This window comes from Pezoporus wallicus, unplaced genomic scaffold, assembly GCF_028554395.1.
Source record: "Pezoporus wallicus isolate ANWC-B61680 ecotype Strahan unplaced genomic scaffold, APGP_CSIRO_Pwel_v1 contig_708, whole genome shotgun sequence".
In the NCBI taxonomy this organism is placed as follows: domain Eukaryota; kingdom Metazoa; phylum Chordata; class Aves; order Psittaciformes; family Psittacidae; genus Pezoporus; species Pezoporus wallicus.
The window spans coordinates 347,683-402,411 of NW_026642310.1; the positions used below are offsets into that span (position 1 = coordinate 347,683).

The window sequence follows — 54,729 nt, forward strand, 5'->3', positions numbered from 1 at the left end:
TAATGTCAACCATATTGCTGATTTTTGTGAACATCCTAATTTGGTCTCATCTATTTGTCAGAAGGAACATAAAGGATGTGTTCTGCCAGCTGTAACAAAACGACTGTGGAGGATGTGTCTCATTGGTGTTCTTTGACATAGCTTGAGTTGTTGTTCAAAATTTATGCAGTTTTTTTACAGATTAGCCTGTCCAGCTCACATTTATAAACACATTCTGACTGTTCATGGATGGCTTCAAGAAATACAGCATAATTGAGAAAATTCAATAGACACCCATACTATGGGGTTGCTACCGTCTCGTGGCTCTCTCCATACACTGCATTTTTATTTGCTAATTATGTCTGTCTCTTCAAATTAATGATTTTTTTTTTTAATGTGCCTGTAGTGTGGTATCAATTCTTGCAGGTTTGCAGAAGCAACAAACTGTCAGGGGCTGTGTCTAACCTGAACCTTCAGACTTTGCTACGGTACCCATTTTTTTACAGTGCAAAAGCTCAAAATCCTCTTTATGTGACACATTCTTATTCCTGCTGCTGGGTTGCGAGTGTAGAAACACCATTTGCTCAACTTCAGTGGCATCCCGCACATACCATCTTTGAACTGCTGATAGCAAAGATTTGACTCATGCAGCAGTGAGTTAAGGGTGGCAGCAGTCTCAGCTCAAGTGCAGACAATCAGCTAGCAGTCCTAATGGAAGTGCTTTGCTTTGTCTTGGTGCTAAAGCACTGGTAACGCTGTCATTCTCTATTAGCTCACTTGTTGTGACTCCTGAGAGGGCAAATCAGGTTTACACACAGATAACTGTCCCAGAAAACACAGCATTGCCTTCCAGAAACGAATACTGCTTTCTGAATCTTGTGCTTTGAACCTCTGTAAATTCAACAGAAAACACTTTTTCTTTTGTCTTGCTACTACTTGTGCATTTGTAGATGCCCTGCCTTGCTGGGTAATCCTCAGTTTCCCACCTGCATTTCCAAAGTACTTCTAGCAGTTCTCACATGAGCTCTGTCCTTGTTTCTCTTTTTGCATTGTACCTGCTGATGTAGTACACGTATTGTGTACAAGGTAAAAAGAATTCATGTAGAGAGGAAAAAATCAGTCTGTGCTTTATAGACACCAGATCCCAGCACCTAGATGCACCATCAGAATTCAGTCTTGTGGCTGACAGATAATTACACAGATATTACCTTATTCCACTGCTTACTGCAATCCCTGTCACAGTCCACAGAAGGAAGGGATAAAATGATCCCTGTATGTTCTAGCTTCCTAAAAGCTGAAGTAAGGCAAGTTAGCTAAAACTGTACTTAGTTATCATGTTAGTTACCACTGCCCTTAGACCGTCATGAGACAGGTTAGTTTTACCCTACTGATGACATGTTGTTGCAATAGTAATCCTGCTCAGTACGAGAGGAACCACAGGTTCAGACCCTTGGTGTGTTCGCTTGGCTGAGGAGCCACTGGCGCGAGGCTACCATCTGCGGGCTTATGTCTGAACACCCTAAGAACCCGCCTAGATGCTTGATGTTGTGTTATTGCATCATTGGTCGCTTGTGAGTGACCCAGGAGATGACGGTCTTGCTCAGAATGCATGGGTAAAGGTCTTTCCGAATCTTCGTTAGCAAAGACAGGCCTTCCTCATAGGAGAAGGAAAACTCCTATCTTCAAACCCGGGCTGATGCAGCTCGTCTAGCCTTGTATGGTCTTCCATTAAAGAGAAGGTCGCTCTTACAGAACCTACGACCTGTGGTCTTTGCTGTCACCGTCCTAGCTAATTAGGTCGCGGCAGTTAAACCTCAGGTGTAAAGGGTGGGGCCAGTTCTGTGCAAGCTGCACTTCGCCTAAAAAATCCACTGCGCAGGCTGGAAGGGCTCACTCTCACTTGTCTGTATGGACGGGACAGGGCCAAAACGGTAGGTGACAAGGTGCATGGGAAGCTGCAGATCCAGCAAAGCTGCACGTGGGCAGACCAGCTCATGGGTAGCACAAGTTAGCTCAGGAGTTGACAGTCGTGGTCTGACACTTCCTGATTGCCTAAGTAGCCTTTTTTCCAACTACATCTGGACATCCCACTTGTCCTTGGTCATCGTGCTTGTAGTAAGCATGGTTAAAGCCCTTCCCAAATCTTCGCTTGTGAAGCCAAGCCATCATTCCCTGCAGAATTGCAGCCTTGTGTCACTGACAGTTTTTCTAGAAAATACAAACTAAGATCATTGTTTCCTGGGTGGACATTCAAGATCTGGAGAGAGCTTTTGTAATCTTCACCCTGTTTTATGTATCTATTTTGGACTAGCCATGTGCTGACCCTAATAGATTATGCCTCTCAGTGCCCTCATTAGGTGGAAAAATCATTATTGTTCTGATTTGTTGAGGAATAGAGAAGATTGACTTTGACTTCAACTGTGCACAGGTCAGGCTAGAACCTGCACTTTCTGAATTTCAGTAAAATAGAGCTAAGTTTTGCAAGTGGCATCCCATGTTCTAGGAAAAACAGGTTCAGCCCGTGACCTGTGTGTGACTTCATACTTATGCACAAGGTTGCAGCAAATGCTTGCAAAGCTGGCAAGCTGGCATCCTTTATTGCGTATGCAATTGGTATCATAGGAATCTGTCCATCGGTGTAATATCTATGGGAAAAAATACGTCGTATTCCTCTTACTGGTTTACACATACTGAAGCTGAAAAGGCTGAAAATAAGGGATTTAGTCTTTTATATATTGTTTTGGAAGAGAAAAGAATGAGTTAATTCTCGCTACACAGGTATCCATGGTGAACCATTGAGAGTGAATACAGCCATTGCTGACAGATACCGCTTTTCCTGAGAAAATGGCAGCAACCAGTACTGAAGAGTAACATAAATCAATGAACCTTCTGAAGTCACCTTCATATCCTGTGAATGAAAAATCTATTTCCCAGAGCAGGACTAGGGATCTGTCAACATATCAAAGACACAGAAGTAAGGTGAAAGGAGACAAGTCACACAGTGAACCTGACAGTTAATCTGGCAAGGATCCTGGACAGGGATAGCCAGCTCTTCAACACCTCTTTGGCTAAACTGACATTTTACTACCTTTGCAGATGATAGGTAGATGTTGATTTTTTTCTAGCAAGACCAGTGTTCCTAACTGTAATTCTTACAGTCAGCATGAGTTTCCCATGAAGCTGTATGTTCTCACATCAGAGCATATTGGGTATTTTCTCTAAATAAGGCTGTGCAGTAAAGCAAGAGATGATACTCTGAGACAATGACTGCAGAGCTGAAGAAGCCAGAATGATGCCACCATTTAGGGAAGCTATGTCAGGGGAAGCATCTGGGGTTACTCAGAGAGAGCATACGAAAGCTGGGAAAGGCAAAGAAAACCCCTTATCACTGAGCTGTGATAACATGTCTGTGCTTTGGTAATGCAAGCTGCATATTTCAGCTGAGAACCATTGTATAGACAAATGAACTCTTCCCTGCTTCCTATTTGTTGCTTGTTTGTTTGTGAGTGACTTATTTTAATTTAACATGACAACAAGATTACCTAAATAAAAGGTTTCTATCTCTGCAAATGCACAGATGAGTTGGAATCCTCTCAGAAGGATTTCTTTTAAAATGGAAGTAGAAAATACCACCTAATACTAATTCCTATGTAAGCACATTATTACTCCCATTTCCAAATAGCAGCTGCATTCAGCTCAGTACAAAGCACTGTGCATAAATTCAGTTAAAGAGTTAAGAGAATTAAAACATGCATAACATTAGGCATGCTGCTTGAAGTAAGTAGCAAATAGTAATGTCCATTTTTGCAGTATATGTACTAGAAAATTCTCACTTCATAAGTGAATTTCAAAGTTTATGTAGATTCATTGGTTTGTGAAAGGATTAAATTTTATTCAGTGTTTCAGCCTCTACCCATTTTAATTTAAGACTCATAGGATATATATTTTAAATGCCAAATGACATCATTAAGTTGCACATCTTAAAACGCAGGCCACAGAATGGCGACTGGACAGCCCATAAGCTTGTTTGGTAAAATATCAGATCCTGAATGTGCATTTAAATCAGTATGCACTTACAAAAAATACATATGCACACGTATCGTGCAGAAGAAAAGATGCAGTTCATATTACTTTTTGTCTGCTACTGAGAAATGTGTTGCAAATACAGTCTTTCATATCCTGTAATATACGTCTCACCTCTGAAGCACAAAATGTGGATTTAAGAAGCTCTCCCTTGAAAGCGTGAGATGAGGTAGGGGAGATAATTCATCTCCCAGCAGCTAGCTTCAGCATCTCAGCCCTTTCTGGTTTCGGTGTATAGCCCTGACTTAATGAAATTTAAAACATAAAATGAGACCCTGTTGTGCTTTCATGTTAATTCGTTTTAGTAATTCTATAAATGTTTTGGATGCTAAGACTACAAAATTTCATTGCTTCTGGTTAAATCACACCTTCAAAGGTAGGATCCTCAATCTCTACAATGTATGACATTGCACTGATTGTCAAGAGTAGAGAGAGATGTCTGTCAAGTTAGGTTAGTGGTTAGGGGTGGTGAAGCTGCTGTGCCTGGAGCTGGAGTAGCTGCGCTGACTGTTGCTTTGCCCTCAGATCCACCGACATTCTTTTCCATTTGAAGGTGCTGGATAGTGTTGCACAAGGCCCTGTAAGCAGAGGCCAAGCCCCAGCACGTTGCCGTGATTTGTCCATCTCTGGTATGGCCAGAATGACCACACACCTCATTTAAATGTTTTACTAATTTTTCTGGATTTTGCAGTTGTTTGGTGGTGAAATTCCAAAGTACTGGAGGGGCCCACTGACCTAGATACTTGCCCATACTATCCCACACACCCTGCCACTCATGGCTGTCCAGCCTCAGGGGAAATCTCTTGGTCCTCCTACATCATCATTTGACCCCAGACAAGACCCAAACCTGACTCTGCTTAACTCTTGAAATCAGTCCTGGGCAAAACACACTCTGTATGGGTGCTAGCATGGTGATTCCCATCAGGATCAGCAAACAAGTCTCAACAGCATTAAAATGCCATTCAAAAAATTAAAAACTCTCAAATGTAAATGGTCTCGGGGGAGGACTGCCACGGTAAAAGAATGTCTCCTTCACAGGTTGAGCACCTGAGAAGGAGAAAAAAGATGTGTAATTGCTAAGCACTTCTATTATATACCTCCCAAAGTATAAAGGTGGTGATCACACTGGGAACATAAACCAGATCAGTTTCATGATCAATGATTCTATTGTATTACAAGTCATTACCATAAAGTACAATGGGACAAAAACCTTAGACCAAGCCCCACACTTGAAAAACACTAATACAGCAAATACCGGATGGACGTAAGATATGATATACTGAAACTGTGAGATCAAGAGGAACAACCTTGAGAGCCAGTAAATCAGCATTGTGACGAGTGACTATTAATCCAGTCAGATCTGTCGTTATCTCAACCCCTTGTGCCCCACCTTGGGCGCCAAAAGAACTGTCATGGTTTAAACCCTAGCCAGACAGCTTGTTCACTCACTCCCAGTGAGTGGTGCCAGGCTGAGAGCAATCGAGGCCCCCCTCCCCCGGGGCTCTCCCTTCCCCGCTCCCGGAGGAACAGGGAGGAGGATCGAAAGAGTGCAACTCCCACGGGTTGAGACAAGAACAGTCCAGCAACCAATGTACAACACAAATCACCATCGCTACCACCAACAACAACGATAAGAGAAAATAACAAGGGAAGGGAATAGAATACCACCGGCCAAGAAACGAGTCCCACCCGGAAGCCCGTGTCCTTCTGGGTAACTCCCGGTTACCCCCCACCCCCGGCATGACGTGCTGTGGTATGGAATACCTCCTTGGCTAGCCCGGGTCAGGTGCCCCATCTCTGCTTCCTCCCGGCTTCCCCTCCTCCCTGGCAGAGCATGAGCCTCACAAAGTCCTTGGTCAGGGTAAACATCACTTAGCAACAACCGAAAACATCAGTATCACCAGCACTGTTACCAGGCTGGAAGTCAAAACACAGCACTGCACCACCTACCACGAAGGAGAAACATGACTGCTGCTGCTGAACCCAGGACACTATGTTAAAAAGAGAATGTGTCAAGCCTTTAACTTCACTGGATGTTCTGGGGAATTAGACCTAGATTGCTTAGGATCTTTAGGAGTAATAGTATACTAAAGCAGTTGACCTTACTCCTACCAAGACATGGCTAATGCCTTTCTTGACTAGTCTGAATATTTGTGGAGCTCATATCTAACAATCTTTGGGAATATATGTGTTCGGATAGGAATGCTTTAGTGTACATGGGAAACTTTGGTTACAGCAGTTATGCATTACCTGTGCATTTGTATGTATGTGCAAATAACCATAGAGAAGGAAAAAAAAAAACCAAATTTGTGGGTGAACTCTTCAGGATCAAGATCATTAAACTGCTTGTTTTGCAAAGAGTAGCGAGATATTTATTTTTTTTCTTCTGACTGTAATTCCCTTTCTCACAAGACAAAGGCAGAAAAATTTGGAATTTGAAGTAAAGGTTATATCCACATCTCTCACACATATGTTTGAACAGTGTAGATCAAAGAACAGATCAGCTGCTTGCATGATCAACTGATTTACAATTATAGTTACAATCCATTTTACAGGCACTCGGGAATTCAGGCAACATACGAGATTGCATGGAATCAAGAAAAAGAAAGCTCTTTCTGTCTTAGAGATGTACTCTACACCCAAGCAGCTGAGATAATAAATCTTAATTAACTAATAAACTTTCAGAAGGACCTGAAATAATCAAGCAGAGCTTATTTAGCAGGGCCTGACCTATCTCTTCTTAATAGCCACAACAGGGCACATAAAAACATTCTAGCTTTTTTCCCAGATGTTAGAAAGGTAAGTAATGAGCATACTTGTACTTCTGTTAATGAGAAAAGCACAATTCAGAATCATAAAATTATGTTTACAATAGAAAAGAGAAAGAGGTATTGGGAGGAGGGGGGGGGGAAAGGTTTAGCATTAGCTTTATTCATTCCTGCCTTTCTACTCTGCTGATGCCCTCAACATAAGGAGGACATGGAACTGTTGGAACAAGTCCAGAGGAGGGCCACGAGGATGATCAGGGGACTGGAGCACCTCCCGTATGAAGACAGGCTGAGGAAGTTGGGGCTGCTCAGCCTGGAGAATAGAAGGCTGCAAGGAGTTTTCTCTTCCACCATTTTACATGCAGGACTGGACACAAACTGGAACCATTACCCGAGCACCTAGGGTTCTCTGGACAGATGCTGCAGCCATTTTCCCCCACCCATTTCCAGCTATTTGCAAAACCCAGTTTCAATCCTTGTTGCATTACCCTTTCCGCTTCTCAAGTCACCAAATGCTTTCTTCTAGTAGCCTTTTCCTAGCCAAGAGAAAAGGGTATATACAACCAAACCCCCACCGTATATTGCAATAAGAGTTGCCCACCAAGGTGTGGGGGAAAGGCCCCACTGCAAACAAGTAAACTTTGTGACTAGCCCTTACAGGGCTGAAGGAAGGGCTGCTTTGGTGCATAGAAATAAATTAGCTGCCTTCAAACCCAGGAGCTTCACTGCATGTGTCCAGGGCTGTCTGTATCAATGCGGGGAATCAACAAATGGTTAGCGGTGCCACAACCAGGGGTTTGGCTACTTCGACCATGGAACTCACTTTGAGAAACATGCTCTACTGGGGGCTGATGGGGTCCACCTTTGGAGAAAGGGAAGAGTGTCTTCAGTCACAGGCTTGCCAGGCTGCTGGAAGTGGCTTTCAACTAAAGTTGCTGGGGAAGGGAACCTCACTTCATCTCACTCCTACCAGTCTGATTCTGGTGCCAATAGGAGATGCCTAGAGCCTGGAGAGGGATCACAGGTCAGCAAAGGAGCACCTGAAGAGCAGTACAAAGTAATACCCGTCACTCCAGCCAGTAAGTAAGCCAGCTTCATCAGGGGCCCAACTGAAATGCCTCTAAGGCAATGGGCATAGCATGGGGAAAAGCAAGAGGAGTTAGGGAGGTGGACCAATGCCAACCTCGTGAAGTTCAGCATGGCCAAGTGCAAGTTCCTACACCTGGATCGGGGCAATCCCAGGCACAGCTACAGGTTGGGCAGAAAATGGACCGAGAGCAGCCCTGTAGAGAAGGACTTGGGGCTGTTGGTTGATGAGAAGCTCAACGTGAGCCAGCTTCAGTGTGTGCAGGCAGCCCAGAAAGCCAACCGTATCCAGGGCTTCATCAAAAGAAGCGTGACCAGCAGGTCGAAGGAGGTGATCCTGCCCCTCTACTCTGCTCTTGTGAGACTCCACCTGTAGTGCTGTGTTCAGATCTGGGGCCCCCAACACAGAGGGGCATGGACCTGCTTGAGTGACTCCAGAGGAGACCATGAAGATGATCAGAGGGCTGGAGCACCTCTCCTAAGGAGACAGGCTGAGAGAGTTGGCCTTGTTCAGCCTGGAGAAGACAAGGCTCCAAGAAGAACCTAGGGCAGCCTTCCAGTACTAAGGGGGCCAAAAAGAAAACTGAAGAGGGACTTTTACGAGGGCACGTAGTGACGGGACAAGGGGGAATGGCTTTAAACTGAGAGAGTGGAGATTCAGATTAGACATTAGGAGGGTGGTGTGGCACTGGCACAGGATGCTCAGAACAGTTGTGGGTGCCCCATCCCTGGCAGTGTTCAAGGTCAGGCTGGACGGGGCTTTGAGGAACCTAACCTACTAGAAGGTGCCCCTGCCCATGGCAGAGGGGTTGGAACCGGGTGATCTTAAGGTCCTTTCCAACCTTAAGTATTCTATGATTCTATAGCCAGTCAAGTCCTATCCTTCACTGAAGAAACATCAATAATTCACATGCCAAGGCAACAGCATGATCTGAAATTTCCTTCTCAGGACTTCCTCTGACCTCTCTACTCCAGGAAGAAAGAGTCAGCTGCCATGCAGTCACTCTATGCGGCAAGCCTGCCCTACCCTAATGAGCCTTCTCGTGTCACATGGTCCTTTGACTCAGAATATCCAAAAGCAAATACCTGAGACATTTGATCTTCCCCTTGTCCCCACAGTAAAAGGCTGACATTACGATTCCTGTGAAAATTTATAGCCAATGCACCTCAAAGACCTTCGGACTACAGTATCTTACAGCTCGTTGCTACTCTGAACTGTTAAAAATTAATCCTCATCTTTAACACACATCTTCAACATACAAAGCAACTAAGTCCTTTACAAAGTCAAAGGGAGCTGTCAGACAAAGCTCAGCAGCATAAATATTCTTTAAGAGGCTCCACACCACTCCTAACATCACCTCTCAAATTCTGCCCCTCTCAGAGATACAGATTTGAAGTCTCCTGCAGAACCTTTTGCCTGTTCTGTCCTTGCAATCACTCAGTTTCTCATCGATCACAAATATCCAACAAATGTGAAGGAAATCAGTGCAAAACTTACTGAGGAGGGCTAAGGTTACATGGAGATGGTGGAAAACTGCCCAGGAATTACAAACGGAAATATTTTTAAGAAATTACCCAACCATACCTGGCTACTTTTTTTCAAATCTTCTGATACGTCTTTGTTTTCTTTGATTTGTGGAACATCAGTAACCTTTTTGTAAGCTCATCTATCCTTTCTTCACATTGCTCTTTTAATTCTTTCATCTGGTTGATGCATTGTGACCTGGAGAAAACAAAAAGGTAAGCAGCTGTCAACTGTCATCCACACTCTTCTAGAATGTCAAAATATTCTTTTCTAAAATGATCTTTTTTATTATTATTTTATTACTTTTTTTTTAGTCCTACTAGCTGTGCTTATATTTGAGAAGTCAGAAGTAAGAAATGGGATGTTAATCTAAGTCCTAGGGACAAACATGTTGTGAAGGTGGTGAAGTTCCTTCCACTGAAAGAAATTTATTTAAACTGCTTTTGTTAGACCAGCTCAACAAGCTACATGAATTTTTTTGTCTTCCACTAACCTGTCAATTTCAACAAGTCAGGATCAATTTTCATCCTTGAAGCATTTCTAGGCAACAGAAATGAGTATTTGGAGTTTAGCTAGGAAGGGGAAACAGCAAGGTACTGGCCGAAATAAAACACTGATGTAAGCCACTGCTAGCAAAGACAACACCCTTTCTCAGTATTTCCTGAAGTGCAGTGCTGGAAGACTTAACAGAGCATACATTACAGAAACGGAGTTCACCAGTAGTTCCAAAAGCATTTCCTAAAGATGCAAGTATCCTATATCTTTTACATACTTTCAGTAGTTACACAATGCCATTAGTGCCTTAACCTGTGTGACACCACAGGTCTTCTGTTTGCAGCTCTGCAGTCTGCCTGCCCCCCACAGCTCCATAACCTCCAGGTAAGCCCTAGGCTGTTGCAGAAGGGTTTTTCCTGAATCTGCCAGGGCAGGGTTTTCCCCTTTGTGCCTGTGCAAACCCCAGGTCAAGCTGGGTTTTTCAGAGTAAATGGCTGCTGTTAGGAAAAAAAATCACCTCTTCTCCCCCACTCTCTTCATTACCTGTTTGGAACTTTCTGTTTATATTAGCAGAAGAACAAAACCCAGTGGATAACAAAGCAGGTAAGCATTACACCATAACAGACATGCAGAAGGCTGAGAAACCAGTCCTCACAGGACCCCAAGTATGCTTTTGATCCCATTGTGAACAGTAACAAGCAATAGTGTGTTTGAGTGGGGATGAAAAGTGTATCACGCTAGGACAAAACGTGGTGAAAAACCTTTGCTGTCAGCACCCACTGCTCTGGAAAGCATGCCCAAGGAAGAGGCTTGGCTGGAGACCATGCTGTTTCACTAACAGTGGCAGAGGAGTTTGTTGTGGTTTTTTTAAACTTCTTTTCCTTTCTCTCATTTTTTTCCCCTCTGAGATAACTTTGAGTTCTATGCATACCATCGGTTACAGACTCTGCAAATACATCGTTCTGCATGCAAAACCTTTCTTGGCATCCCTTGTGCAACAGGATGGTCAATATACTGCAAATTTTACCTCCCTTTCCCTAAGAGAGAACGGAGATGAGTATCTTCTGAGGCTGGTTCTGGCAGTGTTAGTAGCTCTATTGTGGCAGCAGTTGGTTCAGATGCGCATATTCCATTTCTCACGTTGCAAGTAAGCTACTCCCTAATCCAGAGGAATTCTCAGGCCATGAGCCCTCTACAACAGCAAGTCATTCTTACTGCACTTTCATCCTTCTCCACCCTGCTTTTTAACAGCAAACTATCTGTTCTGTAGATCCCATCCAACAAGGAAGGAGACTGGCAGATAGGCACGCTATGAACTGGCAAATTAATTACCTTTATTGCCTCCTCTTTTTGACTAGACATTACTCTAAAGTCTTATTTTGATAATGCTAATACATGAAGGAGTCACCAGAGTAAGTAGTCCTTCCGAAGTCAGTGAATATCAGAGACAATAAAACAACATAGGCTGGACTTAAGCACACGTTCACTAATTTCTAGGAAATAAAAGAACATCAGAATACCTGCACCTCAGTCTGCAAGCTTGAGAAAGCTGCCGTATACAGACAACCTGAAGCTGGAGATAGTGCAACCTCTCACAAATGCCTTTTCATCCCACAACACACATGAAAATAAAGTTCATTTAACATCTGTGGCAAATCCTCACCCTTTTAAATTTATTATCTGTGAAGGCTTGTAAAAGGGGTTTCTGGAGACTGGAATGCTCTACCCATGCATACAACAACTTCTGAAGCACAAGAACAGCACTAGTTTCTCCAATTCATCCTACCAATATGACGCCGTTCAAATTGCAAACCCAGCACTTTAAATTCAGACTCTTTAACATGTTTTCTCCTCTAGAGTTAATTTCTGTGATAAACAGCTCACCTGTGCACACGTAAAGGAGATAAGTCAATACCCTGCCCCCCACCCCCGCCCAGCTGCTCTCAGGCCCATCACAGCAACCATCAGCCCAACTGAGGCCCACTTCCAAGAGCCCAAAAAAGCACAGAGGCATAAGGGCAGTGGGGAGCCTAAGATACAGACTCAGACATCCTGTCCAGACCATCCCACAGGCCCAAGGCTGACTCCAGTCAGCCTCAGCCTCTGTGCCAGTGTGAAACCCACCAAGATGAGTCAACAGGACCAAGGCATGTCCTGCCCAGGGTAGGGGACACAGAATGGGTGCAAGGGCAGAACATGTCAGGATCACACAAGACATATTATGGGACCATAAGCAGGGGAAGTGATGGATCTCTGACAGGAACAAACACGCAAAAAGAGAGAGAAGGCGATAAACATGAACTGCACGTAAACACATTGCTGGTCGGTGTGCTTGGCTGGCCTTGCCCTGCACCTGATCAGGACAGGCTGTGTCACTTTTTATTAAATGCCTTTTTAATTCTTCCCTGTTTAGTGTGTGTGCGAATGTATGAAGGCACGAGGGCAGCAACTGGAGTCAGATCAAGGTGGGAGGACGATGCCTGGATAGTGCCAGCCAGTACGTATGCACGTGAGCACGGTTTGCACTAGCAGACCCCTCCTTAGAGCAGGGTGATGGTACTGGTGGTGTTCATGCTCATGTGCTGCATGTGTCCATGTTAACCTGCATACCTGACCATGTACAGGCGTGCTCTGCATGCACAGGAACACATGCGCAGTCTCTCCCCTCCAGGAGCTTTGTTCATTCCTGCCTTTCTACTCTGCTGGTGCCCTCAACATAAGAAGGACATGCAACTGTTGGAACAAGTCCAGAGGAGGGCCATGAGGATGATCAGGGGACTGGAGCACCTCCTGTATGAAGACAGGCTGAGAAAATTGGGGCTGTTCAGCCTAGAGAAGAGAAGGCTGCTTGGAGACCTCATAGCAGCCTTCCAGTATCTGAAGGGGGCCTATAGGGATGCTGAGGAGGGACTCTTCATTAGGGACTGTAGTGACAGGACAAGGGGGAATGGCTTCAAACTTAAACAGGGGAAGTTTAGCTTGGATATAAGGAAGAAATTTTTTCCTGTTAGGGTGGTGAGGTACTGGAATGGGTTGCCCAAGGAAGTTGTGACTGCTTCATCCCTGGCAGTGTTCAAGGCCAGGTTGGACAGAGCATGGGGCAACAAGTCTAGTGTGTGGTGTTCCTGCCCATGGCAGGGAGGTTGGAATTAGATGATTTTAAGGTCCTTTCCAACCCTAACTATCCTATGATTCTATGATTCTTGGAGGTATCAGAAAGACCCCATAAAGCACAGACACATGACACTGGGCTCAGAATACCTAAAAACGTACGTGTCAAACAGTTATATGTCACGTCACCCCTTGGAAACACAGTGCTCCCACGCTTCAGAACACTCTTTCGCATAGATTAACTCTCCTGGTTTATTTGTCCGGGAGTTCAAGTAAAACCAGATGTACTATATCCATAGCATCGACTGCAAAGTACTTTGTAGTTTGGCTCTTTTCTCTTTAGGGACATTTTAACGTCTATCAAAACCTACCACAGTTTCTGTTCAGAGTACTAGAAACAACCAAACAAAACTGGTATAATAAAGGCATGCTGAATAGTGTTACCTTTCATGGAGTAACACTCAATTTTAAAAAAATAAGTACTACCATCAGTTTTAATATTTCTGACACAGATAAAACTATGTTTTTTCTTTTACCATTGATTAATTTGCTGACTTACAATTTTGGCACATGAATGCACCCTGATTTCAGTGCTCTGCCATATGCATATGTCAATAATCACACATCTACTGCTGCGTTTCCAGTTAATCTAATGATAAATAGCTAGTGTTATACAGGTTTGGGTGCTTTTAATCCTTCCTTCTCAAAGCACATTTGATTTTCTTACTTCATTTTAAACAGTAGTTTTGATTTTCAAAACTACCTCTGGAACAGTTTCCAATTACTCAGGCAATCAACCTGCAGCAGCCTTCTGCAAATTGCTTTACTTTCAGACTGTGCTATTCAGGCACAGTATTTTGGCAGTGGCAAGTCCTAGTATGAAGAGCTTTCAAGTACAAATCTGTCTTCCTTCTTAAGGTCAGCTCTGTTCTGGGTTGTGAAGCCCTGTCCTGTGAAGCCCATGTAAGGAATCTCTTATCAAGTGTATTGATTCTAGCATTGGTCCCAAGAGATCTTGCTGACCGTCAACTTTTCTGCTGTGTAAGGTATAGAGGTGCGATTCCTATTGGCTTCAAAGTGCTAGAACATAGTTCTGAAAGACCATCATAGGATTGTGAATATATAGTAAATAGGAAACCATGCTGAGTGGCCTGGATACTATATGCCATCCATAAACCAAAATTCTTTGCTTTACCACATTTGCATTTAAAGACAAAACCTGCATTTTTGTTAGTTCTCTGTTAAAATATACGGTGATAAATTTTTTAACTGAAGAGATATTTTCATTAATTTGCACATTCTACTAATTTTTGTGCAAGATAACATAGTTGTAGTTTGAAGTATTAATTAGTAGGGAAATAAATGATGGCTGTGAAAATTAAATAGAGCAGTTGGGGTTTTTATGCAAGAGCCGTTGCAGCATCTGAACCTTTCTCAGCTGGTATTTTCTGAAACACTGTTACGTGATGACTGCCGATAAACATTTTGAACTGGTTCTGTCACCCTGAATGTGTTTAAACATTCTTCTAATTGCTCTTGGCAAACTACAAAGTGATGTATTTTTTTTTACTCAGTTAAGTGAATTTATTCTCATTGGATCCATACTGCAGACACTCCCTATTTAATGAGTTAGGCTTTACAGTCAATAAGGTTTTGAGATTTGTTGGCCATTTCTCTTTCTAAATGATCTCCTCCACAATCCTCTGGACAGAACCAGAAGATTGTCTTACCTCAAGACAACCTCATGTGACAGGGAAAAACATTGGGTTATGCCTCTAGAATTTTACATGCCTGTAAGCAAGCAGGGCAAAATTATTCAGTCAGTGGTCCCTGATTGCCTGAGGCTGCAGACAGTCCTCATTTTTTTTTCTGCTTGCAATTCTTCTTAATGAGTATTTTTATTGGTGTTTATTTTTAATGTCTTACTATGATGAATGAGCTGTTTTCTGAGTCTCAGTGTGTTTTATGAATATCAACAAACAGTTCAGTTGCCTAAACATCTGAAACACTGTTTTTAGTTAAATTGTAATTCTAGACCTTGAATATACTGGGCTACTAAACAAGGATCCACTTTTCCTTAAAAACTGAAAAAGAAGGAAAAAAAGCTCCCACTTGGGAAATCACACAACTGTCTAACCAGGGGTATGTGATCCTGTGGCTTTGAACTTGCAATAAATATGTCTGTTTCTGAGCTAGACAAAGCTACTGTACATGTTGTTAAAAAAACCAAACCAAACCAAACCTGTTCTTTCCCATGAAAAAGCTAAAACTCAGGTCTTACACTGATCAATTTTTGAATAGTCTTCAAGGACTGGAAGAGAGGCTCATTTCACACTCAGCACTATCTTCTGACATGGTAGATCATTTTTGTTAAGTTTGTGGTTTTTGTTAAGTTAGAAATTTCTATTTTTTGTTTGTTCTACCATGTCATGTCATTAAGGAAACTGATCTAGAAGCAGTAGCTTCTCCCATAGATTAATAAATTCTCCTGCATTTCTTAGCCTACAACTGCCTTTGCTCCTTTCCTACCACCCTTCCTTTTTGTTTGCTTTTTTCTCTGGCTTTGACGTTTTGAACAAAGAAAATACACACTTCATCCGTTTGACTGTCAAAAGTAAGTACTAAAACAACCTTCCTGAGCTTTATTTCATTCGTCCCCGATTTCGGACACTCAGCTTTCCCCACACGTCTCTTTCCAGAAACCCAAACGCCTATGATGAGGACTGGGAATTCGGACCCCAGCTAAAGCGCTGGCCAAGGGCTCTGCCTGAGCTACCCGTACAGGAATCGCGGCTGGCGGGAGGACCGCACATGCCGCCGTTGCCCGGCAGTTCACCGCACGGCTCTGACACTGCCCCTACCCCGCAGCACAGCGCGGGTGTCCTCTCGGCGGCAGGCGCCAGCGGGACGCGGCGCTGGTGGCAGCCGCGAGGCGGCCCCTGGCCTCGGGTGCCTCGGGCAGGGCTAGGCGGCGTGCCGGGGCGGGGCTGGGCGAGGGCTGCCCGGGTGCTCCAGCTGCCCGTGAGGCCAGCAGGCTTCCTCTTCGTCCCACACTTCCTGCCAGCGCTGCCCTGCTGTGCCGAGGCGAGCCCTCCCGTCACTGCCCGCGGTGCCTCCGACCTCCTCTCTCTCTCGCAGCGGGCGCCGGGGATTGCGGGGGGCACGCCACCGGCCGCCGCCTTCCTGCTCGACGCGGCGGCTCGGGAAGTTGAGGTGAGCGGCCGCGGTCCCCGCCGTTGCCTGTTGGGCTGGGCTGGGGGCTGCTGCGGCCGGGCCTGCCTGGAGTCCCGTTCCCCGCACGGCGGCCTGTGCCGCGGCTGGGGCAGGCGGCCGGCGGGGACTGGCGGCGGGGCGTGAGGGACCCCGGGCCGCGGCCTGCCGCCCGTCCTTTGGCTGGCGCTGCCCGCCGGGCTGGGCTCGGCCGGCTCCAGCAGCGGCGGGTGGCGAGCGGCGGCGCCGGCGCGGGGTGTGCGAGGCGGCCGGCGAGATGCGGCCAGGGCGGGCTCCGTCCCGCGGGAGCTCGCCGCTCGCCGTAGGTGGATGGCAGGTTCGTCTGGGCTTCGCCTGCGAGCATACCTGGCACTAACGGCGCTTTATTGCAGTACTTTGTCGTTCTTTGTTCAGTCAGTCTTCCCTTTTTGGGTCTTTAGCGTAGAGAGAAGCGTGTTTAGCCCTAAACAATTCTGGTAGGTAGAAATGGAGGTAGACAGACCTCCACAGTGGGGGTAGAAACGATGATGTTAGAAATCAGAAAGGGCCGTAACAAGGCAGGGCGTGAGGTAATCTCCTCCAGGCTCAACGGTAAAGGTGGGACCAGATGGCCTTTCCGGGTGCCTTCCAACCAGGGCTGTGACCTGAAACTATTCACCCCCTTCTACCTCTTTCTTCTGAGCCAGTTTTGCTTAAGCGGCTCCCTTCTCTTCCTCCCCAGTAGGCAGAGCTGTGGAGTTCTCACTCCCGCTGGGATGGCTGGTGGCTGTTAACAAGTTCGTGCCTCCAGAGCCGTTCCCATTTATGCTTGGCGAAGTGTTTCACCCACCTCCTCAGAAATTTTCGTTCAGCTGCTGGTTAGACAGTAAACACGGTGTTTGTTTAAGGCACCCTGGAGGCTAACCTCACTTTGCTTTGTTGGATTCCCTTGTCACCTTCCAGATGTAACTGGTCATGTTTGTAATTAACCTGGCCCCTGTGTTGACTCCTTTAAGATGACGCCTCATGTTACATCTTGATAGAACTTTGCTCATGAAGAGCTATTTGCAATCTTTATTTTTTACTTTTCTAGGGGGAGGTTTATGTGTTTTACAACGAAACCATGCATGTAGTGTTACAGAGGTGGGAGGACAGGAGCATAGTGGTTTTCTCGCCACATCCATTTCCTAATGTTGGTGGGGTTTTTAAGATCAAGAGGGTGTCCTATTAATGGTGATCCTAACAAGATAGTTCATGTTCTAGGGGAAAAATACTGGCAACAGAATATTTTCCTTAAAATAAATGAACGCTTTGAAGAAATGATGAGATCATTCTGGTATATGAGCTGCTTGTGTGAGTTTGTTTTCATGCACAGTATTTTCAGGCAGTTATAGTATTGTCAACAATTACACCTAGACAGCATGTCCAGAAACTTCAGATATGGGTATTTTAGAAGATTTTCTCAAGTTAACTTTGGTCAACTAACTTCCTTAATCAGAATCAGTACCTGCCTTAAATCTCTAGCATCTGGTTAGCTACACACCTCTTTGGGGATATCTCTTTAATCAGATAAAGATCAGGACATCGTGGGTGTTAGTTATAGTTTCTTGTAGTCATTTGAAAGATGAGATACTTCCTGAGCTGAAAAATAATTAATGGACAAGTGGTAACAGTCATCCTCCCCCTGAAAAGATAATGCTTCTTCAGTATCTTCATATTTTTCTGCTCTGTTACTTCTAGTTGAAAATGCATTAGAAAAGGAAGACCTTTTCTGAGCTGAGTGTCTAATGACGGTTATTCCTGAGAAGAGTGAGAGTGCAGCTGCTCAGTGTGTTGTGCTGCAAATGCTTCTCCCCTTCCTGTGAAAAGTAACTTGGTAATTTGAACAAATAGTGACTCAATGACATCCTGTGGCATCCGTGTTCGATTTTTTTCTGGGAGTGGTTGCTGCTTTGAAGTGAGCCAGTCGTTCAAAGAACAGAAGTTTGAAAAGTGGCTGGAGCTGAGTGTTCCAGGAGGTTTTGTCGATTTGTTTGGTTTTGGTTTTGTGTTTTTTGGTTTGTTTGGTGGTTGGGTGGTGTTTTTTTTTAAATTTGTTGGGATGTTTGAGCCTGCAGTTTGTGGATTCCTGTGCATGGTATTTAGAAAGTCTGTGGTCAGCACACTTGAATTCATTATACAAACTTCAAATCTCCATTGGAAGAGCATTTGTCTGACCTTTTCTGACTTGCTAACTCGAAAAAAAACCACCCCTAGTGTTGCTGCAGAGGATGATGAGAAACCTACTGTGTTTTGTCTCTGACCCCTGTAAAGCAGTCAGGGCACCCTTGAAAGCCTGAAGGTTGCTGTGGGACTGTGAATGGTGATACTTTGGGTAACATCCAACTGTGAGTGAGACCCAACAACTGGATTTCTCTCTCAGGGATGATCACTACTGTATGTTAACCATATATAAAACTGAAAATAAAAGGTTTTGACTTATTTTTATAACCTATTCATTTCAACCCACACCCAAAATATCACCTTGCTTTGAAGACTGGGTGCACAAATATTTGCTCTATGTCTGATTCACTTTCCTAAGAATTACGTTTTTAAAAGCTTTGATTAATTATTATTTAAATAAAATCCAATTTCTGCTATCTTTTAGTCTGATTTAGTCATGTCTGGGTATAACTAGCTAACTGTTGTAAGGGGAAGAGGTTTTGATTAGCTTGCTTGGTAAAGCTAGTATACTTTTATTCAAACAGTCAGACATAAGAATTTTCATAGAAACATAGAATGGTTTGGATCGGAGGACACCTTCCAGATCATCTAGTTCCAACCCTCTCTGCCATAGGACAGGTGATTTCTTCCAGAGTCTTGTTGAGAAATTTGGGATGAATCTGCAAAAGGTGGGAATAGCCCTATGGTCTGTCTGCAGCAGTCCCTGGATTGAAGAAGATTTCCTCAGCCTGGACAGAGTGGTTGCCTGTTAGCAGGTCTGGTTGGATGGGGTTGTGGATCCTCTCAGTGCTGTCTGGTACCCCTCGGGTCCTTGTTGTTTTTTCAGTCCCTTTTGCCTCAGGTTATGGCCCTGCCTTTCCAAAGGGGTTTTACTAAGGCTCTGTCCATAATCCAAGCAGCAGACCTCCAAGGAAGATGTGCCTTCATTTTTCAGTGGCTGCTCCATCTGTATATGGCCTTCATGTGCTGCTCTGGCTTATGCAAGCTAGGTCGTGAAGGAGACAGTGGGTAGGCAGCTATGCAGGCAGGGGTTAAGGGACACCTTTTGCTTCCCACTCTGTCTACATGCTGCTTTGATGGAATTTTTATCTGTTCTGCTTATTCCTGCCTGGCAGGTGTTGTGCAGATACACAGAGCTGGATCTTGCGAACAGAGGGACTTGGTTTTCCTTCTGGAAATCTGAAATGCAAAAATTGTTTTGCTCTGTCTTTGCCTTGAATGTCTTAGTCTTCAGACTTTGTCAGCGTGGTTGTTAGTTATCTGTAGTGGAAGATCACTGGATATTAGCTATCCTACTTCAGGTGAGTATAATAAAAGAAGGAATTGATCAGACAGACTGATAATGTATTAATGTGAGAAATAAAAGTGTCCTGTGTGTTAATTTGCTTGAATATTTCAGAGGCTAAAATATCTCCCTCTTGATGAAGCATTAGTAAGTTGGCAAAACAGAAGAATGAAATCTGCTGTTCAAAATTCTGGAATTTTATGCTTTACCAAATGTAGAGCATTATGCACAAGATACAGCATCTCATTTTCACATCTGTAGTAAACATTCATGAGTGATATATTGCTTCACGTTGAGTAAAATAATTTTCTTACCCATAAAATCATAAATGTATTTTATTTTCAATTCAGATAACTGTGCCAAACCAGATGTTTCCTGGAAAACAGCATGTACAAATAATTCCCATGTAAATGTGCTTACTGAGCTGATTTGCTTATCTGTCCTCCAAAATACATAGGATCATAGAACAGAATCATAGAATAGTTAGGGTTGGAAAGGACCTTAAGATCATCTAGTTCCAACGCCCTTGCCATGAGCAGGGACACCTCACACTAAGCCATGTCACCCAAGGCTCTCTCCAACCTGGATTTGAACACTGCCAGGGATGGAGCATTCACAACTTCCCTGGGAAACCCATTCCAGTGCCTCACCACCCTTACAGTAAAGTACTTCCTCCTAAATTCTGATTCCTAAATTCTAACTCCCTAAATTCCTAACTTCCTAAATTCCTAATCTAACCTGAACTTCTCCTGTTTAAGTTTGATCCCATTCCCCCTTGTGCTATCACTACAGGCCCTAATGAAGAGTCCCTCCCCAGCATCTTGATAGGCCCCCTTCAGATACTGGAGGGCTGCTATGAGGTCTCCACCCAGCCTTCTCTTCTCCAGGCTGCTCCAGGATACATGTGTGTATATCCATGATACAAAGTTAAAAAGTTGTAATTTTTAAACTGATGAGAAAGGGAATATCAGTTTTGCAACTGAGGTAATGTTTTGGGTCTGCTCTATTTGGATAGAAGATCTTTCTTGGGTTTCATCTCTTTCTCCTACATTTTGCCTTTCCTCCTGTTGAGTATAAAAATATATTCCCAATGAACATAAATTACTTAAGGGCAAACAACACTGGATTTTCTAGAGAGAGCAATGTATCGCAGTGTCGTGGTTTAAACCCAGTCAGGTAACTCATTCACTCACTCCCCCCCCTTCTTTCCCTCCCCCTACTACTCAGAGGGATGGAGAGGAGAATCAAAAAGAATGCAACTCCCACGGGTTGAGATAAGAACAGTTTAGTAACTAAGGTATAACAGAGATCACTACTGCTACCACCAATGATAATAATGATAAAGGAAATAACAAGGGAAGAGAATACAACACCTCAGCACCAGCCGACCGATAACTTGCCCCCCTCAGCCCGACCAAGCACCGACCCATACCTCCTCCAACCCTGCAGTCCCCCAGCCCTTCCGGCTAACTCCCAGTTACATCCTGGGCATGACGTGCTGTGGTATGGAATACCTCTTTGGTCTGTTTGGGTCAGGTGTCCTGTCTCTGCTTCCTCCCGGCTTCCCCTCCTCCCTGGCAGAGCATGAGGCTCACAAAGTCCTTGGCCAAACCAAAACATCCTTGTTATCAGCTCTGTTCCCAGGCTGAAAGTCAAAACACAGCACTGCACCAGCTACCAAGAAGGAGAAAAATGGCTGCTACTGCTGAACCCAGGATATGCAGTCAAACATTCCATCAGGAAATCAATGCTTTCTTGCCTGCTTGTTTTTAATAGCTGAAAACAGTGGAAGAGTTCCTGAGACTGCGGGATTTGCGTACTCAGTAGGTATATCAGCATTCCTTTAACATGGTTTTGCACTTGTGCTTTAACCTACATGTTGAACTAATTGTTCTTCCTTTGAACAATGTAGTTTGCTTTTAGCTCTGAAAATTGAGCTAAATAGCTAGTCCCACACATTTACCAGTATTAAATTCCAGTGCAAGTTGTTACTGCTGATAATATAGATGACTTTCTCTATTTCTGACCACTAGGAGGAAAATGCCAATTATTTTATTCAAGTAACGCTTGGAATGACTCACTATATCTTGCAGTGCTGTGTTTAGTATCTTTCCATGTTTTCAAGTGTATCAGCTAATATTCTTACAGTGAAGAACAGGATACAAATGACTTCATGGCAGGTTCCAATACACATTATTTGAAATGTAGTATTTTATTCCAGTAAACAAAAGTAAATTAATTATCTTGTTCTTAGCTCATGTGGCAGTGCTGATCTTCCCCATTTTCCCCTCTCATTTTTGCCACTCTGGAGATCTGTGATTCTTGGTTTTCAGTGGATCTGTGTAAAGTAAGGCAGGTCTGTACTTCTCAGGTGCTCCTCTTAGGATGGCAAAGCAGGAGAATAGTCTGTGCAAGATGTACGTATTTCTGCAGTTCCTGGATTTGTATTGGAAATTTGTGCATATCTCTGTGTGTCTTAGTCTACTGCATCTTGATTTTTTTTGTAAAACAACGAAAGTGCATGGTCCGTCCTCATGCCTTTGCTTTTTCTGTTGATCCTTACTTCAGCTGCACATGGCCCCATGGGTGTCCACTGGAGCTCTACTGCATGTGTCAGTTTGCTCAAGTAGCTGAGGTTTCCTTAAGCAAGAATCTCAAGTGTTGGACCTGTGCAGTCATGCACGCTTGTTTTGGTTTGCTTTGGGGTTTTCTGTGGGTTTGATGTTTGTGTTGTTTCATTGTTTGTTTTTTGTTTTTTTTTTTTTGTGTATGTGTGTGTGTGCATGTACACAAAGAGGCAGCATTTTCAGGAATCCATGTTGTACTCTTAGGGTCCATATGTACCCCATTCCCAAATACAAACACATTCACAGACTTTTCAGAGGACGCATAGATTTGAGATTTTCACCAGTCTGACAGTATTGTGTACTCCCTGCTGAGGAAAGAACATGGGTTATATTTTAAACTGAATGCAAAGGGGATTTTGTGGAGGGTGCATGTGCAGACCTAGGTACAGGTGAGCTGTTAAAAGACTAAAGTGCTGGCCATAAGTAGAATCAGAATTTCTGGTACCTGCTACTGCTGGCATGACCTTCTTCCCCTGTGATTACAGGCTATGTGCATGTGAAACCCTTTGAGAGTTGCTATGATGTATTAATTTTTAAGTATATGACAACCTCTGAATTGCATCTCTAGGGAAAAAGTCAGTTTATTTAAAAGAATGTACCTTGAGAGGCTGTATAAGATATTAGTAGTAAATGTACCCATTTCAGATTTAGTTAATGCCTTTTGACGTATCTGTCTATGCTTGCTATCTGATTCATCTTCTGTGCTCATCTTTGTGGGCTTTTGTCTGCAGGAGTACAAAAAGAGAAAACTTTGATCTCAGTGTACAAGAGAGCAATCTATTATGAACTGTGCCCAAGGTTCCCAGTGGAGTTTGAGGATTCATTGAGCTACCTGCTATTACTCTCATTACGAGCAGATTTTTATCATGTCACAGGATGAACATAGCCTATTTCAAACAGAATTGTGACTGCCCTTTGCTCACACTTTTATATTAAGATGGGCTGTTTTGCAGAAGCAGCCCAAGTGTCATAGCAACCAGTAGTACCCTTGGTGCTGCTCATTTGTTAAAGCAAGGTTATTTGTTTTTTCTTAGGATCAGAGACAGCAGCTGAGGATCAAAACCAGCATCATTTAATGTAATTTACCATGGTATTCGTGGAGTGTATGCTAATTATTTTTATTTATTTATTTATATTATCCTTAAAGTAATTTGGTTCAATCTAATTTATTCATTTATAAACCTGGAAGCACAAGTTAATATTGTCAGAGGGAGTAAGTTGAAATTGCCTGAGTTTTGGAAGCAAAGTGCAAATTGCTCCTGAAACAGTGAGACTAGGCTTATTTTCTGACTAAAAGAGATAATAAGGAATTTATCCTCTATCTGTAGACCAGTGTTACCTGACCAAGTCTGGGTGTAATATATGATAAAAGCATGACTGGTTTGTTCTGTTCATTGCAGATTTTCATTATATTGCTAGGAATATTCAAGGCTTCCCCCTCAAGTCCATGTGAAGCTTTATGTACAAGGTGATGGCACAAGATGGCCTTTCTTAGTCTTTCAGATGGAAGTATCTAGACAGTGTGCCTTCCTGCCTGGATGTAGTCCCCTCAGCAGAGAGCAGTTTTGTTACTGCAGTAAGTTTCATTGCATGTATAAAGTAGCTGTAGTGGAGGATACAATCTAATGTGCATATTTTAATTTGCAGGTTTCCACACTGTTGCAGTTATTTGGATTTGTGCTTTTCCTGAAATGGTAGGACTAGGAAACAGCTGCCGAGGGATGAAGTCTCCACCTCTGCTTGTGGCTGCGCTCGTGGCGTGCATCATTGTTTTGGGCTTCAATTACTGGGTTGCAAGTTCTCGCAGCGTGGATCTGCAGGTAACTTACCTATTACTCTGCATGTCGTTGTGTACTTGTGTGGTTAAAAATATAGTCCAGAAGAAGGATGCTTCTCCTACATGTGGTGGGCAAGGAGCTTCAGCGTGTTGTAGGAGTTCTCATAAATACTACAGCTGCTTATCAGTAGTGGGAGATGGGGTGGTAAGAGGAATTCTGATTTTTAGGTGAGGGAAACCCAGAACTTGAAAGCCTGCATATGTGGTACTTGTTACTTATGCTCACACAAAGCATTCAGCTATCTTTCTAACTCTCCATTCCTAGAATCATAGAATAGTTTGGTTTGGAAGGGACCTTCAAAGGCCATGTGGTCTAGCCCTCCTACAATGAGCATGGACATCTTCAACTAGATCCGGTTGCCCAGAACCATATCCAGCCTTGGCCTTGAATGTCTCTAGGGATGGCGTGTCCACCATCTCTCCAGACAACTTTTGCCAGTGTTTTACCACCCTTGTTGTAAAGAATATTTTCCTCACGCCCAACCTGATTCTCCCCTCTTTTGATTTAAACCCATCACTCCTTGTCCTGTCTTAACAGCCCCTGCTAAGAAGCCTTATAGGCCCCTTTTAAGCACTGAAAGGTCACAATAAGGTCTCCGTGGAGTCTTCTCCAGGCCCAGTTCTCCTCTGCTTGTTGCTGCTCTTTGACCAATGAAGAAGAAGGGTGATCTTTTGCTAATAAATGAGTCCTTCTCGTATGTGTCTCTGTGTAACAGCTATATGTCACTTGTTTGTGCAAGTTAGGTAGTGTTGTCTTCCTCCTGCTTTTTTCCTAGTCTTCCGGGAAAACATACTGATTTGAGAGATGAATTTTCCCTCTGAGTTAGTTTAAGACCAACACTGAAAAGTGCAGTGATGTCAGAATTGTTTGGATTAAATTCTTTTCTATTTAACTGAAATTTTTATAGTCTCTGCAGAATATACTGTACTGTTAATTTATTTAAACTGGGGAGAGTGTGTCTATGTATGTGGCAGGAGCCCCTGGCCAGCACAACACTTTGGTGACATTAGAATTGTTAGTTCTGTGAAATTGATATTCTTTGTATTGGAGAAGAGTCTATTGAGAATAGTCACTTTTCATTGGAGAATAGTAATTTCTATTTGCTTGGGCAAATTTGCTCTTTCTCAGGGTCGGATCATGGATCTGGAAGGTAAAGTCCGCCGTGCGGCAGCAGAGAGGGGTGCCGTGGAACTCAAGAAGAATGAATTCCAAGGGGAGCTAGAGAAGCAGCGGCAGCAGATTGACAAAATCCAGTCCTTGCACAGCTTTCAGATGGAAAATGCCAACAAGCTACACCAGGAAGAGAAGGTAGGGCCCAGAGGTGTTTATACCTGGTCACAGTTTTCTGTGAGACTGTGGTTTACCAATACACTCTCTGCAACAGAATAAGGTTGCTCAAATGTTCCAGCTGATGGGCATACAGTCTGTGTTGGTGTGGCAAAACATTTATGTGTCATTGTCTGCTATTGCAAGTTGAATGAACATTATAGCTTTCATTGTATAACACATGAAATGTTAGAAGATACAAGTAGCAACACTGGAATAGAACCTCTCCCCCAGTTCACATGTTGGTGAAACTCACCATCTGTTTTGGCGTCTTTTTACATTCCAATTCTCTCCTGCAAGGAGTAAAAGCACATTCACGAGTTAAACAGAACAAAGAAACAAACAAAAGGTAAGGAGAGGGCAAACAGAACTAAGTATTTGCTCAATTTTTGCTTAATTTACAGTCTCTTTTACGAGGGAAATATGGTTTAAGTTTTGTTTTTATAAGCAGATTTTCCTTTAGTCAAAAGTGTTAGGAGTCAGCTAACTGGACATGCTGGCCAGAGTTCACAGCATAGGGTGGATGTTGAGAGGTGCTGACAGGTGCTCACCCAGGCATTTTAACGAAGCTTGGTGGATGAAATGTTTCTGCCAGTCTATGGTGTGCTACCTTTCTGCTTCAAACTACTGTGGTACTAGACAAATGTAGCTGACATCACATGATCCACCTTGTTGTTGTGGTGGTTTTGAGTCTATAAGACATGAAGGAGCTGTCGTCCATTAAACCTGGCATCTGTGCCAGGAAAAGAGTTGGAAAGTATTTTACAAAACCAAAACTGCTGTTGGATGTGTGGGTGGATGTGGTAGTCTGGGAAAGAGTAAAAGTGGTTTTTGGAAAAGGAGACGTTGCTTCTGAAGTCTCCTGGCGTTTCCTTCTGAAAGAGTCGGTGACAGGGATGAGGGAGATTAATGAATGCATTCACACCTGGAAATGCAAAGGGAAATACATAAATTGCTTGTAGAGAAATTATGCAGCCATGTTGGTGAGACTGTTATCACAGGGGTGAATGATAAGACAAAAGTTACAGAAAAAAGTTACAAGGCATCTTAAAAATAAACTGGATTAGTTGTTGTGCTGTGGGGAGGCCACTGGTGGAGTTTTGGATTGTGGGAAAGCCACGCAGAGAAGAGTGAGGAGGGTGACCAAAGCTGTGCAGAGTTTCTCTGCAGGAATCCACAGTGTAGATTCCAGGCTGGACAAGAGCCAGCTGAGTAGAGCTGTTGTGGACATATCTAGGATCATGAATTGTGCGGAAAGTGCTCATGGCTGGGAGAGGCAAGGAATGGTTGTTCTCCATCCACTGTTGGGCTTCAAATGCAGTCAGCAAGTTGTAGTTCAGACTGAGCAGAAATGCTCTTCATGCAATAGATAGTGAAGCTGCAAATATGTGACATCCATAATTCCCAGTTGCAGTGGGTCTGTGTGGGTTAAAAAGTGACTGGTTAACCTTGGACAAACATCTGTGCCACTGCCCAATACAAAGGCATTCAAGTCTGGCTCCAGATGTTCCTCAGCCAGAAATAGCTGCTGTTTGGCAAATACTGTAGCTGCCTTGGTGTTTATTTGGCATCCAGGGTGCTGGGCAAGGTGGATTTTGGGGTCGATAGCTCTTACATTCTCTTAAGTGTTTTTTCCTCCATCATCCTAAAATGCAATTGTTCATTAATGGAGTAGTCTATGAAGCTTGCTGTTGAAACCGCAGCAGCTGATGCTATAGGAAGCATTAGGTGAACGGGGTACGGTGTACTCATTTCCTGTCTTTTGCTTTTTACGACTGGAGAAGAGCATGTCTCAGGAGCCTCAAGTGACAGGACGAGTATGTGTGTGCCTGTGCACCACTTTGTGGCAAATTCAAACTTAGCTTTTGTTGCTCTTGTAACACATGAGCAAGTGTCCTGCGCAGTAGTAGTTTGTTTTCCAGCACTGATTAAAGAGTAGGGAGAGTTGTTTTACTGGGAATCTGTGTATTTGTCAAAAGATGCCATTAGCCAAGTTGGCATGGATTCCCCCCCTTCTCATTTAGGAATGCTGGTGATATGAAGACAGGGAGGAGTGGGAAAACTTAGTTCTTTGTGCTAAGGATCCTGATCTGAAGAATTTGTCCAGGATCAGAGGTTATTCTACAGAGGGATGTAGGATGTAAGAAAAGACTATTTCTGAGTCCTTTTTTTGTGTATCTATATTGGTATGTAAGTGTGTGTTGTATGTTAATGTGTGCATACATATACACACATGAGCAGACATATCTTTTTTTTTTTTTGGCTTCATGGATTTCAGTGGAATCCAGGATTCCTGAGAGGCAAGTAATGAATTCATCATTTCTAGTTATTGGAAACTTGGTGGTTGAACTGAACTTTGTTTACTCCATGGGGATTAGTAGCAAATATTTACCTAGTCACAGAGAATGAATGCAAATCCAAATCACAAGTCTCTCAACTTGCCTTAAAAATAATGCAAACTGTTTAACTAACTAGACAGATCTTTGAGTGATAAACGTGATTTTGTTTAGTTCTAGATGTTCTTAAAAATGAAAATGCTTTCAGCTGATGTGTAAGAGTGAATGGTCTGTCTTGAAAACCCATCTGTTTCAGGATAAAAATATAGTTCTGCTGATTATAGAAAAAATCTATATAGGAACAACCATTTTGAGTTAAATTTGCCTTCTTTTCCAGTAGAACTGTCTCTGTGCTACTTAAAGGATGAGGACATAGAAGGCAGGAGGAAATCAGAGCCTGAAATACCCCGTGGGCTCACCATTCCCTGAACCAGTGTAATCCTGGGAAGCTGCTGTTGTAATTATTATTCTGTTAGGTCTGAGTACGTATGAAACACTTCAGTCACCAGTTTGCTTTTAAAAAATCTCCTTGAATTTTTAAGGACTGATACAGGTTCAGCAAATGGCTTGTGGAAATCCATACAGAGATAGACTAAAGAGATCAAGAGAGCTTACATGAACTCTTAGTCACAACAGATAAGTAATGAGGAGTGCAAAGGGCTGTTTGTAATCCATAAGTGATTTCCTAAAGAGCAATATTCTGTATGTTTGTTATTCAGGACTTGTAGTTCCTGGGATATGCACAGCCGTGATAGTCATTTTGAAGAGTGTAATAGGAGAACAATATGTGTCATCTCTCTTGTTTTTAACAGCTAGAGTATACTTTTGTAATTTTCTTTGGTTTTATGTAATTCTTCTCCAGCCCACATCTTGTTTCGCTGAGGAGAGGGGCCGAGCTTTGTGCATTATATGTGAAGCACGTCACTGTCCTGTTGCTCAGTGTCTTTTAACACTGGCCACAGCTGCTCTCGGATCCCGTCCCTCTGGGAAGATTTAAATTCCCAGCACAGCTTCTGAAACAAAATACCTATCAGTATGCAGAGAGTTGGCTCCACTCAAAAGAGATGACAGTGGCAGGGAGGGAGAGAGAGAAGAAAGCCTGCTGTGAAAAGAAGAAGGTGCTTATGTGTGTTTTGTTTTTATTTTATAAACCAATGTTGCATCTTCTAGTTTTCAAAAAGCTTTAAGGAAAAGCAAATGCTGCTTTGTCCCCTGCTCTACTTGCCATAGCATGATGTTACTAATTTAACAAGAGAGATCAGTCTGCTTATCGTAACTGCTACAGCACAGGTTTAGAACACTACCTCTGTTTAAAATACATTTTCTCATGGTAAATTAAAAAAAAAATGATGGCCTGGGTCTATCTGAACTGTAGGCATCCTAGGTGTGGAAATTCAGAGTATGTGTAGCTTAAGAGTTAACTACTGGCACGTTTCTACCCCTTTTATAGCAAAATGAATGGACAAAAAGGAAAGTAGAAGATACATTATGTATACCTGTACAGATTTCTATCAAGATTCTCATGTAACAGGATTCTGTTCTATTTACACTGCTTATTATTTGGGTTTTAATGGAATATAACAATGACATGGAAGTCCTGTAGCTGTACAGGTCTTATTTTCTCCAATTGGCCTGCTGTTGCCCTGCACTTGTAAAAGTAATTTCTTACTCATATGTGTCAAATTCCTCTTTCTTCTGCTGAGAGTGTAAGAAATTGTCAACTTTACTGTTTTGATGGTTTCTGCAGTTTTAGAGAGCTGACTTGCCCCACGTCATGGTGCATGGTCCCTCATCATGGAAAAAGAGAGTCTAGATTGCTTTTAGTGGAGGGTGTGATAGAGTCCAGATAGCGTCCCTAATCTTTGCCAGGATCACTCTTTACGAAGAGAGTCGGTTGGAGTTTTGGGAGGTTTGGTTGGTTTTATCGGTTAATTTCCCTCCTCCCCCCCCCCCCCCCCCTTTGTTGAGGGTGAGAAAAAGTCTGTAATTTCTGAATGGAGTTCAGTGAGAAGTACTGTTAAATGAAAAATGTCTCCTCCATTTTGGGCTTGAAATTTGTTTTGGCCATGCTTCAATTGGCGTACCTTCACTGAAGTATACGTGAGTGTGCAGTACAAAGGCCAACCTAAAAGAGAAATATTTCCTTTGAGATCTTATTTATGAACTATTTCCCCAGCTGCTAGTATGTAGTTATCCATTAATCTTGTGTCCTAGAATGAAAAAGCTTTTTTGTGGTTGTTATAAATGGTTTCTTTATTTCAAAATGGTGAAGAAGAGTACAAAGAAAACAATTGATGATGTGTGTTACTAGGCAAGTGTGTGTGTGGGGAGGTGTGCTTTCAAAAATAGAGAAGTGGGGTGGAAGTCTCCAGATACAATTAAGAAATGAACAACAGATAATCAAAGTGTGGCTTGTGCTGCATGGCCAGAATGGTGGTGGAGAGCAGGAGCGTGCAAAGCAGAACAGCTCCTTTTTTTTTGCAGTAAGGACTTAGGTCAGTTTGAGTTAAATAGTTAATCATTAAATAGGTACCCTTTTTCTCCCTGATTAACTATAAATGCTTGTTTCTGCTGTTTTCTGGATGTATAGATCTTATCTCTCAGCTTGCTCTGTTCCTGCTTGGTTTTGTTCTTACCAGCTGATTTACTGTTCCTGTAGCTCATCTTTTTCTCTGTCTGACAGCTATATTTGTGAATGCATACCCCTTTTTCTTAGGTTTTAGTTCTGAAGCCAGTGTTTACTCTCGTCAAGTTGTTTATCATTTTATTCCTTTTTCCTGTTGCAGTATCTTATGCTTTTATATACAGCACATACAGTCATTGTTAGAAAACACAAACATGAACTCAATGTACTTGGGTTAGCTGGTTTTTGAGGGTGGCAAATGCTGAAAGTTGCTATTATTGCAATAATGGCCCCAAGAAATGTTTTAAGGACACTACGGTGTAAGGCATTAATCAGATCAAATGGTATGTGTGTGTTCAAAAAATACGCTTTGAAATGATTTCTTCACAAGTAATTCTGCACCTATGCTTTGGGTTTTGTTTAAACAATAACTTTAATTTTTGTTTCTCAAGTAGAGTGTGACTTAAATAGACATGGTCTGTAAAGAGTAAGAAAAATGTATCTCTGGTGGTTGTCATTAAAAAAAATTTATAGCCAGCTGGAGCAAGATTTTTCCATCACTGTTGGTGGCAGTGTGGCTTTATTTTTGGTTTCTGGAGATCTGCTGCCTGCAGCATTGACTCCGGATTGGAAACTGAATTTTCCTCTGTGATGATCAGAAGGATTTCTCTGCAAGACTGGTTTGCAAATAAAATAAGCTGGCTCTGAGTTACAGAGTTGCTTTGTCACAGAAGGTAACATTTTGATACTGTGATAATAGTGCTGGATTCTCACTTCTAGGGGATCATAGGTGTTGTCTTGTGGGCTGAATGAGGTTTAAAATGCCAGTTTCTTCCTAGAACTGTGTTTTGGCATGTGTTTGCTAGTACTTCCCAGCAGGTTGCTTTTAGGTGTGCATAAAACCCAAAAGAAAATAATGTCTGCCAAATTCACAGGCATGAGGTGAAGATTAGTTGACTCTTGGATGGCAGGAGGAGGCATGGAAAGCCTGACATTATGATACAATTGGATTGGAAACTGACAGTCAGAGCACTGCCCTGTAAATTATTAAGCAGTATTTCAGGTTTAACGGCTAACAAGATTTTTAAACATGACCTTTTTTCCCCGGACTCTTAGCCACAGGCTCAGGGAGGTGGGTGTGGCATTGCCATGGGACAGTGTTATATGTAACTCGTACAGGCCGAAGCATGCTTTTTCCTTTTTCTTCCCATTGTAATATAAGGAACCTTTTTCATATGGCACATAATTTTATTCAGTTCAGCTAATTATAGTTATTCTTGCCCTAATGTACAAAATGTTCAATACTTGTCAGTTTTACTACCAAATAAGTGGTCCCGGTATTTTGGAGTTTTGTATTAAGAGGGGAACAACCAACCAGCCAACCAAAACCAAGGCAGAACAAGCTGTAAGAACATAAAATTGCCACGTCACGCTGATTTTTCTGGTCCATTGACAGTTTGTGGAAATGGCTAATGCTGGAAACCCTGAAGGTGTGATAATCATGGAACAACTTGATTATGTTGCTCGTGCATTAGCAAAACTTGTCATTTCCACTGAAACATTATTTCATTTCCCCAATAAACCAGTGAAAACAAATAAGAATACTCTTTGTCCTAGGAGAAAGGAGAGGGAGAGGTATTAAACAACCCTAAGTATATGTTGTTACTCACGTTGTTATTACTGTTTTTTTCCTTTTCAACAAAGCAGCAAAGCCTTTGCTCTTGAGGTTTCACAGTGGTATGCATGGACCAGCTGTATCTATAGAATGGCATGGGAATATTTTTTTCCTAGGGTTGAAAAAGGTTGCCTGTTCATCAGTACATGAATGACTGCCTCTGAACCGGGACTCTTTAAAGGGTCAGTAAAAGACAAATCTAGCCCTCTCCTATGTGCTGTCTCACTCAGATTGATTGAATGCTTAGCTTTTTCTAATCAACTGGCACTTATTACTGTAGTGTTTGTGAAAAAAGGCACTGACAGCATTTCAGGGTGTTTCAGAGTGACTTGGGCAGGCAAAATGGATGCAGTTACTTCTTTGCATTAAAGTGGTGTGGACATATGTACACACATCAGTACCTGAGCAGAAGCTGGGGACTTGGTATACCCTGATCTGGGACCCCTGCAGAACACTGGGTTTTCCTGGGAGGGGGATAATGAGTAAACTGGCAGTGAAGTACAAGAAAGTGCTCCTAAGATTGGAATGGATTGTTTCTGAAGGGTCAGTGAATCTCATCTCTTTGTAGTCTTAAGCAGACTCTTGTACACCAGACTTTCTGAATGTTAAATATGAATCTGAATTGTCCTGACCTCTGGCTCACAGGAATTATTTTCATTTAGGCTTGCCTTAATTCTGTCAATATTCAGGTGTTTTGGGGCATGTGTATGTATGGGTTGGTAGAGAAGGCTTGGTGAAAGACTGGTCCAAATGTTCATATGTTGACTGCAGCTTCAGAATGAGAGAACAAAGTGAGGGAATGAAAGGTCACTCCAGCAATTTGTCATCAAAGAGGGAGAGGAAAAGTAGTATAATGCAAGGGCTTCATGTTGCTTTTGTAGAGTTCTTTTATGCTGAATGATTAATGCTTTCATAGCTCATTCTTACATGCCTTAATGCAGGTGTATTGATTCCCTGGTGAGAAGGTTGTTGATGGCAAGCTGTGCTATCCTGTATTCTTCCTTCAAGGATAAATACAGTAAATCTGACTGTGAGATTAAGCAAGCATGAGATTAAACCAGAATAAAGCAGCCAGCAATTTTAGGGCTGGACTCTTTAAATTCCTCCTGTTTTTAAAGTGGAGTGTTATCTCTCCCCTGCTCTTTACTGGGAAATCTGGGTAAAAATGAGTGTTCATAATCTACTAAACCTTTAGAGCAGCTAGAAGGTTTTGTGTTTGGCTGTAATCCAGCACTGCAGAAATAAAAGATCTTGTTACAAGTGCTTTGGTTGATGTTGTTTATAATACTAATGGTAATGCAGGTCCTTTGCAATTAAAACAGTGGTTTCTGTTTCATTCCTTCCAGGCAGTGCTGATGAGTAACATCACAGTAAATGACCGATTGATCCAAAGCCTACGAGGTATATACATCATACCCCTTTACATCGTTTTCATATACGCTTTTTAGCCCCCTGTTTTTAAGACTTCTGTTTTAATTTTTTTTTCTTCTGAGAATCCTGCCTTTCTTCAAGTCATGGGGATGGTGCTGGAGCTGTGGTGACTTAGAACCTGCATCTGCATAGTTCCAGTTCAGTGAAGTGTCAGACTAATCTACCTCAGTAGTAGAAAGATTTGTTCATGTAGTGCTTGTTGTAGGACTTCTGACCCATATGATATAGAATAATAGGGAATAAAACTAGCCTCTATGTGCATTGTTTATATATTATTCTTCATGCTACTTTTTGCAGCGTATTCTTACATTCCTCCCTGAGGTGTTTGGGTCATGCATTTTAGCACGGGGGGAATTCACAGACTCCTATCTTAAATAAGAAAAACTCGGTCTAATTAGTTTCTGTTCATGTTGGTGCTTCAAAATTATTGTTAGCAATTTATTCCTCAGGAAGTCCAGGGAATGATCCTAAGTTCCAGGAGCAGGTAAATGTGATGTGATGCCTTCTTCTTGTGTTCTCACACAGAGCTTTTTATCAGAAAGAAAACTGTAAATCATAGATTCCACTGTTTTTGAGAAACGTAACTGTAAATTGTGTATTATTCAGGGAAGCACTGGAAGCTTGTCTTTATTGTAAGCTAATAAACATGAATGCCATTTCATACTATGTTCTGATTAGTATTTCATAGACGTAAAGATTTCCTGGGCTGAAATCTATCAAAGCAAGTGTTTGTAAACAAATTACAGTATTTCTTATGAAGAAATGCATGTCAGAAATCTTTGTTGCACCATTTTTGTTACTGTGTTAGGCTGAAAGGCTCTTCTTACTCTATCTTGTACATCTGTGATTAATAAATTTAATAAGTATCTGTGCATTTGTACACAAAATGTAGTAAGCATTATGGATGGAGTTACTGTGCTTACTATTGGTCTGTTGTCTGATACTTCTGTTGTAATATATGTAGATATATATGTTTGTATGTATTTTAATGTATATTTTAATTCTGTTTTGGTCAGAACACTTGAAAGAGTTACAGACAGAATATGGAAAGCTACAGCTGAACGTTTATTGGTTTCAGAAGAACCAGACTAACCTTCAGAGGAAGTTCTCATATGACCTGTAAGTATGTTCTTTATAAAAATGGCTTCTGGAATTGTAGGTGACTTGTGATAGCACTGTTAGTAAATGTACATTTTTAATGATCAAGTAACATATGACACATGTTGTAAAATCGCTCACAGTTGATCTTGAAGAAAAGCATTGACCTTGCAGTGCTTGGCATCTTGATATCCAGATGCTTCTCCCACATTTCTTGATGTTCCTTCCATTGCAGGAGAAAGGTAACAATATTCACATTTAAGAGTGGGGTGAGGAAATTGGAACACAAAGATGCTGAACTCTGAAGAAGTTTAAGAACTAAGGTATGGGGATACCTGATAAGAAGCTGTACCTCATTATGCTACCAGAAGTTTGGGAGAATTTCTGGTTCAGTTATGGTCAGGGCCTGCATTTCAGTTCATAGCTAGTAATCTTTTTTGTTATAGATTTACCGTTGAATTATAAGGTGTGGGTAACTGAACAGAAATTCTTATCAGTTTTCTTATCAGTTCTTATCGGAAATACACTAGGAATTTCTCCTGTGTTCTTTCTGTCAATAACGTTCTTGTTCCCTCCACCTGTCTTCACATCCTATTATATCTTCCCTCTGGTGCACAGATACAAAAAAAAACCCAGAATTTGTTGTTTGCATGTTCTCATAATTATTTTCCATCAAGAATATAATTTCTGTAGTGGCAGGTATTTTTCCAGCAGCCATTGTGTAGCCAAATTTAGTAGGAATTACAACTAAAAGTTTAACATGGCAGTCAAAGAATTTGAAATCTGCAGGCCAAACTTGAAATACCTTTTTTCTTTCCTTCCTTCTCCCTCTTCCTCCTGCTCCATATAAGAATTAAGGATTAATATTGGTGGTTTTGGGATACTTACAAGTTACCAATTATTAGATGGTTGTGTACTTCCCCACCACCTCAGGCATCGTTACTCATTTAGTAAAGATGACCCAGATGTATTGTCTTAGTGGAGTTTTGTTTGTTGTGTACCACAGTTAAGCACTATCTCTATGCTGTTTAGTTAAATGGCAGAGCCGGGACTCCTGGACCTCTGTTCATAGTTCTTTGCTATTTAGAGTCTCTGTTTGCCAGCATCTTCCTTGTAAGGCTGAGATCAGCACGAATAAATGAATCTGTAGTCACATATACATGCTGTACAGTTGCTCTGTCCATGAGAGGTACATCCTTTGAAGCACTGGATTGATACTTGCAGGGAAGTGCTACAAGGCAAATGTAGTCAACCTGGTTTGTGAAAACTTATGTCCATGTCTGGCAAAATGTTTTCAAGTATAGCTCTATTGAGGGAATCATTGGCAGAGTGTCCCTGCTTGTGGGAGTGTACTGTACAGAATCCCTCTTCATTTAGCAGAAGAAGGTTGGATTCTGAGCATACAGCTTTAGGGTCAGGGCTGGCTCAAAGTGGAAAGCTAACTAAGTTACAGTGATGAAGATGAGTTAGCTTGTGTCTGGGTAGATGTAGAGACAGGCGTGATAATTCAGCCATGTACTGGCTTGAACAGGGATTCTGCTAGCTGGTCTGCCTCCAGTCTGTTTCCAGTTGGTCCTGAGGCAGGTGCACTGTTTCCTGCAGTCTCTTCATAGGAGTCCATAAAAGCAATTATTTCAGTCAAGGGATTGTGCTTTCTTCACTAGCTTTGCTGAAAAACTCCGAAGTGTTCATTTTCTGTTTCTGGATATTTTTGTAGCTATGCAATTGAGGGAAACGAGCTTTGCACTCAAATTTTCGTGGAATGATTTATAGCTTGGGCACCCTGCAGCATTCACAAAATTTTAGCAGGAACATATAATTAAATTTTAAAAATGTTGTTTGTTATGTACTTTTAGGGGGGGATGCTGGAATATTAATATTTCACTGTTGTAGTAAGTTACATTACTATGCACTGTGTTCTGTTAGTTATAGAAACAGAAATCTGACTGTACTTGGTTACATACAGTCCTCTGCTGCCTATAAATGCTTCATTAATACTGTCATTTTAATTGATTACGAACAACCTTTTCCCTATGTGATTATGGGCCTAAAAAAGCAAGTATTAGACTCAAAATGTTATTTTTAAGTTGTCTTACTTCTTCCCCTCAGTATTAGGAGTAAACCAATATCTGTTTGTCCTCAGTAAAGCTTGGCAGGAGGGGGCATTAGACCTGCTTTTCTGTTATATCAGTATTTCTTCCTTTGATTTCAGGTTGTAGGGGTGCAGGTTTTGCACCTTAAGTATCATGTACACTTTGCCCAGTGGAAAAAGGAAGAAGTGGTATTGTGGTATATGGTGGTATAATCACTTTTTTTTTTATACAGTTGGATATTGCACTGTAGAAGACAGTGATAAAATCGGTTGTGCGTGTGGAATGCGTAATAATACAATTTTTTAACTTGGAAGGCACAAAATTAGTTGTTTTTTTTCTCGTACCTGAGTGTTGAAGTTTCATCTTAGCTTTCTGTTTGGTTGTTTCTAGGACTCTGAACAGAAACTGTGGTAGGTTTTGATAGACGTTAAAATGTCCCTAAAGAGAAAAGAGCCAAACTACAAAGTACTTTGCAGTCGATGCTATGGATATAGTACATCTGGTTTTACTTGAACTCCCGGACAAATAAACCAGGAGAGTTAATCTATGCGAAAGAGTGTTCTGAAGCGTGGGAGCACTGTGTTTCCAAGGGGTGACGTGACATATAACTGTTTGACACGTACGTTTTTAGGTATTCTGAGCCCAGTGTCATGTGTCTGTGCTTTATGGGGTCTTTCTGATACCTCCAAGAATCATAGAATCATAGGATAGTTAGGGTTGGAAAGGACCTTAAAATCATCTAATTCCAACCTCCCTGCCATGGGCAGGAACACCACACACTAGACTTGTTGCCCCATGCTCTGTCCAACCTGGCCTTGAACACTGCCAGGGATGAAGCAGTCACAACTTCCTTGGGCAACCCATTCCAGTACCTCACCACCCTAACAGGAAAAAATTTCTTCCTTATATCCAAGCTAAACTTCCCCTGTTTAAGTTTGAAGCCATTCCCCCTTGTCCTGTCACTACAGTCCCTAATGAAGAGTCCCTCCTCAGCATCCCTATAGGCCCCCTTCAGATACTGGAAGGCTGCTATGAGGTCTCCAAGCAGCCTTCTCTTCTCTAGGCTGAACAGCCCCAATTTTCTCAGCCTGTCTTCATACAGGAGGTGCTCCAGTCCCCTGATCATCCTCATGGCCCTCCTCTGGACTTGTTCCAACAGTTGCATGTCCTTCTTATGTTGAGGGCACCAGCAGAGTAGAAAGGCAGGAATGAACAAAGCTCCTGGAGGGGAGAGACTGCGCATGTGTTCCTGTGCATGCAGAGCACGCCTGTACATGGTCAGGTATGCAGGTTAACATGGACACATGCAGCACATGAGCATGAACACCACCAGTACCATCACCCTGCTCTAAGGAGGGGTCTGCTAGTGCAAACCGTGCTCACGTGCATACGTACTGGCTGGCACTATCCAGGCATCGTCCTCCCACCTTGATCTGACTCCAGTTGCTGCCCTCGTGCCTTCATACATTCGCACACACACTAAACAGGGAAGAATTAAAAAGGCATTTAATAAAAAGTGACACAGCCTGTCCTGATCAGGTGCAGGGCAAGGCCAGCCAAGCACACCGACCAGCAATGTGTTTACGTGCAGTTCATGTTTATCGCCTTCTCTCTCTTTTTGCGTGTTTGTTCCTGTCAGAGATCCATCACTTCCCCTGCTTATGGTCCCATAATATGTCTTGTGTGATCCTGACATGTTCTGCCCTTGCACCCATTCTGTGTCCCCTACCCTGGGCAGGACATGCCTTGGTCCTGTTGACTCATCTTGGTGGGTTTCACACTGGCACAGAGGCTGAGGCTGACTGGAGTCAGCCTTGGGCCTGTGGGATGGTCTGGACAGGATGTCTGAGTCTGTATCTTAGGCTCCCCACTGCCCTTATGCCTCTGTGCTTTTTTGGGCTCTTGGAAGTGGGCCTCAGTTGGGCTGATGGTTGCTGTGATGGGCCTGAGAGCAGCTGGGCGGGGGTGGGGGGCAGGGTATTGACTTATCTCCTTTACGTGTGCACAGGTGAGCTGTTTATCACAGAAATTAACTCTAGAGGAGAAAACATGTTAAAGAGTCTGAATTTAAAGTGCTGGGTTTGCAATTTGAACGGCGTCATATTGGTAGGATGAATTGGAGAAACTAGTGCTGTTCTTGTGCTTCAGAAGTTGTTGTATGCATGGGTAGAGCATTCCAGTCTCCAGAAACCCCTTTTACAAGCCTTCACAGATAATAAATTTAAAAGGGTGAGGATTTGCCACAGATGTTAAATGAACTTTATTTTCATGTGTGTTGTGGGATGAAAAGGCATTTGTGAGAGGTTGCACTATCTCCAGCTTCAGGTTGTCTGTATACGGCAGCTTTCTCAAGCTTGCAGACTGAGGTGCAGGTATTCTGATGTTCTTTTATTTCCTAGAAATTAGTGAACGTGTGCTTAAGTCCAGCCTATGTTGTTTTATTGTCTCTGATATTCACTGACTTCGGAAGGACTACTTACTCTGGTGACTCCTTCATGTATTAGCATTATCAAAATAAGACTTTAGAGTAATGTCTAGTCAAAAAGAGGAGGCAATAAAGGTAATTAATTTGCCAGTTCATAGCGTGCCTATCTGCCAGTCTCCTTCCTTGTTGGATGGGATCTACAGAACAGATAGTTTGCTGTTAAAAAGCAGGGTGGAGAAGGATGAAAGTGCAGTAAGAATGACTTGCTGTTGTAGAGGGCTCATGGCCTGAGAATTCCTCTGGATTAGGGAGTAGCTTACTTGCAACGTGAGAAATGGAATATGCGCATCTGAACCAACTGCTGCCACAATAGAGCTACTAACACTGCCAGAACCAGCCTCAGAAGATACTCATCTCCGTTCTCTCTTAGGGAAAGGGAGGTAAAATTTGCAGTATATTGACCATCCTGTTGCACAAGGGATGCCAAGAAAGGTTTTGCATGCAGAACGATGTATTTGCAGAGTCTGTAACCGATGGTATGCATAGAACTCAAAGTTATCTCAGAGGGGAAAAAAATGAGAGAAAGGAAAAGAAGTTTAAAAAAACCACAACAAACTCCTCTGCCACTGTTAGTGAAACAGCATGGTCTCCAGCCAAGCCTCTTCCTTGGGCATGCTTTCCAGAGCAGTGGGTGCTGACAGCAAAGGTTTTTCACCACGTTTTGTCCTAGCGTGATACACTTTTCATCCCCACTCAAACACACTATTGCTTGTTACTGTTCACAATGGGATCAAAAGCATACTTGGGGTCCTGTGAGGACTGGTTTCTCAGCCTTCTGCATGTCTGTTATGGTGTAATGCTTACCTGCTTTGTTATCCACTGGGTTTTGTTCTTCTGCTAATATAAACAGAAAGTTCCAAACAGGTAATGAAGAGAGTGGGGGAGAAGAGGTGATTTTTTTTCCTAACAGCAGCCATTTACTCTGAAAAACCCAGCTTGACCTGGGGTTTGCACAGGCACAAAGGGGAAAACCCTGCCCTGGCAGATTCAGGAAAAACCCTTCTGCAACAGCCTAGGGCTTACCTGGAGGTTATGGAGCTGTGGGGGGCAGGCAGACTGCAGAGCTGCAAACAGAAGACCTGTGGTGTCACACAGGTTAAGGCACTAATGGCATTGTGTAACTACTGAAAGTATGTAAAAGATATAGGATACTTGCATCTTTAGGAAATGCTTTTGGAACTACTGGTGAACTCCGTTTCTGTAATGTATGCTCTGTTAAGTCTTCCAGCACTGCACTTCAGGAAATACTGAGAAAGGGTGTTGTCTTTGCTAGCAGTGGCTTACATCAGTGTTTTATTTCGGCCAGTACCTTGCTGTTTCCCCTTCCTAGCTAAACTCCAAATACTCATTTCTGTTGCCTAGAAATGCTTCAAGGATGAAAATTGATCCTGACTTGTTGAAATTGACAGGTTAGTGGAAGACAAAAAAATTCATGTAGCTTGTTGAGCTGGTCTAACAAAAGCAGTTTAAATAAATTTCTTTCAGTGGAAGGAACTTCACCACCTTCACAACATGTTTGTCCCTAGGACTTAGATTAACATCCCATTTCTTACTTCTGACTTCTCAAATATAAGCACAGCTAGTAGGACTAAAAAAAAAGTAATAAAATAATAATAAAAAAGATCATTTTAGAAAAGAATATTTTGACATTCTAGAAGAGTGTGGATGACAGTTGACAGCTGCTTACCTTTTTGTTTTCTCCAGGTCACAATGCATCAACCAGATGAAAGAATTAAAAGAGCAATGTGAAGAAAGGATAGATGAGCTTACAAAAAAGGTTACTGATGTTCCACAAATCAAAGAAAACAAAGACGTATCAGAAGATTTGAAAAAAAGTAGCCAGGTATGGTTGGGTAATTTCTTAAAAATATTTCCGTTTGTAATTCCTGGGCAGTTTTCCACCATCTCCATGTAACCTTAGCCCTCCTCAGTAAGTTTTGCACTGATTTCCTTCACATTTGTTGGATATTTGTGATCGATGAGAAACTGAGTGATTGCAAGGACAGAACAGGCAAAAGGTTCTGCAGGAGACTTCAAATCTGTATCTCTGAGAGGGGCAGAATTTGAGAGGTGATGTTAGGAGTGGTGTGGAGCCTCTTAAAGAATATTTATGCTGCTGAGCTTTGTCTGACAGCTCCCTTTGACTTTGTAAAGGACTTAGTTGCTTTGTATGTTGAAGATGTGTGTTAAAGATGAGGATTAATTTTTAACAGTTCAGAGTAGCAACGAGCTGTAAGATACTGTAGTCCGAAGGTCTTTGAGGTGCATTGGCTATAAATTTTCACAGGAATCGTAATGTCAGCCTTTTACTGTGGGGACAAGGGGAAGATCAAATGTCTCAGGTATTTGCTTTTGGATATTCTGAGTCAAAGGACCATGTGACACGAGAAGGCTCATTAGGGTAGGGCAGGCTTGCCGCATAGAGTGACTGCATGGCAGCTGACTCTTTCTTCCTGGAGTAGAGAGGTCAGAGGAAGTCCTGAGAAGGAAATTTCAGATCATGCTGTTGCCTTGGCATGTGAATTATTGATGTTTCTTCAGTGAAGGATAGGACTTGACTGGCTATAGAATCATAGAATACTTAAGGTTGGAAAGGACCTTAAGATCACCCGGTTCCAACCCCTCTGCCATGGGCAGGGGCACCTTCTAGTAGGTGAGGTTCCTCAAAGCCCCGTCCAGCCTGACCTTGAACACTGCCAGGGATGGGGCACCCACAACTGTTCTGAGCATCCTGTGCCAGTGCCACACCACCCTCCTAATGTCTAATCTGAATCTCCCCTCTCTCAGTTTAAAGCCATTCCCCCTTGTCCCGTCACTACGTGCCCTCGTAAAAGTCCCTCTTCAGTTTTCTTTTTGGCCCCCTTAGTACTGGAAGGCTGCCCTAGGTTCTTCTTGGAGCCTTGTCTTCTCCAGGCTGAACAAGGCCAACTCTCTCAGCCTGTCTCCTTAGGAGAGGTGCTCCAGCCCTCTGATCATCTTCATGGTCTCCTCTGGAGTCACTCAAGCAGGTCCATGCCCCTCTGTGTTGGGGGCCCCAGATCTGAACACAGCACTACAGGTGGAGTCTCACAAGAGCAGAGTAGAGGGGCAGGATCACCTCCTTCGACCTGCTGGTCACGCTTCTTTTGATGAAGCCCTGGATACGGTTGGCTTTCTGGGCTGCCTGCACACACTGAAGCTGGCTCACGTTGAGCTTCTCATCAACCAACAGCCCCAAGTCCTTCTCTACAGGGCTGCTCTCGGTCCATTTTCTGCCCAACCTGTAGCTGTGCCTGGGATTGCCCCGATCCAGGTGTAGGAACTTGCACTTGGCCATGCTGAACTTCACGAGGTTGGCATTGGTCCACCTCCCTAACTCCTCTTGCTTTTCCCCATGCTATGCCCATTGCCTTAGAGGCATTTCAGTTGGGCCCCTGATGAAGCTGGCTTACTTACTGGCTGGAGTGACGGGTATTACTTTGTACTGCTCTTCAGGTGCTCCTTTGCTGACCTGTGATCCCTCTCCAGGCTCTAGGCATCTCCTATTGGCACCAGAATCAGACTGGTAGGAGTGAGATGAAGTGAGGTTCCCTTCCCCAGCAACTTTAGTTGAAAGCCACTTCCAGCAGCCTGGCAAGCCTGTGACTGAAGACACTCTTCCCTTTCTCCAAAGGTGGACCCCATCAGCCCCCAGTAGAGCATGTTTCTCAAAGTGAGTTCCATGGTCGAAGTAGCCAAACCCCTGGTTGTGGCACCGCTAACCATTTGTTGATTCCCCGCATTGATACAGACAGCCCTGGACACATGCAGTGAAGCTCCTGGGTTTGAAGGCAGCTAATTTATTTCTATGCACCAAAGCAGCCCTTCCTTCAGCCCTGTAAGGGCTAGTCACAAAGTTTACTTGTTTGCAGTGGGGCCTCTCCCCCACACCTTGGTGGGCAACTCTTATTGCAATATACGGTGGGGGTTTGGTTGTATATACCCTTTTCTCTTGGCTAGGAAAAGGCTACTAGAAGAAAGCATTTGGTGACTTGAGAAGCGGAAAGGGTAATGCAACAAGGATTGAAGCTGGGTTTTGCAAATAGCTGGAAATGGGTGGGGGAAAATGGCTGCAGCATCTGTCCAGAGAACCCTAGGTGCTCGGGTAATGGTTCCAGTTTGTGTCCAGTCCTGCATGTAAAATGGTGGAAGAGAAAACTCCTTGCAGCCTTCTATTCTCCAGGCTGAGCAGCCCCAACTTCCTCAGCCTGTCTTCATACGGGAGGTGCTCCAGTCCCCTGATCATCCTCGTGGCCCTCCTCTGGACTTGTTCCAACAGTTCCATGTCCTCCTTATGTTGAGGGCATCAGCAGAGTAGAAAGGCAGGAATGAATAAAGCTAATGCTAAACCTTTCCCCCCCCTCCTCCCAATACCTCTTTCTCTTTTCTATTGTAAACATAATTTTATGATTCTGAATTGTGCTTTTCTCATTAACAGAAGTACAAGTATGCTCATTACTTACCTTTCTAACATCTGGGAAAAAAGCTAGAATGTTTTTATGTGCCCTGTTGTGGCTATTAAGAAGAGATAGGTCAGGCCCTGCTAAATAAGCTCTGCTTGATTATTTCAGGTCCTTCTGAAAGTTTATTAGTTAATTAAGATTTATTATCTCAGCTGCTTGGGTGTAGAGTACATCTCTAAGACAGAAAGAGCTTTCTTTTTCTTGATTCCATGCAATCTCGTATGTTGCCTGAATTCCCGAGTGCCTGTAAAATGGATTGTAACTATAATTGTAAATCAGTTGATCATGCAAGCAGCTGATCTGTTCTTTGATCTACACTGTTCAAACATATGTGTGAGAGATGTGGATATAACCTTTACTTCAAATTCCAAATTTTTCTGCCTTTGTCTTGTGAGAAAGGGAATTACAGTCAGAAGAAAAAAATAAATATCTCGCTACTCTTTGCAAAACAAGCAGTTTAATGATCTTGATCCTGAAGAGTTCACCCACAAATTTGGTTTTTTTTTTTTTCCTTCTCTATGGTTATTTGCACATACATACAAATGCACAGGTAATGCATAACTGCTGTAACCAAAGTTTCCCATGTACACTAAAGCATTCCTATCCGAACACATATATTCCCAAAGATTGTTAGATATGAGCTCCACAAATATTCAGACTAGTCAAGAAAGGCATTAGCCATGTCTTGGTAGGAGTAAGGTCAACTGCTTTAGTATACTATTACTCCTAAAGATCCTAAGCAATCTAGGTCTAATTCCCCAGAACATCCAGTGAAGTTAAAGGCTTGACACATTCTCTTTTTAACATAGTGTCCTGGGTTCAGCAGCAGCAGTCATGTTTCTCCTTCGTGGTAGGTGGTGCAGTGCTGTGTTTTGACTTCCAGCCTGGTAACAGTGCTGGTGATACTGATGTTTTCGGTTGTTGCTAAGTGATGTTTACCCTGACCAAGGACTTTGTGAGGCTCATGCTCTGCCAGGGAGGAGGGGAAGCCGGGAGGAAGCAGAGATGGGGCACCTGACCCGGGCTAGCCAAGGAGGTATTCCATACCACAGCACGTCATGCCGGGGGTGGGGGTAACCGGGAGTTACCCAGAAGGACACGGGCTTCCGGGTGGGACTCGTTTCTTGGCCGGTGGTATTCTATTCCCTTCCCTTGTTATTTTCTCTTATCGTTGTTGTTGGTGGTAGCGATGGTGATTTGTGTTGTACATTGGTTGCTGGACTGTTCTTGTCTCAACCCGTGGGAGTTGCACTCTTTCGATCCTCCTCCCTGTTCCTCCGGGAGCGGGGAAGGGGAGAGCCCCGGGGGAGGGGGGCCTCGATTGCTCTCAGCCTGGCACCACTCACTGGGAGTGAGTGAACAAGCTGTCTGGCTAGGGTTTAAACCATGACAGTTCTTTTGGCGCCCAAGGTGGGGCACAAGGGGTTGAGATAACGACAGATCTGACTGGATTAATAGTCACTCGTCACAATGCTGATTTACTGGCTCTCAAGGTTGTTCCTCTTGATCTCACAGTTTCAGTATATCGTATCTTACATCCATCCGGTATTTGCAAATAGCTGGAAATGGGTGGGGGAAAATGGCTGCAGCATCTGTCCAGAGAACCCTAGGTGCTCGGGTAATGGTTCCAGTTTGTGTCCAGTCCTGTATGTGAAATGAAGCTTGATCCTGGAAACCTACATTGTGTGAGAGCTGAAAGATGGATGAAGCATTAGAAACAGTTAATGCTAGAGAAAAAAAAAAAGGTGAAAGCTCTTGTTTGTCAATAATTTTTATCACGCATCAAATAAGTAAATAAAAAGTAATAATAGTAATAGTGAATATATGGTATAAGTAAACAAAAAGCCAATTTTGAGAGGACTTAATGTCAAGGTGTAAAATGCTATTTCAAAAGGTGATGTGGGGAAGAGCACAGTAGATAGGTGGTCAACTTTTGTGGCTTGCGGCAGAGTTCATTACAATTATTTGTACCAGATTTTTGTTTGTTTGTTTTGTGGTTTAGTTTATTTTTTACCATTTCCAGTTTGGAGGGGAAATCATCTCTGAAGGAACCTGAGGAGTGTGGCTGAGAGTGTGTTCTCTGCAGGAGAGCTTCAATCTCCTGCAACAAGACCCATAGCTGAAGGCAGTCTATTCAAAGCAGGCAGTGGTTTTAGGTGGGGCACGTTATTTGTTCTCCTTTTAATCTATAGATGGGATGGTCCCAGTTGACATAACCACTAATACAGCAACAGCCTAATGGAATTCTGCCTGCTTGTCTTCCCTAGGATCTGTGACAGTGTTTCTTATGTCAAGATGTGCCTTTCTTAGTTGTTTGCCAAGGACTGCAGTTTCTTGCTTGTACAAAAGCTACTTAATGTTAGTGCAAGGTGACTCTGATGAAATCTGTGTACTTTTTTAGCTGTTGTTCTTAGCTGGAATAATTCCTGTTTGTAAGATGTATGTGCTTATGTAATGGAAAGGTTTAGTTAAAACAAAGAAAATGGGAGTCTTGGTTAATAAATACACAGCTTTTCTTACAGCTCTGCATTTAAAGAATGACGTACACTTCTCAGTTGAGGAATACAGAACATGTTCCAATTATTTTTTATTCAGTCGCTTCAACTTGAAAAATTTTCAGCATATATCCTTTTAAGTTACCATCATTAAAAATTACTGAGCTAGAAATTTAAGTTAAGGGCTTTTGCATGTATAATTAAGAGGTAGATTCTTGCTATTAAGTGCAAGCTCAGTATTTTTACAGAATTCGTGCCCTGCATAAAATGAAAAATGATCTGATGTTCAGTTTCTGATGATTTCTGCTATAGTGATTGATCTCAAGAGGTTGAACTATTTATAAAACAGAAGCATTTTTAAACACAACATTTTTGTTTTCATGATTGAAGGAAGGTGGAGTTCTGAATATCCTTACTGCAGTAATCAGATACTCTGTGGTGATACTTGCTGCTCATGCTTTCATAAAAGTTAATGCTTGATTATTTGTTGCTGACATTGGACTTCAAAGTGTTGACATAAGTTCTGCCTGGCTTTAAGCTTAAACATTTTCAAAACAGCCAAGTAATATCCTATAAATCGTCTGCAGCTTTGGTTTTCATAGCTATTTAACCATTTCTTTCCACAGACATATTTCTGAATGACTGTGTGAACAACCTAGTGTTTTATTAATCTATGTAGAAAAATGGGTAGCTACAGTCTTACCAACAACCGTAACAGAAAACTTTAACTGTATTACTTTCTCCCATAAAAGAACCATAAGGTTTCCTATTTATTTGTACAGTATCAGGTATAAAAAAGGTTCATGTCTCTAATGTCTGTGTGCTTGTTCTTTCTCAACATCTTTTTGGTTTTTTTTTTAATCAAAACAAAATCCCAGGGGAAAAAAAAAAAAAGGAAGCCTTAGAACAGTTTCAGAACAAGTTGTTTGTCTGCACTGAAGCTGGTACAGTGCAGCACAGCTCCAGGCACATTTCATGCTCAGTGTTGGTGTGACTGAATTGACATAGCTCTCAGCCAATTAAATGCCAATATAAGTAAAACAGAATTTTAATTGCTATATTGGAGTATCTTCAAGGTGGTGTACATCTTAGCCCTTAATCTTTAAATAGGTCAGATGCTGAGAGCAATCTAGTACCAGTATTTAATATATTCTAAGTAAGCTCCATCACATTAAACAGATACTGTTGTCTAGCTGGTTAAGTTTTTCTTCTCTTAATCCTACATTCAACGTAGCTTAACTCCAGTTCTGTAAAGGCTTGCTTAACTGAAGTTTCATTATGCTGAAACTGAGTTTACCTGTTCCTGTAGATCACTAGCAGTAGTTAATGTCATCTGGCTTTTTTCCTCTGCTGACCTTGACATGGTAGCAGGGCAACAGTGGAGAAATGTGTGCTGTTACCGTTCTGTGACCCTTGGAGTATAACAGGTAGTGTTCCTTGTGAAACACTAACCAAGAACAGTAACCTCATAATTATCTGCAATTGGATTAAAGAAGGTGTGTTAAATTCTCACCGTATGTTGTGCTGTTATATAGAAATATCCTTGCATGTTAAAAATCATATGGTACTTCCATCACCAACAAAAACTTCAGTCCAAGTATATCTTCAGTCAAGTATTTGAGTGTGCTAGGATTTTTTTTTTTTTTCTCCTGAATCCTTATCTAGCTTCCACTTCTCTTTCCAAATAGTTAGGAACAGCTATATATACCAATGCTTATCTGTGCACATTCATGTTATAGGCCAGTATTCAACTGTCAACCTTGGAGCAAACTGAGTTCAAGCAGGCTGACTTGGAACACCAGAAACCCAATGAAGATGGACCTAAAGCAGTACCTATGGTAAAAAATACAGACCTGCTGGAGGCTAAAGGTGAGATGGAAATCACGATCTGACAATCAGTTGGTTAAGAACATTTGTAATTTAATTGAACATTTAAAAAACATTTTTGTACACAAGATAAAAAAACAACACCAGTAGACTGAACTTTAAGCAATTTTCCAGCTGTGGGGAGGTATAATATTTGTTCAAGCATTTTTATTACTAACATTTCTATGGTTCAGTTTTGTTTAATTGACAAGTTGCATGTAAAGGAAAATACAGATATTTACAACTCTGAAGTCATCCTCATTTAATATGGAGAAATTGCTGTTGGAAGCAATGATTTTCACATTTAAAAGACTTGCTTTCTTAATAAGTTTGACGCATCTAGCCTGCTACTCCTCCCTATGGAATAGCTGAAAGTTAGGCTTTAAAAAAAACACACCTCCATGCTTCCCCTGGGTTGTCAATGAGCAAAATGCAAGTAAGGAAAATGATACACAGGAAATCAGGTTAGTTAACCTAATGTTGCTTGTGATACTAAACTTGCAGAAACTTATTAATTTGAATAGATGTATTCTCATGCGTTAGTCTCGCACAGTACTGTGTGTGATAGAAATTCGATTTCCTGTTTAATTATTCTTATATGCTATCTTAAATTAACAATCTGGGGAGCATGCAACTTTCATTTTAGACAACTAGCAACTGAAGACAACATCTATACATGGTTTCTTCAGGCAAGATTTTTTTTTTTTTTCCTCGTTAAAAAGACAGATACACAGGGAAAAAAAGTATGGTCATGTCTGCTAAAAGTAACATCCCTCCTGCACTTCCCCCATTAAAAATTAGAGCAGCCTTGATTTATTTGCAAATCTGCCCATGTGACTGCTTTGTCTTAAGCTACTTTTGAACACCAAATCGGTTTTACTGTTGGTAAGTAAATGCGACAGGAACCTCACACTTATATAGCACACTGCAATCTTTATTTAAAGTGTTTGTTTCACCTGCCCTATTTATTAACTGCACATATAAAAAATTTAAGTAGGTAGAAGTATGAAACTGTTGACAACAAACAATGGCTCATCCTTTACCCGATGTGGTTGGAAGATTTCTTTCAGAGGAAGAACAAGAATGGACTGAGAAAGATGAAGCAGTATTTATTAAAGATTTTTAACTTGTGCCACCACTGAAAGGCATTAAATTTTTTAACTCAGAATCATTTTTATTGTTTATAGAAAGAATAAATGGCCTAGCTGACATCAGAAAACAGGAGCCTAAGGCAGAAGAGGAGAAGCTCTCTAGTCAAGTGGAAGACCTGCGGGATCCACTCAAAGCTGCTGCTGGTCATGAAGAGATGCTGCCTCAGTCAGAGAAGGAGCTGAATCCTGAAGATGAAAAACAAGCAGCTGGGCAAGATGTGTTACAGCTGGCTGCAGAGCAGGCTGCCAGTGAAGAAGCTGAGAGGGAGCAGCTCCTGAATTATGATGCTAAGCTGGACTTGCCCCCCATAAAGGCTGGTATGTAGCATGCCACATATTGTTAAGCAGTAAAGACGTGAAAGTGTGGAATAGGGCACGATTTCTGCAGCAGTGGTGACAGCTGGCCAGACTTAGTATAGGTTCCTCAAAGGTTAACATGAGATGTAAAAGGTTAGCCTCCAGCAGTGTTCTACAGTCTGTGTATAAAGATGGAAGCTTCTGTTTGTACAACATGGAGCTAACCAGGATGCATTCTTCTGCATCACTATAGTAGTCTTCCTGTCTACCTCCATTAACTGTACAAGGCATTTGGGGAAATCAGTCCCAAAACTGGTATTGAGGCTTCTTAAGAATGATGCATTTGAGAAGGATGAGATATTGACCATCCAAAGCATTGATGGAGAAGAGAGACACTGTAATAATGTTTTGCATATAGTCTTCTTATAGTGTTGTATAAATGCTAGCTATCCCTATTTCAAAATAAGCTAGCATGCATACAACTCTACCTAAGGCTTCAGGTATCTACAGTTTATTGTTGTGAGTTTGCAAACTGGAGATCAAATATTGCAAAGGTGCCAGTTTCTGGCATCTGCCATATATGACCCTGAACCATGTGTCTCTATAGCAGAGTACTGATGTTGTTCCTAAAGCTGACCAGGATCTGGACATCTCTCTGTCTTGAGGAACTTGGTCTCAGGTGGACTTAGTAGCCCAGAGTAATCACACGGAAGACTTACAGCAGTCAGAGCAGGAACTGATGTCCACAAAAAATGCTGCTTGTGCTTTTCTAGTAAACACAGTCATAGAATCACGAGTAACGACGTTAATGCTGTTGATAACTTGGCAGGGATAAATAACCTTATCTGCATTGTTAAAGCAGTATTTTTCCAACTGCTCTGAAAAGATGCTGGCCAGTGCAGGTTGTTCTGTCCCCGAAAGAGATGTGAATAGAAGTTATGTAAACTGCTTCCATTTTAACAGAAAAAGATACCAGAAAGATTAGGTTAAAAAAAACCCCATCTGATAATTGGTGCAAGAAAAAGCTCTGCCATGTAGCCTATGAAATGTCAGCATGAGCTAGGAAGACTCGCAGGATGTTCTTCAGCCTTGATTATTAACAAAAATGCCACAGTTTACTGCATAGGTTCCCTGTAGACAAAGGTATAAAAAGATTTCTGCTACATTCTCTTAACATCCTTTCTCTTCCAATAAAATCTTCTTTTAAAAAGTTTGAGACCTTTAGGTCTCTAACTGTAAACATCTATTTGATATGGTTGTCTGAACATGGACAACTTAAGGCTAAAATTTTTTCAAGCCTGTTTCTAAGCCAGTTACTAATTAGAAGGCTTGGCTTAAGAACATTCAGAACCAGACTCCTGTCTCTCTTTCTAGGGTATGGTTTTTTTTCTGTCTGGTTAACTGAAAAATAAGGGTAGTAGTTTGGCAATCAGAAATAATGTTTCCATTTACTTCTGAGTTCTTTATATAAATAATTCTTAAAATAGTCAATAAAAGTTACTGGAGATGAATTAAAGGCAGACTGAAAAAAATCTTCACTGTAAAAGCACTGTGTGTTAAGTTAGCACATCATTACTTTTTTTTATGCCATAATCACATCTTTCTGCTTGGTGGATAAACTAAAGGCAGGCAGAAAACTGAGTCAAGTTTTAGCAGTGGTGGCAACACATTTCAAAGCAACACCACAGTCAAGTTCTCAGCATTGGAGTCAGGTTTTACTTTTACTTAGGCTGTCCCTTAATATATTCTGAAATTGTTTAATGCTTTTGCTTTCTGTCCACCTGAGTGCTGGCTGAGTCTTATTACACTTCCTAAATCCCAAAAGATTCTTTTTCCCTAGTTCTTTAGACAAGGTTTACAGGAAAAGCTGCTCTGAAATTTAAAAGGAAAAATAATATAAAAACCTATTGTAAACAGCCATTCAGTCATCAGCAAAGCAAATTCTCTGGAAGTTTATTACAGTAACTAACTGTCTCTTGTGCAGGTGACTTCATGGTATAGCATGAACCTAATTAATTTTAATATTTTTCCAGACAAACAGGAACATGAAGCACTGAAACAAGATAGGGAAGTTGATTACAACTTACATGAGAATGAAGCTGAATCAGAAATGGACAAGCAAGCAGCACTTGCAGGGATTGAAAATGGTAAAAAAGAAAAAACGTTTTAACCCAAGTACTACATGCTGAAAAGTTTGAGATAATATTTTGAACATTATCCTGTAGCAGATACAGGTAGCTATTTTGTATTTCTTCTTTGAACTTTCCCTCATGTGGACAGTGTGACCTACTTTCTGTCTAGCATCACTAAGTTACTGTTTAACATGCACTGGGAAGGGACTGTATCTGCACCTTTATTGTATGGTACTTAACAGTCCATTCAGAATTTCTCCTGCTGTGTTCTAGATTTTCCACATGAAGAACTATCACTTCTACCTCTCAAAGAGATTTATATACCTTTTTTTTTTTCCTAATTAGTTCAAAACCCTGAAGATACAAGGAACCACTTATCTGAGCATAGCAAAGAACGACAGAGGTTGTGAACACAGGAAGTTCAGGATGCAGCTTAAGTCACTTCTTCATATAAATGCAGCAAGGATGAGAGCAAATTTATCTGAGAATCTTTTCATTATGTTCTCAAGACTTCAGTAAGAGCCTAAATGAAGTAGTGTTTTCTTGTGAAGTTTTAGTACTGTTTCAGTGGTAAAAAAAAAAAAATCTTAAATCTCTGGAGGCTTGTTTAAAAGCAGCCTGACCTCTGCAATAACTCCTTCCTACTGATTATAGATTTGAAACCAGCTAGCAGTAAGCGTAGTAACTTTGAAGTCGGCTAACTTGTATAGCCATACTACAGAAACAGTATCTGTGCGTTGGTGGTAGATAAGAGTCCTCTGCTGAGGACAGATCTTTCCCCTGAGCAGTGCAGTAGAGAAATTCCAGCCTAGTTTTCAAAGGAGGTTAAGAGCAGATAACTTGACATAACATGGGAAGGATGAAAAATGACCCAGGCTGCTGTTTACCACTGTTGTGCCTGTTCTGGCACATTTTATTGAAATGTGGGAAGACTTCAAAAGCATGATCGTAATCCTTGGATACTTTCCAGTACGATATATTTTCCTGGGCCTCTGAAATTACTGGTTTACACTGTAACCAGCTGAAGCGCCTACAAGAACCTGGTTGTGTTCTTAGCTTTTAGGTTAAGGAAAGAAAGACTTGGACAATAGTGTCCTCTCATTAAGAGAGGAGCCAGGGAGAAAGCTGGTTTAGACCTCTGTTCACAAGATGTGTGCCACAGTATGGTTCAGTTACCACTAACTTGCACAAGTTTATAGAGAGTAAAAATTTCATCTGAACTTTTCATGACAGAAGCTATCTGAAATGATGTGCTACAACTACCCTTCACTCCAACCAGCTGCTATCCTCCACTAAAAAGCAAAAAGGCAAATGCTTGCCTTGTAGAACAGCAATCATCTCAGCTGTTCAGTGACTAATATTCTCTGCTGGACTTCTGACAAAGGTAAACTAGACAATGCATTTACGAGACACCTCAATGTTTCTCACAGGTGGAGCTGCAGTTCTGTGAAGTCCTATGTTATGTATAGTATATCTTATTGCTAATATTCTGTAGCCTTTGTCATTTCTGTAACTTGTTGAATGTAAACTGGAAACTAGTTTATTTGTGATAACCTAGAAATACCTTCTGGTACCTGCAGTGTGTAGCCAGCTTGTTGGAAGTTCTCAAGCCTGGCACCTGTGTTCGGAGCAATCTTTGTGAATATGAACCAACCGCTGTCAAGGCAGCATGGGAGCTTCCTAACCATGAATTCAAAAACCCCACAACTGGCTCTTGGCTTTCCCTCTTCGTTGTGTAACTGTTTCTGTGGGGTGTCATTCCTTAATGTATTAGTTTACAACTCCTGTACCTTACTTAAGCTGCCTAAATATGCACGTGGAAGGTTGGTTCATTTGTATATGAAGAATATGAGTTGTCACAGATGAAATGCAGAGCTCAAGTCAAATGGTGCCTATTAAGCCTAAATACATAAACAGTTCACTGATAGTCTTGCTACATGTAACTTGAATTCTTGTAAGAAGAGGATTAACTGCCATTACTGAATTCTTTGTTGCTCGTTTTCTCACTATTGAAGTCAGACTTCATGGTTCTGGGCTACTAGTGCCAGTGTAGCAGGGAAAACAAATCCTTGTAATCTGGAGAGAAAAGGAGGTATGTCTGCTACATACAATTTTAAATTAAAGGAGTTTTAGCTGAACAAAACAATAGATTCACTTGGAACTGTGATTTACATAATGTTTCCTATCACTAAAGATTTTAGTTGCCTAAGGCAGGGAAAGATCTTTGCTGTAATCATCTTGGGGTTAAATAACACTAGTTGTTGCTGTTTTTTTTTTAAATTTCATTTTAGATAAGCATTTTAAAATAAAAAATAGTCTTTGCTGCTGTGTACTCACCTTATTCTGTACAGTTTATATATTTTTAATGTTCATGAAAATTAGAAAGGTGTAATTTTTTCCTTAGTTTTGTAAATTAAGTGGAACTTGGTTTCTCTTCTACTTTCTGCTTCCTTTCTTTGGAGAAATGCTAAAGGCTACCCCTGAGCTGCTGTCATGTAGATCAACATTTTTAAGACAGTTAAGACTGGTGATGTTTAAGACAGTTAAGACTGCCTTTACTGAAAGGCAGTAAAAGCCAGATGAATTCTCAATGCCTGCACTAGAGCCAGTTTGCCAACTTTACAGCCACATTTTCCATGATTTTGATTACTTTCATAGCAATACAGAAGTACATTAATCATAAGCAAACATCTAAAATGGTATATGACCTCATTTGCAGAGAAATCAGGAAAAACATGTTCAGGGCAGTACTGCTGCTTATTTCAATTTCAAGCTGCCAGTTGCTGGCAGACAAGCAGGTGTTCCACTTCTGAGTATCTTCAAGGCTTTCCAGCTCTAGCTCAGCAGTGCTGCTGCTCAGATGATGGAGCTGAAATGGTATCACTCCACAGTACAACTGTATGTTAGGAAAAAAGAACAAAAGTCTTGCATTGTCAAGGAGGAGTTAAAGCCCATCACTATGGAAGGAGTAATTTTGCACCAAAATGAAGAACTGCCCTGTCCAAAACAGTCAGACCAGGACAATTTCCTT

General features: G+C 42.0%; 1 protein-coding gene across 2 annotated transcripts; it reads left to right on the forward strand.

Annotated features, from left to right (window-relative positions):
• Positions 1-16,126: 16,126 nt before the first annotated feature.
• On the forward strand, positions 16,127-53,383 carry GOLM1 (golgi membrane protein 1). Of its 2 annotated transcripts, XM_057428743.1 has the most exons (10): positions 16,127-16,260; positions 24,019-24,191; positions 25,338-25,517; positions 33,516-33,570; positions 34,617-34,719; positions 40,981-41,119; positions 47,992-48,121; positions 49,306-49,587; positions 51,600-51,713; positions 52,044-53,383. In XM_057428743.1, exons 2-10 carry the CDS (start codon positions 24,063-24,065, stop codon positions 52,106-52,108), a joined length of 1,197 nt encoding a protein of 398 aa, XP_057284726.1. In that variant the 5' UTR covers positions 16,127-16,260; positions 24,019-24,062; the 3' UTR covers positions 52,109-53,383. The 2 variants fall into 2 exon arrangements, with proteins under 2 accessions (XP_057284726.1, XP_057284727.1); XM_057428744.1 differs by lacking the exon at positions 51,600-51,713.
• Positions 53,384-54,729: the final 1,346 nt, after the last annotated feature.

Coding starts and splice junctions, on each gene's coding strand:
- GOLM1 (XM_057428743.1), top strand. CDS start 24,063: ATGGTAGGACTAGGAAACAGCTGCCGAGGGATGAAGTCTCCACCTCTG. Junction 24,192..25,337: donor CTCGCAGCGTGGATCTGCAG/GTAACTTACCTA, acceptor GCTCTTTCTCAG/GGTCGGATCATGGATCTGGA. Junction 33,571..34,616: donor ATTGATCCAAAGCCTACGAG/GTATATACATCA, acceptor TGTTTTGGTCAG/AACACTTGAAAGAGTTACAG.